The sequence below is a fragment of the Trichomycterus rosablanca genome, chromosome 4, assembly GCF_030014385.1.
Source record: "Trichomycterus rosablanca isolate fTriRos1 chromosome 4, fTriRos1.hap1, whole genome shotgun sequence".
NCBI classification, from domain to species: domain Eukaryota; kingdom Metazoa; phylum Chordata; class Actinopteri; order Siluriformes; family Trichomycteridae; genus Trichomycterus; species Trichomycterus rosablanca.
Window position 1 is genome coordinate 47,898,204 of NC_085991.1, and position 60,948 is coordinate 47,959,151.

The 60,948-nt window shown below is 43.0% G+C and overlaps 1 protein-coding gene across 1 annotated transcript; it reads right to left on the reverse strand.

Annotated features, from left to right (window-relative positions):
• Positions 1-11,271: 11,271 nt before the first annotated feature.
• LOC134311967 (histamine H3 receptor) lies at positions 11,272-49,086 on the reverse strand. Its single transcript, XM_062993619.1, has 3 exons — positions 48,816-49,086; positions 36,336-36,502; positions 11,272-12,045 (listed from the first exon to the last, which is right to left on the reverse strand). The coding sequence occupies exons 1-3, from the start codon at positions 49,084-49,086 to the stop codon at positions 11,272-11,274; spliced, it is 1,212 nt and encodes a 403-aa protein (XP_062849689.1).
• Between the last annotated feature and the right edge of the window lie 11,862 nt (positions 49,087-60,948).

Consider the following 60,948-nt stretch of genomic DNA (forward strand, 5'->3'; position numbering starts at 1 on the left):
CTGGCGCAAGGATTTCAAAATTTCGGGTCAAATAGGTGAACCAGGCCAGAAAGACAAATTGACATTTTCAAGTTTAGCTCACCAAATTGAAAATGGGCTAAATAGAGGGTACCATGAAATAGAAATAGTAGATGCTGTTATTAGAGCTATTTCTCCAGGTTCACAGCTACGCAGCTATCTGGAAGGAAAGTCCCATCTGACGCTTCCGACACTTCGACGCATCCTGCGCTCCCACTTCCAAGAGAAAAACGCTACAGAGCTCTACAAACAGCTAGCATCGGAAGCACAACAAAGCAAAGAAACGCCTCAGAGTTTTCTCATGCGAGTTTTTGATTTGAGACAAAAAGTGCTGTTTGCCTCTCAAGAGTCCGAATCAGGGCTCAAGTATGACCCAGCCCTAGTTCAGCGCATGTGTCTTCATACATTACTGACTGGTCTCCAGAACGACAGTGTCAGAATAGACATGCAGCCACTTCTATTAGATGCTGAGACCTCAGATGAGCTTCTCTTAGAAAGGTTAAATGTCGCCTGCGCTACTGAGGCTGAGAGAAAAACCAAAAGAAAGTCTAACATCCCACAGTCAACCACAAATGTGAATGTAGTGCAGTCAGAAGGTACTCCCTCTGCAAAGTGCCCGGTGAAAGAAACCAAAACCGGGGTTCCTTCTGAACTTTTAACAGAACTACAAGAGCTTAAAACGGGTGTAGCTTCTCTGAAGGGTCTCAGTGCCGAGATAGCTCAAATTAAAGAGACTTTACAGCAAACTAGGTTATTGCCATGGCCTGAAGCCTCATCTGCAGTTGGGCTAAATAGTAACGCTCAACCATTTGTCCCACCACAGCAGTTCTATAGCAATTATGGTCAGCTTCACGCACCTGGCCCAGTCTGGCCTCATTATGGACCTAACCAGTATCCCAGTCACCCTGCCCGAGTCCCACGGAGGTGTTTTCACTGCCAGCAAACAGGGGCTGAAGAACGCTGCATGCACTGCTACAGATGTGGAAGTGAAGAGCATTTTCAAGCTGGGTGCAAGATCAGAGGAACCAGACTGATTAGAGAGGCTCCTTTAAACAAGGAACGGTTACCACCACGGGACGAGTGTTAACCGTAGCTACCAAAGAGTCCCACAAATGCGCGACTTGTGACAGTGGGGATCCACTTGACAGACTGAAGCAATGCGCTCACTCGTTAAGTACCAATGAGAAGCTTGACTATAAAGTTGACCACCCTTACAGAGTCACCTCATTAGTTGGCAGGCAGTGTTTGATTGAATGCTACTTGAATGGCCACCGATTGCAGGCTCTATGGGACACAGGTTCTCAGGTGTCGATAATTGATGAACGATGGAAAGAGGAATATTTAGCAACTACCAGATTGAGGGATGTTTCTGAGATTCTAGACTCACCTGGTGATTTGACATTGACTGCTGCAAACGGTACTGAAATGCCATACTTGGGATGGCTTGAAACAACTTTCCAGCTAGCCTCTGAAACCAGTCCAACAGAAGAGCTGCTCATCCCAGTACTTGTAATGAAAGGTTGGCACTTGTCACATCCCATCATAGGCTTCAACGTTATCGAGCACATCTTGACAAAGACCAAAAGAGATAAACGCTATCATGCAGTAAGGAAAGCTTTTCCAAGTCTTAAAAGAAATACAGTGAAAGCCCTAATACAGGCTGTTAGCGCAGAGCAAGAAGCTGAGTATGCAGTAAAAACCAAAAAAGAGAAGGTTACAGTGTCAAAACACAGTAGCATTCAAATCAGCTGTCGTATCGCCACACAGCCTTTCAAAGAGGACATGACCATACTGTTTCAGCCGGACCTGAACTCACAGTGGCCGGATGGTCTTGAATTTTATGACACCTTAGTCAAAATCAAGAAAGGGGCACTACCGACCATCACACTTGATGTCTCCAACTCCACTGACCACGACATCTGTTTGCCAGGACGCACTTTAATTGGCACAGTGCAGGCTGTTATGACAGTCTTGCCTGCTCAGGTTTTTAAGGAAGCTGCAACACCAGTCACAGTGAGTCACACCAGCATGAAACCTGCAAATAACTCCAGTGAACAATGGGATCCACCTGTGGATCTAAGCCATCTTAGTGAGGGTCAGAGACTGGTGGTGAAACAGATGCTGAGAGAAGAATGTCAGTCCTTCTCAAGGTCAGATGACGATATTGGCTGTATTGAAAAATTGCACATGTCCATTTCCCTCAAAGACACTGATCCAGTAAAACGCACATACATATCAGTGCCTAGCCCTCTCTACCAGGAAATGAAAGACTACCTCCATGATCTAATAGTACAGGGCTGGGTCAGGAAGTCAAACTCATCGTATTCCTCACCTGTTGTGTGCGTTCGAAAAAAAGATGGCACACTTCGGTTGTGCATAGATTACAGAGACCTGAACCGAAAGACCCACCCCGACCGTCAACCCATTCCTCGCGTTCAGGACATTTTGGACAGTCTAGGTGGTCAGTCCTGGTTTTCTCTCTTAGACCAAGGGAAGGCTTACCACCAAGGCTTCATGTCTGAAGAAAGCAGAGCACGGACAGCCTTTGTAACCCCATGGGGCCTATATGAGTGGGTTCGCATTCCATTTGGTCTCATGAACGCACCTGCAGCTTTCCAACGCTGTATGGAGGAGTGTCTAGAAGGGCTCCGGGACAACATCTGTATTCCCTATTTAGATGACACACTGGTTTTCAGTAAAACGTTTGACAGTCATGTAAATGATGTGCGAAGAGTGCTACAACGGCTCCGGGAGTACGGCATAAAACTTAAACCAAGCAAATGTAACTTGTTCAAATCTGAGGTCCGTTATTTAGGCAGAATAGTCTCCGCGGAGGGTAGTAGAGTTGATCCAGCCGACTTAGAAGCTGTCAGGGCCCTGAAAGACATTAGTCCTCAGACGGTGGGCCAACTCAGAAAAATGCTTGGTCTTCTCACCTACTACCGGCAATACATCAAGGACTTTTCACAAAAAGCCAGCTGTCTATATGAGCTTCTGAAAGCAGACTCGGATGATGCTTCTCACAACGACAGGAAAACAAAAACAAGACCAAAGAAAGCGAGTCATGTTGTGCCCTCAAAAAAGCCAATTGTGTGGACCGACCAGCATCAGCAGGTACTTGAACAGCTGATTGACTGCCTGCTCCATCCACCAGTGTTAGGCTTCCCTGATTTCAGTCAGCCATTCATTGTACATACTGACGCGTCACACCAAGGGTTGGGTGCGGTATTATATCAAAAACAAGAAGGCAAACTGAGAGTTATCGCCTATGGTTCACGCACTTTGACAGCAGCAGAAAAAAACTATCATCTCCATGCAGGCAAACTGGAATTCCTGGCTTTAAAATGGGCCATCACTGATAAGTTCCGCGACTACCTGTACTATGCCCCAAGTTTCATTGTGTATAGTGATAACAATCCGCTCACGTACATTCTGTCAACTGCAAAGCTGAATGCGACCACTTCCAGGTGGGTTGCAGAGTTAGCGGATTTCCACTTCACCATAAGGTATAGACCAGGGAGGGAGAACAGTGACGCCGATGCCTTGTCGAGGATGCCACTGGATGTGGAGTCTCTAATGAGAGAATGTTCAGAGGAATTACCAAGCAATGCCATCGCTGCCGTCACTCAAGCTGTTGAGGTACAGGAAAAGTCCCTTGCAATTTGGCCATTTACAACTGCGACTATATCAGCTCCCGCTGAAGGTGAGTTAGCCACTGTGTCAATCAGCTCTATTCCGACAAAACAATTAAGAGAAGCACAAGAGTCCGATCAAGTCATCTCTCCTGTGTTAGAGAGTAAGCTCTCGGGTTTCAAGCCCACAGCTAAGGGGTTGCAGATGTTCAGTCCAAAAACTAAATGTCTGTTCAGAGGATGGGACAAATTGACTATAGATGATGGACTTCTGTATAGGGCCACTGCCACCCGCAAGCAACTGGTCTTGCCAGAAAAATACAAAGGGAAGGTGTTGGAAGAGCTGCACAACAACATGGGCCACCAAGGCATCGATCGCACAGTATCGCTGGTACGTGATCGCTTCTTCTGGCCACACATGCAGTCCGACATTGAGCACTATGTGACAAAAGCCTGTACTTGTCTAAAACAGAAAAAGCCCAGCCACGACCCAAGAGCCCCCTTGACCAATATTGTGACAACACAGCCATTCGAACTAGTCTGTATTGACTTTCTCCATCTGGACAAGTGCAAGGGTGGATATGAGTACATCCTTGTTGTTGTTGATCACTTTACCCGGTTTGCTCAAGCATATGCCACCACATCAAAGTCAGGAAAAACTGCTGCAAACCTTATCTTCAATGACTTTGCGCTGAAGTTTGGCTTCCCGGCTCGTATCCATCACGACCAAGGGGGAGAATTTGAGAACCAGTTGTTCAGCCAGTTAAAGAAACTTAGTGGAATAGCTGGGTCCAGGACAACACCCTATCACCCGATGGGAAATGGTCAAGTAGAGCGCATGAACCGGACATTGTTGCAAATGATGAAGACCTTGACTGAGATGCAAAAATCGAACTGGAAAGAATCCCTGAATAAATTGGTGTACGCCTATAACTGCACGCGTTGCGAGGTGACCGGCTACTCTCCATTCTATCTTCTGTACGGGAGGTCACCCAGACTTCCAGTTGACATACTTTTCAGGCTGCACACAGGGTCAGGCTCCAGTGATCAGCGAGATTATGTGAAGAAATGGAGACAAGGCATGGAGGAAGCATACGCCATTGCAAATCAAAATGCTCAAAAGGCTGCTGGACGGAGTAAAAGGTACTATGACGCGAAAATAAGGGGTCCAGTGCTACAACCTGGTGAGCGTGTTCTGATAAAAAACTTGACGCCCAGAGGAGGACCAGGTAAACTCCGGAATTATTGGGAGGACACAGTTCATACAGTAGTGACACAAATGGGGTCTGATCTGCCAGTTTATGAAGTAAGACCAGAAAAGGGAAAGGGACGCTCCAGAGTGCTGCACAGAAACTTGCTAATGCCCTGTGATTATTTACCTATCGAGACACCACCAGAATTACCTAGGAATGATGAGGGGAAACGGAAAAGAAGACTCCAGCCTGCATCTCAAACTCAGGAATCTGATGAGGACAGTGAGGATGAGTACAAACTTCATTATGAACCCTGTCAGAGTCCAGCAGTACCAGCAAAAGGGGATGAGACATCTGAAGAATCAGAGATTGAGCTTGAACACAGACACCCACCAGAGGAAGAGGAAGATGAAATGCCAGATCCTGTTGTACCACCAGCATCGTCTCCTGGGGAAGATAGGTCAAGGGAGTCCAGTTCACCTGCTGAAAACCTCCCTGATGAGGAGATCAACTTTTCCACTGTGTCCGATGAGCACTCATCACATGCCTCTCCTTCACCAAGTACTGCTATTGATCCTGAGAGACTGCCCTATCAGCAGCCATATAGAGTTAGACACCCACCGAAACGTACAACCTATGATCAACTTGGTGTCCCTTCCTGCTACAGTGTCCAACCATCTCCCCAAATGTTGCCTGTCTACCATGCAACAGGACTGATTCCGTGGCTGCCACCCTTACAGCCATGCTATTTTCAACCCTCCGGTCCTGTATGGACTCCAGCGAACATGAGCCCACAGGTATCTTGTGTGTGACTAACACCATGAACAGTTCATGGGATACTTCATAAACTATCATCATGGACTATTCACAGACTGTTTATACAGCTTGTTGCCATGAAGACTATAAATGGACTGTAAAAAAAAAACTGTCAATGGACTGTTAACGCAAGGGTCAGTTACCAGGCATGGACTGTGGCCCTATCCATGGACTGTTTGCAGTTATCAGTTTATGATCCCTGAACTTTGTTTGAGTACCAACTCACAGATCTTCAATTTCAGTTTTATGGAAAAAAAAAAAGTTTAATTGTTTGAATGTCGGGACGACATTTATTTTGTAGGGGAGTATGTGATAAGTTAAAATGATAACCTATGTGATAAGTTAAAATGATAATGCACTGTCATGCTGTTAAAAAGTAGTAAAATCTGCACTATTTAAAAAAAGAGGTTAAAATGTTAAAAACATTCAATTTAGCCATTGTTTTGTTGATTCTTAATTGTTAAAAATGAAGTTATATTATCTATGTAGCGTTATCTATGACACAGGTCTTGATCCACTAGTCGGAGATTTATTGCTTTTGCCTCCACTAGTGATGCTGGGGAAATCGCGGTGTTTTTCTCATTCCAGTAAAAGTTCTCACTGAGAAAACATCGCTTTATCACTCTCGTGATTATTTCTCCCCATTTTCAGGTATAATGTGTGCACTTTATTTTGTTCAGTGATTGTAATAGAAAAAGTGTATGTTAAAAGTTTGGAAGTTGTAGCGAAGTTTTGCTGAGTATGCTCAAGTGTGTGTGCGTGTGTGTGTGTGTGTGTGAAGCTCCAGCTCGTTAGCTGCATTAAACTCGTGGCTAATTCTAATGCAGTCACCATCTTGTGAATCCACATGTGCATGTTAACGAATGTATTTGCCAATTGTTTGAACATTGAACAGTAGTAACTCATGTCAGTTTAATGAGAGTTAACTCAGTTGTAGTTTTACATTTCTTATCCGTGTTGGAAGTGAGAAATACCTCAGAAAAATATTGTTAATTAGTTATATATGATTATATATGATATGATTTTGGAACATTAAGATATAGACATGTAGCCTTTAAAAAGGGTATTGTATTTTTCTGTTCCTTTATTATATCAAAGAAGGTAACAAATATGCTTTTACATCTGACATTGAGTATTGTAGCTAAGATGTTTGAGTACTGTAGCTAAGATGTGAGTAAATGATTTATGTATTTGTTAATTGATTCCAGTAAAAGTTCTCACTGAGAAAACATCGCTTTATCACTCTCGTGATTATTTCTCCCCATTTTCAGGGGTACAACAGAAGCAGACAGGATCTACCAGACCACAACTCCAAGCAAAGAGTCTGAGTATTTTTAATTCCTCTAAATCATGTTTCACTTCATCAGGACTGATTAGGGGCAGACGTCTGGGTGAAAATGTCAGTTATATTAATCCGTAATCAAATCCACAATACAATACAGTTCACCAGAAGTAAAGGGGTGTGAATACTTGCTAAATCCACCGTAAAACACAACACTTTATAGCACAAACAGTTCTGTATTTACCTGATGAGTGATTACACAATCGCACGCATAACTGAGTTTACACAGCACAGCATCAACAGGAAGGAGAGCCAAGCTCTTTATATACAGCGTTCCAGCAGAGACTGAGGCATGTACACCACAGTACCACTGGGTGGCGCCAGAAACAACAGTTCTACAACAGTGTACGTCTGTGTGTGATATTTATTTTTACATTGACTGTGTTTATACTTAGTAAACAGAACCTGAAATCTACCAGTAACACAATATTTAAAGCAGTCACTTCATGAGGAGGGATGGCGGTCCTTAAAATGCCAAAGAAAAGCCACTTTAGATACAAGTCCCAAATGGTAAATCATCAATCTTCTGTTAAAATAGCTGAAATAAAGTGCATTTGCAGTTACAGCTAATCAGACATACACTTTATGGTCAAATGGGCATCTGGCAGTGAGCAATAATATGAAGTACCACGCCCCTCCGACTCCACCCATTTTCCAGAACAGTGTGTCTGTGGGAATTTGTGCCCATTCAGTCAAAACGGCACTGATGCTGGACGAGAAGAACTGACTTGCCTTCAACGTTTCATTTAATCCCAAATGTGTTTAATAGGGCTGAAATCAGGGCTTTGTTCAGGCCACTTTATGCACATGAGTCCTTCCCCAAACCGTTGCCATTAAGTTGGAAGCACATAGGTAATTTTAGTTACAAATCCAATTGTAAAAACATAGGACAGTGGGTAAAATGCAAATATTATTAATAATGTATGATTCCTATTATCCCTAATCTTTACAGTGTTGAACTGTAAAAACGTTTACAGTTCTTATTTATTTATTTATTTATTTATTTATTATTATTTTTTTTTTAAATTTTTACCCCTTTTTCTCCCCTTTTAGCGCATCCAATTGTTCAATTAGCATCGTGCTTCCTCTCTGTCTATGCCGAACCCTGCCCTGACGGAGGTGATTGAAGCTAACCCGTATCCCCTCCGAAACACGAGCAGCAGCCAGATGCATCTTTGCCACCCACACATTGACGAGTTTGGCGCCACCTAGCGTTGCATGCGGAGAGACACACCCTAAGGGCACCCTCTCCCATCTCTGTGTAAGCGCCTCCAATCAGCCGGCAGAGAACGCAATCGCATTCTGACAGAGAGAGACCCACATCCGGTTCTTTGTCCCACCCCCACATGAGCAACCGGCCAATCGTTGCTCATATAGCCACTCAGCTTCGAACCGGTAAAGCAAGGCTGGATTCGATACCACGCTCTCAGAATCCAGCCCTGGTTGCAGCGCGTTTCTTTTTACCGCTGCGCCACCTGAGCGGCTACAGTTCTTATTTTAATGTTTTTCCTACAGAGGGGGTGGCACGGTGGCTCGGTGGGTAGCACTGTCACCTCACAGCAGAAAGGTCCTGGGTTCGATTTCCAGATGGGGCGGTCCAGGTCCTTTCTGTGTGGAGTTTGCATGTTCTCCCCGTGTCTGTGTGGGTTTCCTCCGGGAGCAAGTGAGGTGAATTGGAGATACAAAATTGTGAAGTGATGAATCTTGTGTAATGAGCAACTACCGTTTCCTGTCATCAATGTAACCAAAGTGTAAAACATGACGTTAAAATCCTAATAAATAAATCATTTACATATTTGAACTATATGATAGGGGGGTTTGGGGTGGATGTCAGTTTGACCATATAGTGCAGCATTTCATTAGCAATACATATACAGAGAGAACTGAACTAATTTTACATAATGTCACATTACAAGATTAAAATATTTACAGGTGTTTTATGTTACATATTAACATGCAAGTTCTGATATATAACTGGTATTTGGTTTGGTAAAACAGACAGTAAATGAATGAATGATACATTTGTACATGTGCATACACCGATCGGCTTATTTTATCAGCTCCACTTACCATATAGAAGCACTTTGTAGTTCTACAATTACTGACTGTAGTCCATCTGTTTCTCTGCATGCTTCGTTAGCTCCCTTCCATGCTGTTCTTTAATGGTCAGGACCCCCACAGGACCACCACAGAGCAGGTATTATTTAGGTGGTGGATCATTCTCAGCACTGCAGTGACACTGACATGGTGGTGGTGTGTTAGTGTGTGTTGTGCTGGTATGAGTGGATCAGACACAGCAGCGCTGCTGGAGTTTTTAAACACCTCACTGTCACTGCTGGACTGAGAATAGTCCACCAACCAAAAATATCCAGCCAACAGCGCCCCGTGGGCAGCGTCCTGTGACCGCTGATGAAGGTCTAGAAGATGACCGACTCACACAGAAGCAATAGATGAGCGATCGTCTCTGACTTTACATCTACAAGGTGGACCAACTAGGTAGGAGTGTCTAATAGAGTGGACAGTGAGTGGACACAGTATTTAAAAACTCCAGCAGCGCTGCTGTGTCTGTTTTTATTACATTTACATTGAGGTTTGTATACCCTATAGGCGCTGTAGCTGTTCCAATTCAACCCTGTGCGATAACTGTTCATTTCTAATTATTTTATGTATTTGCTTATTTAAGAATAATAAATTATATTTTAAGTTCCATAAATGTTACAATAAAACACTTAACACTTTCAAATCAAAATGACTTACAATCGTGACCAAACACATGCAAGCAAGCGGGAGAGATAAAGATAGGGGCCTTGCTCAGGGGCCCAACAGCAGCAAATTGGCAGTGATGAAAATTAAACCAGTCATTCCAATCAGTAGTCCAGTAACTCAACCGCTGAGAAACTGCTACCATCTTCTACTCACTACACCAGCTGTTCATTTTTTACCCGTGTAGAAACGTAGCTGATCGTTTTAAACCCTGTCCAACCCACAGCTGATCGTTTCGTCTCATCATGTCCCAGACGATCACTTCAAATCACGTATCTGTCGTATATAATCAAAATCATGTAAGATTTGCAGCTGGTCAGTTGAAATACTGTTCGCTGGCTGTTCGTTTGTGTTCCTTAGTTCATCGTAGCTCATCTTTTCAAGTCTAGCAAAGAGTCGTTTCTGAGGGTCTTAAGTACAGCAAATCAAACCCTTTGAGTCATAGCCCAGGATAAAATCCAAGCTGTTCCTTTTACGTCCTGTTAGAACTGTAGCTGATCATCCTGTAGGAGCCGCGGCTGATCGTTTGAAGTCCCTCAGGTTTCCACAGACCGTGACTTTAATTCCTTCAAGCCGTAGCTGATCCTTTTCCATTAAGTAACAGACAAACAGTCACTGTTCCTCGGTGTGGCGGTGTAGCTGTCAGTTTTTCACCTCGAACTAAAAAGAACGCGGACTATTTTCTATGTCGTAGGAGTCAAAACTGATCATCTTTAATCCTAAAAGTTGTAGCTGATCCTTATAGATATAGCAATAGGCACAGATGAAGATTTCATACCCTATTGAAGTCACAGAGAATGGTAGCTGTTTTTCCCTCTAAGAGTCAAAGCTGATCATCTGTAATCCTAAAAATTGTAGTGAAGTTGTAGCTGATCCTTATAGATGTAGCGAGAGACGCAGCTGTTCATTTTTAACCATGCACATAACGAAGAGGATGATTTTATTTTCTGTAAAAGTCACAGAGAATGGTAGCTGATCATTTTAAATTAATCAACAGACCTACAGTAACTGTTCCCTGGTGTCGAGGTGTAGCTGTCGGCGGACTATTTTCTATCCCATAGGAGTCAAAGCTGATCATCTCTAATCCTAAAAGTTGTAGTGAAGTTGTAGCTGATCTTTATAGATGTAGCAAGAGACGCAGCTGTTCATTTGTAACCATGCAGGTAACACAGAGGATGATTTTATTTTCTATACAAGTCACAGACAATCATAGCTGATCATTTTAAATTATGCAACAGACCTACAGTAACTGTTCCCTGGTGTAGCTGTTGATTTTTTACCTCGTAAAAAAACAAACAAAAAAAGCAGACTATGTTCTATCAAAGCTGATCATCCTTAATCCTAAAAGTTGTAGTGAAGTTGTAGCTGATCCTTATGGATATAGCGAGAGACGCAGCTGTTCATTTGTAACCATGCACATAACGCAGATGATGATTTTATATCTTATAAAAGTTTCAGACAATCGTAGCTGATCCTTTTCGAGTCCAGTCCCGTGGGCAGTGCTGAACTATCTCATGTTGTTACTGACGTTATCTGAGGTGGTTTCCGCGGCCCTGTGCTTAGGGCACAGGATCTTGGCGAAGGCTCGACGGAAGCTGCTGTGGCACAGCGGGTACAGGAAGGGGTTGATGGCCGAGTTGAGCCACAGCAGCCAGAAGCATATCTCGTACACGTGGTAGGGCACACACTTGCCCTTGCAGCCGGCGCATATGATCATAATGATCGTGTACGGTGCGCAGCACACGCCGAACACGCAGACGATCACGGCCAGCGACTTGGCCACCTTCTTATCCTGGATCAGACGCAAGGCCTGGGTGCTCCTCGCCGTCCGCGTGTCGTTACGCCGTACGTCGGACGGACAGGTGTCGCTCTTCGCTTCGGCCTCCTTTTCAGGCTCCTTCTTTTTGACCACGGAGCCGCACCACATACAGGAGATCAGTCGGAGCTTCTCGCGCCTTGGAGACGCCGTGTCTCGAACCTTGGCCGAACACGCGTCCATCTGGCACCGGCGCCGCCTCTTACGGATGCTGTGGTAGATGCTCAGATTGAAGAAGGTCACCAACGAGAAGGGGATGAAGAACTCGAACAAGGAGGTGCACAGCAGGAACTTCCAGGTATAAAAGAACTCCACAAAGCACTCTTTCTCGGGTACGATGGTCTGGCCGGTCACTATCTCCCATAGCAATATAGCCGGACTGTAGAGGAGGAACGCCAGCACCCACACTGCAGCCATCTTGGCAAGGGCACTACGGGTCATCCCCTGGTTCGCCCGGTATGACACCTCCAGTCATCAACATGCAGAGAAGAAAAGAAGAACAACTGTGAGAGCAGGAATGTATTCAACATGCAGACACGGGGAGAACATGCAAACTCCACACAGAAAGGACCCGGACCGCCCCACCTGGGGATCGAACCCAGGACCTTCTTGCTGTGAGGCGACAGTGCTACCCACCGTGCCTCAACAAAGAAGTACACTATATAGTCAAAAGTATTCGGACACCTGATTAATGCTATTAAAACAGATTTATCTCTATGTGATCTTTCCAGCTACATCAACAGCCACACTTCTAAAGAGGCTTCTCACAATACTGTGGGGATTTGTGCCCATTCAGTCAAAGGATTGCAGCATTTGTATGGATGGGACCTGATGTTGGTCAGGAAAGCCTCAGTTGACGTTCCAATTCATTCCAGAGCTGTTCAGTGAGGCTGAGGTCAGGGCTCTGTGATCTTGCTTCGTGCACAGGGGAACAGTCATGCTGGAACAGGAAAGGACCCTCCCTAAACTGTTGCTGCAAGGTTAAAAGCATATCATTTCCTTTATATCGATTGTTGTGGCTGAAAGACATAAATTACAAGGGCTGTTCCAAATCTTGTGGCGCACACAGTGGCTCGGTGGGTAGCACTGTCGCCTAACAGCAAGAAGGTCCTGGGTTCGATTCACGCTCATGGTTGGTGTCCACATACTTTTGGAAATAGAGAAAATACAGTGTATGAAATTGAAAGTGATGGTGTGGTTGAATTAGTGCATCCAGTTCTTGGCAGTAAACAGAACATGAGGGTTAAAAATAAACAAATAAAACCTAAACGATGTGACGGCCCACATACAACACAGCTGGTTCAGTTTATACAGGTGTGCAGGAACATCTGGAGATTCAGACTGATGTATTTACGTGTGATCTGAATTTTACCTGCGCTGTCATTAAACTTTTGAGACCAGATACCACCCCAATCAAACCACATTTTATAGAAGCACTGCACACCTAGACTATATGGTCAAAAGTATGTAGACACCCCTTCTAATTACTGAGTTCTGATGTTTCAGACACACTCCTTGCTAATGATTGTATGAATTATTGACAGAAAATGTATTTTATGCTTTTAACTTTGTCCAGTTTGACCCCTGTTCTCAGATCTCTCTACATAGATGCATTTTACATCATCCTACACTCCTGAGAAGAGGGCATGTCTAAATTTTTAGATCCCTTTAAATGCTCCTACTGAGGCGCCTTCATTCTGAGTGATAATCTGACTGAATAACGAGGGAGCGTTTGGATCAACCAACAGAGTTCTTTTCAAAATTAAATAAATGCTCATTAATTTTTACATTAACTTATATTTGTATAAAGGTGCACAAGTGTCATTTATTTACTGGTTTGAATGGCCTGAGGCTAACTGTGTTAGCTTAGTAAGCTAAAACTGCAGTGACATAATCGTTGTAATAGCTGTATAAATAGTGCATCTAAATAATCTGCCTTATGAGTTCAATGTCATATAATAATCCTCTCTACTGAGGCAGCTGATTAGGTAGCCAGCAAGGCAGCTCACTAGGTTTTCAGACAGACCCCTAGTTTAGTGATGTTGGTGTGAAGGAACTTCAGTGGTTTGAATAAAGCCATGACTTTCAACACACTGAACACGCTAGGAAGAAATCAGATTAATTGTGGGCCAAACCTTATTTTGTCCAGCATCAATGACTGATCTCACAGATGCTTCTACCTTACAGGACAAACTCCTACAGACACTCTTTAAAACGGAGTGGAAAGCTTTTTCAGATCAGTGTAGGCTGTGAGATCTGCAAAGTGGGGGGCAACACTATATTTATGTCCATTGTTTTGGAATAGGATGTGTCCACAAACTTTTGTCCATATAATATAGTGTTAGTGTGCAGTAAGCACTTTTCTATCTCTAAATAACTAACTACTTAGGGGCTTGAGACCTTGAGGGCTTGAGGGGCATGAGAACGCATTTTCATTGTACCTGACACAAGATTAAAAAAATAAGTACAAGTAGCTTTTCAAATAAAAAAGCATGACAATAGGGCGCCCAGGTGGCGCAGCGAGATATTCTGCTAGCACACCAGCGCCGAGATTCAGAACTCGGATAGAGAGGCGCATGGGGAGAATGCATGGATTAAAAAAAGGGTTTCGCTAAGGGCTGCACACGGGTCGGAGGAGGCTAGGGTGGCCACATTCATAGTCACAAAAAGGAGGACGTCATACCAGGAACAGGGGGGCATGATACTGCAACACACAGAATGAAACCAGAACCCATATAACAGAGTTTTTGACCAGTTTAAGCAAGAATTCTATAACAAATTACTGTTTTACTCACCAAATTTTGGCATTTTCACAGCGTTCCTGAGCATGAGAGCTGACTAATTGACTCAGGTAGAGGTGTATGCAGAACAGAGCGAGCGGGCGAAATTCAACCACCCAATCACAGACTAGCATTTAGAGGGTGGACCTTCTGCGATTGGCCAGTGATTCGTGGCTCGCCCACCACTGGCCAATCGCAGAAGGTCCGCCCACGATAGGTAGCACTATAAGCAGTCAAATGAGGCTGTTAAACCAATGAAATACAAAGCATTTGTTTTGACATGTACCTGAGCCAATGACAGATAATATTGATCAAAAATGTAAGTGTCCGTCATAGCGTTGGATGGGCGGAGGACTGGCAGCTGAAAAACCAGACTGTCCGACCTAAAGCCGGACGGCTGGCCACCCTAGAGGAGGCGTGAGCAGCAATATACCCACCTCGACTGCAATCAAGGATCCCCCAGCAGCGGAAGACAAATTGACTACACTAAATTGGGAGAAAGTGGTAGAAAATGCATAAATAAAATAGGAAAAAAAGCATTACAATAACTATATGCTATAATAAATATGCTAGCCTACCACCGATGAAGCTGGACTCAGTTCCAGTCTTTGCCGGCATGAGGTGGAGGGAACTGCCAAGATTCTCCATATAAATTACAAAAACAACATTTGTATATAAAATACACGATTAATTCTCAGTGGAGTAGTAAACAGAACATGAAGGTTTAAAAAAAAAAACAGAAACAGTGTAAATAAATTGCCAACCTGGATTCAACACAGCTGGCACAGCTAATATAGGTGTGCAGGAACATCTGGATATCAAAGCTGATGAGTTTATATCTGGTCTGAATTAAATAAATAAACGTGACATTATCACAATGTATCGTCCTTATCATTATTATTATTGCTTTTTAGCGGATGCTACAAAATTCTCAAGATCATCTGGCCTACCACATAGTGAAGCTTCACTCGTATTACAGTTTGGGAACCTCTAGCTACCAGGATATTTGCTGTTTCTTTAAACTGTGTTCAGCTGTGATTTCTTCTAGTGTTTGGTCTTTCCTCAGGTCTGTGAAGTGCATATTAGGGGTCGGCTCACAGGTCGTGTCTGTGGAAAAGCTCAGTTTGTGATGTGTGTGGAGAAAACATCAAGTCCCATTGTGATAGGAACCAATTCTCCCTTAATCCATTATAAATCATGGATGGGTCAACTGCAAATAGATGATAGATTATTGGGGGCACAGTGGAGCAGTGGGTAGTGATGTCGCCTCACAGCAGGAAGGGTCTGGGTTTGAGTCTTTTCTGTGTGGAGTTTGCATGTTCTCCCTGTGTCTGTGTGGGTGTCCTCCGGGTGCTTCGGTTAGTCCAAAGCCAGGAGCTACTAAAATGGTCCTAAGTGTGAGTGTGTGTCTGCCCTGTGATGGACTGCCAACCTTTCTGGGGTGTTTCCTGCCCACCATGACCCTGACCATTTTTATTGAATTGAGACACCTATACATGAGTTTTGGATATTGGATATACTATTAAAACCATGGGCGTTAATATGGAGTTGCCCTCATACCCACCGTCCCCTTTTGCTACCTTTTAGAAGGTTTTCTACAGTGCTTGGGTGGTGGCCAAATGCACTAGCTCTCCATCAGAGATCCAGGTTTGGATCTCAGCTGTGCTTTTGTCCAGCCGGGCACCTGAACACATACACGATTGAACCAGAGACGCATTCATTCTGAGAGTTTGTGTTAAATTTGTATTAGTGCTCAGACAAAACAACTAGTCATTATCTGCTATTCGGCTTCTCCTGTTATCAGCTTCGGCCTTGCTGATAGGAAATCCCTCCAGAAGACCTGTTGCTATGGTTATCTCGTATCTACCCTCCCCTGCTCCCTGACTGTTTTTTCATTCTGGTTAGCAACTGCTGCAAACGCCATCTTATCGCGAACTTTGTACAGACTTTTTGCTACGGGAATGAATGACTGACAGATTATTTCCCCAACCCCCAACCCAACGTTTTCCACTCTTAGCTTAATTCCACCAACACGGCAGGACAGGTCTGTAGTGCGCGCTGGTTTGGCTGCGAATCACCAGATGGCTGCTTGTCGCAGTTGGTTACTCTTGATCCCCTCATCCTTACCCGTGGCTGGTTGTGTGACTATGTTATGTTTTGTTTACATGTGCTTGTGTGCTTAAGGAGCTTTTTTTTCGTGTTACCATAATGTGCTCCTCAGGGAGCACAATCTGGTTGCTGGTTTTTTTTTATCTCCTATCCTCCCAATGTGTTTATTATTTCTTGTTTCTTATCCTGTCTTCCCCCCCTTGTCATATTGAATGTTTGGACGGGTGGATGGCTAATTTCGCTGTAATTGTACTTGTTGCAATTTATAGTAACAATAAAGTTCTACTACTACTACATTCCAGCATTTACATTTTCTACATTTAGCAGACGCTTTTATCCAAAGCGACTCACAGTACTGTGACAGTTTATATTGTATAAGCCACGTGTCAAACTCAAGGCCTACGGGCCAAATCCGGCGAGAGCTTAAAAGACGTATGATTGTCTCAAAATACACTGTAAATCGTACATAAACTGCATCTCCCACAACGCATGGCGATTTTGTGACCCGCAAAGTGACCGCATCCCGCCACTACATGACAGTGTTTTCACATCAGTGTTTAACTGGGGCGGTTTTCCAACAAGTGATGTTGAGAAATATTTACAAATAATCCCAAAATGTAGCAGAAGGAAGAGAATTTAATGAAAGATGGAAAATGAATACAAGTTTGTGCTTCCAGAAGAAAAACCGGTACGTCTCTTGTGTTATGAGGCCGTGTCTGTGGTAAAGGAGTACAATATAAATGTAGATATACATTACAAATATGCAGAATAAATTTGGCATTTTGACACCAAACACAGAATTTAGCCTCCAAGAAAACCACAAATTGTCCAAGACTTAAAAGGCAGAGAGCAATCACAGCAGGATACGTTACAATACAGATGTGGCCCTCGGTGAAAATGAGTTTGACACCCCTGCTCTAAGCAATTGAGGGTTAAGGGGTCTTGCTCAAGAGCCCAACAGTGGCAACCTGGCAGTGGTGGGGCTCGAACCAGCGACCTTTCGATTACTAGTCCTGTACCTTAACCACTGAGCTACAACTGCCCAACACACATTGAATAGTCAAGTATGAAGGATTTGTTGGCTTGTATTTGTTAAAATGTTGATTGTCAAATTATGAGTAGATCAAATACATGTTTAAAATATTATTTTTAGAATATCTTAGACCTTATCTGAGGACATAAGGGGTCACGACGGTTCCCTTCTGATTCTTACAAGTGTATTTGGACCTTTAACTTTACCTGTAGATTAACATTTCTACATTTTGGAGAAGCAACCTCCAACTGAAACAGGATACAATCCTCTCAACTGAGGGTTAAAGGTACAACAAGACTGCTCGGTGGTGGTGGTGCTTAAACCCTCAACCTTCTGATCAGTAGATTACTCTGATAAATAGTCCTGTCTTAATCCATCACTTGAATAAAAACTGCATTCATGTATTTAAAGGTTTGCTGGGTCTCTACTGGCCTGTCGGTCAGTGCTAAATAAAACATATCGGTTACTGGTTCAACAAATCGACAACATTTGGATCGTGGCCGTGTACGCAGTGAAGTGTAACAGGGCCAAAAATACAACAGCAACACACTCTCGGAGAGAGTAAAATATCAAGCTGATGATTAAAAGAGCTCTTAAACAGAAGCACTCGCTCAAAGCAGCTCCTGTTAATGACCAAATTAAAGAGCTCCAGCTGCTGAGTGCCACATCTCCGAGACCCGATGATCCCTGCAGATGTGAGGGCCATTTCAAATTTAAATTCATGATCCTTACCTGCCCTTTGAAAGCTGCACTTCTGGCACTGAATCGGGTTGTTGTGTTTGTGCTTCATTATACGAAATTATGATGCTCCATTAAATATTTAGTTCCTTAATAAAAATATAAACACAGACATAGTATTATTTGATGTTTTTTCATACAATATCTATAGATAATGTAATTGCATTACCTTTTCAAAAATGATACAATTTGTACGATTTTATGAATAAAAAAGATGTCAATTCCTACTGAGGAAAAAGGTAGGACACCCTATGCCCAAATACAATATATGTCCAAAAGTATTTGGACACCTGACCATAAGTTTGCTGGACATCCTATTTAAACATCAGCTAGAACAACAGCCACTCTTGAAAAGCTTCTCACCAGACTTTGACGTATGTCTGTGTATGGGAATTTGTGTCCATTCAGTCAACCAGCTGGATAACCAGTTGACCATCTGATCATGGTGGTTTCTCCTCTACAACATCAGGAAAATTCAGCCATTTTTCTCAATGGAAGCTACTCAGATTTTTGTGCAGTCACTTGGACGACTGCAAATCCCTCCTGGCAGGAGCTCCCATGTCCACTATTACACCCTTATAGCTCATTCAAAATGCAGCTGCTCACCTGGTTTTTAACCAACCTAAACACTGCCACATCACCCCACTGCTGCCACATCATCACCCCACTGCTGCCACATGACCCCACTGCTGCGTTTTCTTCACTGGCTTCCTGTAGCTGCACACATTAAGTTTAAAACACTGATGCTCGCCTACAAAGCCAAAAATGGACCAGCCCCAAGCTACCTTCAAGGTCTAACCAAACCCCGCTCTGTACCACACAACCTCCGAGTCACTAGTCTCGCTCGACTTGAGCCTCCACCCAGGACTAAAGGAAGACAAGCATCAAAGCTCTTCTCTGTACTGGCACCCAAGTGGTGGAATGAACTTCCTCTGTCTGTCCGAGCATCTGAGTCTCACACTGTCTTCAAAAGACGATTAAAGAGCTTCATCACCTTTTTACTAAGCACTTAAGCTGACTTGTACTTACAGTGTATCACAAAAGTGAGTACACCCCTCACATTTCTGCAGATATTTAAGTATATCTTTTCATGGGACAACACTGACAAAATGACAATTTGACACAATGAAAAGTAGTCTGTGTGCAGCTTATATAACTGTAAATTTATTCTTCCCATAAAATAACTCAATATACAGCCATTAATGTCTAAACCACCGGCAACAAAAGTGAGTACACCCCTTAGTGAAAGTTCCTGAAGTGTCAATATTTTGTGTGGCCACCATTATTTCCCATTATTTGCCTTAACTCTCCTGGGCATGGAGTTTACCAGAGCTTCACAGGTTGCCACTGGAATGCTTTTCCACTCCTCCATGACGACATCACGGAGCTGGCGGATATTCGAGACTTTGCGCTCCTCCACCTTCCGCTTGAGGATGCCCCAAAGATGTTCTATTGGGTTTAGGTCTGGAGACATGCTTGGCCAGTCCATCACCTTTACCCTCAGCCTCTTCAATAAAGCAGTGGTCGTCTTAGAGGTGTGTTTGGGGTCATTATCATGCTGGAACACTGCCCTGCGACCCAGTTTCCGGAGGGAGGGGATCATGCTCTGCTTCAGTATTTCACAGTACATATTGGAGTTCATGTGTCCCTCAATGAAATGTAACTCCCCAACACCTGCTGCACTCATGCAGCCCCAGACCATGGCATTCCCACCACCATGCTTGACTGTAGGCATGACACACTTATCTTTGTACTCCTCACCTGATTGCCACCACACATGCTTGAGACCATCTGAACCAAACAAATTAATCTTGGTCTCATCAGACCATAGGACATGGTTCCAGTAATCCATGTCCTTTGTTGACATGTCTTCAGCAAACTATTTGCGGGCTTTCTTGTGTAGAGACTTCAGAAGAGGCTTCCTTCTGGGTGACAGCCATGCAGACCAATTTGATGTAGTGTGCAGCGTATGGTCTGAGCACTGACAGGCTGACCCCCCACCTTTTCAATTCTGCAGCAATGCTGACAGCACTCCTGCGCCTATCTTTCAAAGACAGCAGTTGGATGTGACGCTGAGCACGTGCACTCAGCTTCTTTGGACGACCAACGCGAGGTCTGTTCTGAGTGGACCCTGCTCTTTTAAAACGCTGGATGATCTTGGCCACTGTGCTGCAGCTCAGTTTCAGGGTGTTGGCAATCTTCTTGTAGCCTTGGCTATCTTCATGCAGCGCAACAATTCGTCTTTTAAGATCCTCAGAGAGTTCTTTGCCATGAGGTGCCATGTTGGAACTTTCAGTGACCAGTATGAGAGAGTGTGAGAGCTGTACTACTAAATTGAACACACCTGCTCCCTATGCACACCTGAGACCTAGTAACACTAACAAATCACATGACATTTTGGAGGGAAAATGACAAGCAAGTGCTCAATTTGGACATTTAGGGGTGTAGTCTCTTAGGGGTGTACTCACTTTTGTTGCCGGTGGTTTAGACATTAATGGCTGTATATTGAGTTATTTTGAGGGAAGAATAAATTTACACTGTTATATAAGCTGCACACAAACTACTTTTCATTGTGTCAAAGTGTCATTTTGTCAGTGTTGTCCCATGAAAAGATATACTTAAATATCTGCAGAAATGTGAGGGGTGTACTCACTTTTGTGATACACTGTACTTACTAACACTCTTATTCATTTCTTACAAAAAATAGTTCTAAGCAGATTTGTATGTTGGACTATTGTCTACTTAAACTAGAGTAAGGTAATGTTCACTGTTGAAGCTCTTCTGTAAGTCGCTCAGGTACGCTCAGAGCGTCTGCTAAATACCGAAAATGTAAATGTAAGATGACAGCATTTGTATGGCTGGGCACGGATGTTGGTCAACAAAGTTTCAGTTGATGTTCTGGTTCATTCCAAAGCTGTTCAGTGGGGCACAGTCATGCTGGAAAGGGACAGGACCTTCCATAAACTGTTGCTCCAAAGTTGGAAGCATATAATTCCCTCTATATAATAGATTTATTACACCTGTTAGCAATTGCCGTGGCTGATACACATGAATTCAGTAATTAGAAGGGGCGTCCCAATACTTTTCTCCATATAGTGTAGCTTTCCTATAACTGTATACCAGTCTCTAATATCAACTGGGAGAAAGTTTTCCCAGTAATCCATGCAGAATTCCTTTAGCTGTGTGATGTGTGAGGGTTTTTTGCATGCACAGCTTGTTTCAAGTTACCGCTCAGCATCACAATAGGATTAAGACCGGGGCTTTGACTTCCAGAACTCCCCGTCTCTTTCTTCTGAGCCGTTCCTTTGATCCGGAAAATTTATAGTGGATTCAGTGATCGCAGCCTGTCAGGTGCAGATGCAGCGGAGCAGCATCAACCCATGACATTTGCACCCCGAGCTTCACAGCTGGTACCAGGTTCTTATGGCTGAATGATGTGCTTGGTTCGTGTCAGACGTGTCTTCTGTTACTGCACCCGAGGTATTCAACCTGGGATTTATCAGTCCAGAGCACATTGTTTTAGAAGTTCTGCTCTTAATCTTTAATTGCTCAAATTGTATTGTCATAATTTTCACTTTGCAAAAGTGTCTACTTAATGTGGACAATATAAATGTATATACATATATCAGCTATAATCTATATAATAGTTTTTTATTTATCTGTCTGTCTTTGTGGTGGTAGATGGATGGATGGATGGATGGATGGATGGATAGAAATAGATGGATGGATGGATGGATAGACAGAAATAGATAGATAGATAGATAGATAGATAGATAGATAGATAGATAGATAGATAGATAGATAGATAGACAGACAGACAGACAGACAGACAGACAGACAGACAGACAGACAGACAGACAGAGAAACATATATATATGAACAGAGAGGCAGACAGTCTCTATCCTGCTCCACAAACAAGCTAAGAAAGTCTTTTGTCCCCGAAGCAGTCCAACTGTGCAACACCACACAATGGCAGAGCGTTGAATCTGACTCTGTTTACACATTTACATCAGTATTATCTATCTTATTCATGGGTTTTTTTATACACTGTTAGACATTTCAAAGGGTTTGCCAGTAAGTTACCGTAATTCAAATTTACCGTAGTTACCGTAATTCAAATTTACAGTACCATAACTGTATTTTACTTTACTTTATTTAACTTGATGTTACTGTAATTGCATTTTACAGTAACACCACAGTAAAAACTTAGGTTAACTGTACAGTACTGTAATTATTTGTTAAATTCTTATTATTTCATTTCAAAGTTTAGAAACTTTGTCAATTGTACTTAATTTACTTATATGTTACACAATACTACTATTACACAGACAAGTATTGCAACATATCAAATTGTTTATTTAAATCACTGCAAATGCTTAAAGCACTTTCAACAAAAACATGTAAAAATACAGAATTTCCTTAAAAACATTCTTACTTTAATCCATGCAACTTTCAAAATGCATTTAAAACAACAAATTTAAAATAACACAATGTGCATTAACTTAACATGTACAAAAGTCATGTTAATTCATATTACAGAAAAACACTTTGGAATAATTCAGTATTGAATGCATAGTACAACAATGAACAATGAATCTAGATAAAGTTACATTTGAAATAACACAAGAGCTTCAGAAATGCAGGGTTACAAAAACACAGTAGTTTTGGTATAAAACTCCACTCAACACTGTCGACTCACATACCCGACTTAACATGAAATGAATCGTGTTCTTAGGTAGACCCTAGGTAGCAGACGTAGCGAGGTAAACCACTGCTCAACCTGCAACCTGCTTTTCCATTAACAACCCATTCAGCATTGTTCACCTGTAATCACAGAAAAATCATCTTTAACAGTTCTATGCAATTCAATACGGTAACCTCAAAATAAAGCGTCGCAGGCCTTATTAACAATTAATATTAATAATTAACAATTATTAACGTTAATGTAGCTAATGTTAACCTCTGACTGATGTTATAAACAGCATGAGAGAGATCACCACTATCCACAGATTAGCTACTATGCTAACGCTGTCGTGTCGTAAATTTACCTAACCTTTGCTCTTGACCACAACAGGTTCATAAAGACAATGACTAACTTAGCTTTTAAACATGAAACTCACAGTCATTTGTAAAATGGAACGTTTACTTGTTTTACTTTGGGAAAAAAGTTGCCGACAACTAATGCGAACGCTCCTATAGTGCACAACAGACCCGATAACCGTGACTAGTGTTAATTTATTGTCGTAACTGTCGTAGACTCTTTACCTTTATTTTTTGCTGGTTCCCAGTTTTGGTGTAAAAAATTCTCTTCAAGGGTCAGCACCTCTGCTGCCGAGCTGCCGAACTGTTTCTGTGTGCGCACCTCTCCTGAACTCCTTCCCGCAAAACCTGAGAGTCTTGTCAATAAAATTGTTTGGCGCCAAAGGTAATTACAGTAATTTACCTCAATGTCAAAAATACAGTACATTTCTGTATTCAGTATTTGGCATCAGGCAAAATTGTCATGATGCAGTGGAAAATACTGTTGTGTACTGTAAAAACTATTTGCAGTATTTTACTGTGTGGTATGTGGTTAATAACTGTAGAAATTACAGAAATGTCTAACAGTGTACTTATGTATTAATTAGATAGACATATAAATAAATAGATAGCTAGACAGACAGACAGAAATAGAAAGATAACAGACAGACAGACAGAAGTAAATAGATAGACAGACAGAAATAGATAGATAACAGACAGACAGAAGTAGATAGATAGATAGATAGACAGACAGACAGACAGACAGACATAGTCTCTATTCTGCTCCACAGACTAGCTGAGAAAGCATAATTAATCTAAGATCATAAGTGAAGAGATGGAGACTGGTAAAAGACATGCCAAGAGCTGTATTACTGTTATTTTTATATTTTCTGTACATATGCAAATTCTGCTGAACATGTAAATGTGTACATTGTCTACATATAGTCTTGTCTGTATATTGTATTGTTGTAAATTGTAGAGAGCTAACAACAGCCGGAAACAAATTCCTTGTGTGTGTAAACATACTTGGCGAATAAAGCTGATTCTGATTCTGATTCTGTATACTGTACACCAGACAGAGGAGTGTGTTTAGTAACAGACTGGTGTCTCTGTTTTGCTCAACAGACAGGCTGAAAAGTCTTTTGTCCCCAAAGCAATCAGACTCTTAAAGGCCACACAACAGCGGGGCGTTAATGCGAAATCTATTGACACATTTACGTCAATACTATATATTATTTATGGTTTTTTATATGTTTTTGTATACTTATATTTAGGTAGAAATATACTGAGTGGTAGCCCAGTTGTTAAGGTACTGGACTAGTACTCAGATGTTCGCTGGTTCAAGCTCCACAGCTGCCAAGTTGCCACTGATGGGCGATGATCTGGTGGTAGATTCAAGACTAAATTCAAAAAACTTTGTCATTTCAGCTTTAAACAAGTACGTTTTGATTTACAACCTCAAATCAGAAAAAGTTGGGACAGTATGAAAAATGCAAATAAAATAAAAAAACAGAGTTTCTTACATTTACTTTAACTTTTGTCTGATCAACTTCATTTCATTTGTCATGGTATGGGGTGTGTCAGTACCAGGGTCCGTCATGGTATGGGGTGTGTCAGTACCAGGGTCTGTCATGATATAGGGGTGGGTCAGTACCAGGGTCTGTCATGGTATGGGGATGTGTCAGTACCAGGGTCTGTCATGATATGGGGTGTGTCAGTACCAGGGTCCGTCATGGTATGGGGTGTGTCAGTACCAGGGTCTGTCATGATATAGGAGTGGGTCAGTACCAGGGTCTGTCATGGTATGGGGATGTGTCAGTACCAGGGTCTGTCATAGTATGGGGATGTGTCAGTACCAGGGTCTGTCATGGTATGGGGTGTGTCAGTACCAGGGTCTGTCATGGTATGGGGTGTGTCAGTACCAGGGTCTGTCATGGTATGGGGTGTGTCAGTACCAGGGTCTGTCATGGTATGGAGAGTGTCAGTAGCAGGGTCTGTCATGGTATGGGGTGTGTCAGTACCAGGGTCTGTCATGGTATGGGGGTGTGTCAGGACCAGGGTCTGTCATGGTATGGGGTGTGTCAGTACCAGGGTCTGTCATGGTATGGGGGTGTGTCATTACCAGGGTCTGTCATGGTATGGGGGTGTGTCATTACCAGGGTCTGTCATGGTATGGGGATGTGTCAGTACCAGGGTCTGTCATGGTATGGGGATGTGTCAGTACCAGGGTCTGTCATGGTATGGGGGTGTGTCATTACCAGGGTCTGTCATGGTATGGGGATGTGTCAGTACCAGGGTCTGTCATGGTATGGGGTGTGTCAGTACCAGGGTCTGTCATGGTATGTGGTGTGTCAGTACCAGGGTCTGTCATGGTATGGGGTGTGTCAGTACCAGGGTCTGTCATGGTATGGGGTGTGTCAGTACCAGGGTGTGTCATGGTATGGGGTGTGTCAGTACCAGGGTCTGTCATGGTATGGGGTGTGTCAGTACCAGGGTCTGTCATGGTATGGGATGTGTCAGTACCAGGGTCTGTCATGGTATGGGGTGTGTCAGTACCAGGGTCTGTCATGGTATGGGGGTGTGTCAGTAGCAGGGTCTGTCATGGTATGGGGTGTGTCAGTACCAGGGTCTGTCATGGTATGGGGTGTGTCAGTACCAGGGTCTGTCATGGTATGGGGTGTGTCAGTACCAGGGTCTGTCATGGTATGGGGTGTGTCAGTACCAGGGTCTGTCATGGTATGGGGGTGTGTCAGTACCAGGGTCTGTCATGGTTCCCTTGGTAAAGGTCATTTACACTCTGTGATGCAGCATTAATGCAGGAAAGTACATTGAGATCTTAGAGCAACATGTGCTGCCTTCAAGACGTCGTCTTTTCCAGGGACGTCCATAATTTTTCAACAAGACGATGCAAAACCACCTGCTGCACACATTACAAAGGTATGGCTGCAGAAGAAGAGGGTACGGGTACTGGACTGGCCTGCCTGCAGTCCTGACCTGTCCCCACTAGAGAATGTGTAGAGAATTTTGAAATGGAAAATGTGACAACGACGACCCCGTACTGTTGCACATCTTAAGACGTGTTTGCAGGAAGAACGAGACAAAATAAAAGCTGAAACACTAAATCACTTGGTCTCCTCGGTGCCAAAACGTCTTTTAAGTGTGGTGAAAAGGAACGGTAGCATTACAAAGTGGTAAATGCTTTACTGTCCCGACTTTTTTTGGAATGTGTTGCAGGTCTGAAATGCAGGAATGGATGTTTATTAATAAATGAAATGAAGTTGAGCAGATAAAACATGAAATATCTCAGGTTCATCCTGTCTGCAATTAAATAAAAGTCAAAGTAAATGTAAGAAACTCTGTTTTATTTGCATTTTCCATACTGTCCGAACTTTATTCTGATTTGGGGTTGTACAATTTAAGATTTTTATTGATATATGCAGTGAAATGCTTACTTTGCTAGTCCTCCACTCACATTCACAACTATTAAGACTAAAAAACAAGTTAAAATAAAACAAACTATAATTTTGTTTGTCGCTTTGGATAAAAGTGTCCACTAAAGGCAGAATCCCATCAAGTGTGTCGTATTGCACATTTTATGATGGGTAAATATTGAAACTAAACAGCGTTCCTCCAGGATCAGGGTGCAACACAGAACACAAGTGCAAACAAGACAATATAAACAGTGCAGACAAAGAAAACAGTGTAGTAAATACAAGGACCTACAATTAATACAAGGGTACAAACATAAAAAGTGATGGGAGGGACGAAGGACAAGTGTGGTGATTGGCCAATACACCGTACTGAGTAAATGTCAAGTGAGGAAAAGAATAAACGACATACTTTTGATATACACCGATCAGCCATAACATTAAAACCACCTCCTTGTTTCTACACTCACTGTCCATTTTATCAGCTCCACTTACCATATTGAAGCACTTTGTAGTTCTACAATTACTGACTGTAGTCCATCTGTTTCTCTGCATGCTTTGTTAGCCCCCTTTCATGCTGTTCTTCAATGGTCAGGACCCCCACAGGACCACCACAGAGCAGGTATTATTTAGGTGGTGGATCATTCTCAGAACTGCAGTGACACTGACATGGTGGTGGTGTGTTAGTGTGTGTTGTGCTGGTATGAGTGGATCAGACACAGCAGCGCTGCTGGAGTTTTTAAATACAGTGTCCACTCACTGTCCACTCACTCTATTAGACCTAGTTGGTCCACCTTGTAGATGTAAAGTCAGAGACGATCGCTCATCTGTTGCTGCTGTTTGAGTTGGTCATCTTCTAGACCTTCATCAGTGGTCACAGGACACTGCCCACGGGGCGCTGTTGGCTGGATGTTTTTGATTGGTGGACTATTCTCAGTCCAGCAGTGAAGTGTTTAAAAACTCTTATCCACTAATACCAGCACAACACACACTAACACCATGTCAGTGTCACTGCAGTGCTGAGAATGATCCACCACCTAAATAATACCTGCTCTGTGGGGGTCCTGACCATTAAAGAACAGCATGAAAGGGGGCTAACAAAGCATGTAGAGAAACAGATGGACTACAGTCAGTAATTGTAGAACTACAAAGTGTTTTTATATGGTAAGTGGAGCTGATAAAATGGACAGTGAGTGTAGAAACAATGAGGTGGTTTTAATGTTATAGCTGATCGGTGTATAAACATAAGTGTAGGGTTTGTATAGCAGTCGATATAATAAAGAGCAGTGTGTGAGAAAAACAATGGTGTGTAAAGACGGTAGTGATAATACAGTCAGGGAGTGTGAGAGTAGTAGTTGTATGAATTATTTGGAAATGATGCACAGTTTATTTTGACGACAACTTTGACATTTACTTTGACATTTTGTTTTTATTACTCTTTGTGCGTCTCGCAGGTCGTTCTTGAGCTGAACCTGCTAAGACGGCGCGTCCTAAATGTTCCTCATTATTTTCTGCTTATTTCTAATTGTTTCATTTCTAGAAAGTATTTTGTCCCCCAGGCAGTCAGACCGTATAGCTGACTGTAAATCAGACTCTATTTACACATTTACATCAGCGCTATCTATGTTATTCATATTTCTTTGATAATGTTGGGCCCCTGAGCAAGGCCCTTAACCCTCAATTACTTAAATTGTATTTAGTCCTAACTGTAAGTTGCTTTGGATAAAAGCCTCTGCTTGTTATCACAAAGTAAATGTATATACATATATCGGCTGTAATTACTATAATTATTATTATTATAATAATAATAATTATTATTATTATTATTATTATTGTTATTATTGTTATTATTATACTGTATTTATTATTATATGTATTATTATTATTATTATTATTATTAGTAGTAGTAGTAGTAGTAGTAGTAGTAGCAATAGTAATAGTATTAATTATTATTATTTTTATTATTATTCCTATTATTATTATTATTATATTTATTATTATTATCATTATCATTATTATATTTTATTATTAGTATTATTATTATTATTATTATATTTATAATTATTATTATTATATTTATTATTATTAGCAGTAGTAGTAGGAGTAGTTGTAGTAATAGTAGTAGTATTAATGTTATTTTCATTATTATTATTATTATTATCATTCCTTTAATTATATTTATTATTATTTCTTTTATTATTATTATTTTTATTATTATTATATTTGTATTATAATTATTATTATTATTATTAGTAGTAGTAGTAGTAATAGTAGTAGTATTAACGTTATTATCATTATTATTATTATTATTATTATTTTATTATTATTATTATTATTCCTTTTATTATTTTTATTGTTATTCCTTTTATTATTATTATTATTATTATTATTACTGTTATTATTATTTCATGCCATGTTGTCAGCTGCATAACTTGCACATTTCTGCCCTGTATATATGTATATACATACATATATACACATAATATATAAGCATAAACAAGCATTTATGACAAAAAATATCTAGACATCTTAGTATGAGCCGTTCCAAAAATCCTGGGGAATAATAAGGTGGCACCACCACCTTTTAGAAAGTCTTTCTACAATATTTCAGAATGTGCCTGTGGGAATTTATACTTATGCAGTCAAAAGTCTTGCTCACCATCAAGGATCCAAAACATCCCAGTGTTTTTAACAGGGTTCTGTATAGTTTCTCCACACCACAAAGTCACATATTTGGATGCATATCATTTATTACATCATTGATTTTATACGTCTGATAGAAATATCTAAACCCATCTAGGAGGGGTGTCCCAATACTTTTGTTGAGGTTCGAATCCCAGGCCGTGCTACCAGCCAGTCGGGCGCCTACATACAGACACGACTGGCTGTGTCTGAGGGTATGGATTGGTATTGCACCCTGTAAATCTGTGCAACCTGGACCCACTGTGTCCCTGACCATGATAAAGTGGTGGTAAAATATGAAAATGACATAAAATGAAAAATTCAGGATGTCTGTCTCGGGGCTCACCTTATAAAATAGCACCCATGATGCATTGCGCAGATGGTGCGTGGCGTTTCTCTTGTGTGTTGTGTGTGCGCTCGGCCCCCTCGCCTCTTTGATTGAGGCCGCAGGTGAAAGTAGAGTGCGGTGAATAAAGGAGTGTGAGATCAAACAGAACAGATCCAGATTAAAGGCTGAGATTACGCCGCTGCGTCGCGGATCCGCCGTTCTGATGCTAAGTGTTCGGGGGGAAGCGCGTGCACGGGGACGAACAAAGGCGGATATTGTTGGGGTGGCTGGGTCGCGCGATCAGGCCGAAGCTCCGGCGACAGCTTTGAAGGTCCGTAACACGCCGATCGTTCACGTGACGCGGTTGGGGTTGCAAAGCAGGACTCGATAAGACGTGGTGCGATGTGTTTAATGTTGGAGGAACTTCAAGTACCTGCACGAAACCCTGACGTCCACGAACGAGGTCAGAATAGTGGACGCTTTTATATAAAGCTGTTGGGCCCCTGAGCAAGGCCCTTAATCCTCAATTGTTCCAATTGTATTCAGTCCTAACTGTAAGCTACTTTAGGTAGTAAGACACTTTTATTCAGTATAAGCTGAACTGACTTACAATTGAGACGATTTGTGATGTAACCTGTTAAGGGTTAAGGGCCTTGCTCAGGGGCCCAAGAGAGGCAACCTGGTGAGGTGCGGCTTTATGCATTTATTTATTCATTGTCTGTTTTACCACTGCTTTGTCAAGGTCAGATATCTAAACCCATCTAGGAGGGGTGTCCCAATACTTTTGTTAAGGTTCGAATCTCAAGTCGTGCTACCAGCCAGTCAGGAGCCTACAGACAGACACGATTGACTGTGTCTGAGAGGATGGATTGGCATTTAGTACATCTGGGCAACCCGGACCCACCGTGGCCCTGACTATTTTGAAATATCTAAACCCATCTAGGAGGGGTGTCCCAATACCTTTGTTGAGGTTGGCCAGGCTACCAGCCAGTCGGGCGCCTACACGATTGGCTGTGTCTGAGGGGATCGATTGGCATTCTGTGCGGGCGCAAAGTTTCTGCACTGCGCCCAGTAAATCGGCGCAACCCGGACCCACCGTAGCCTTGACCAGTTTAGAATATCTAAACCCATCTAGGAGGGGTGTCCCAATACTTTTGACGAGGTTTGAATCCCAAGCGCTATCAGCCAGTCGGGCGCCTAGATACAGACACTGTTGGCTGTGTCTGATGTGATGGATTGACATTCTGATTGGCAAAACCCGGACCCACCACGGTCCTGACCAGTCTGAAATATCTAAACCCATTTAGGAGGGGTGTCATAATACTGTCCTGGTCAGGGATGTGTTAGGAAGGAGCGTGTTTGAAATATCTAGGGCAGCGGTAGCTCAGAGGTTAAGGTACCGAACTAGTAATCAGAAGGTTGCCGTTTCAAGCCCTGCCACCACCAAGTTGCCACTGTTGGGTCCCTGAGCAAGGCCCTTAACCCTCAATTGCTCAAAAATTGTGTTCAGTCATAACTGTAAATCATGTTGGATAAAAGCGTCTGCTAAATTCTGAAAATGTAAATCTAAACCCCTATCTAGGAGGGGTGTCCCAAAACTTTTGATGAGGTTGAAATCCCAAGCGCTATCAGCCAGTCGGGCTCCTACATAAAGAAACTGTTGGCTGTGTCTGAGGGGATGGATTACAATTCTGTTTCTGCATTGCGCCCAGTAAATCGGCGCAACCCGGACCCACCGTGGCCCTGACCAGTTTGAAATATCTGAACCCATCTAGGAGGGGGTGTCCCAATACTTTCGTTGAGGTTCGAATCCCAGGCCGTGCTATCAGCCAGTCGGGCGCCTAGGTACAGACACTGTTGGCTGTGTTTGAGGGGATGGACTGGCATTCTGTTTCTGCACTGCGCCCAGTAAATCTAAGTAACTTGGACCCACCACAGCCCTGACCAGTCTGAAATGTCCAAACCCATCTAGGAGGGGTGTCATAATACTGTCCTGGTCAGGGATGCATTGGGAAGGAGCGAGTTTGAAATATCTAAACCCCCATCTAGGAGGGGTGTTTCAATACTTTTTGATGAGGTTCGAATCCCAAGTGCTATCAGCCAGTCGAGCACCTACATACAGACACGATTGGCTGTGTCTGAGGGGATGGATTGGCATTCTGTCCGGATGCAAAGTTTCTGCATTGCACTTAGTAAATCTGGGCAACCCGGACTCACATTGGCCCTGACCAGTTTGGAGTATCTAAACCCATCTAGGAGGGGTGTCCCAATACTTTTGTTGAGGTTCGAATCCCAGGCCGTGCTACCAGCCAGTCAGGCGCCTACATATAGACACGATTTACTGTGTCTGAAGGGATGGATTGGCATTCAGTAAATCGGGCCACCCAGACCCACCATGGTCCTGACCAGTTTATCTAGTAATATCTAAACCCATCCAGGAAGGGGTGACCCAATACTGTCCCGGTCAGGGATGTGGTGGGGAAACACCCCAGATACCCAGTCCATCACAAGGCACACACACACACACTTGGCAATTTTGAGTAGCTCCAGTTACCCAGAGGAAACCCACACAGACACGAGGAGAACATGCAAACTTCACACAGAAAGGAATCACACCCAGACCCATCCTGATGATGCCTTTATCCAAAGCGACTTGCAGTACTGTGACAGTATACTGTCTAAGCAATTGAGGGTTAAGAACCTTGCTCAGGGGCCCAACAGTGGCAACCTGGCAGTGCTGGTCAGCGACCTTTGGATTACTAGTCCAGTACCTTAACCTCTAGGCTACAACTGCCCTACTTACTCCTGGGCTTGAACCACTAACCTTCTAATCAGCAGTCCAGTCCCATCATCACTGAGCTCCCACTGCCCTGGACTCCTTCGTCCCACCTCACTGCCCGACCTCACGAACGCTCTTTCCACTTAATGGCCGCGTTCTCACAGACACACTCCAAAGTCTTAAAGTCTCAGAAGACTTGAACACATCATCCACTCTCGTCCTCGTCATCTTCAGCGGATAGATACCGCGATGAACCCAGATCCGTAACGCTGGGATGTAAAAGCTTCGCTAACTGAGAACGACGCCACGCATAAAGCAAGACGATCACAGAAATCAGCCATTAAACCCGGCGGCTAAGTAACAGCCTTTAATATCAGGCCGCGCAATTACGGAGCTGAATCAGGAAATCACTTGACATATTTTTCCCAGCACAAACATGTCAGGACGTTCTGGTAGATCTGGGGGTGGGCTCTGGTTTGCAGCACATTTTCTTCTGTCTATTGCTTTGAGATGTGTAAAACGGGAAGGCCGCACGATAATTTGATTCAGTTTTGCTCTTACTAACTTTTATTCTGCACCGTAATACCCAAAGTGACCGGCGCCGCCTCAGACTTGGTAGTTTTTACCAATCAAACAGCAGTATTAAGTCGTTCAGAGCCTGGAAAATACAGTCCTCCCATCACAAACTGGTCTAAATACACTGATCAACCATAACATTAAAACCACCTCCTTGTTTCTACACTCACTGTCCATTTTATCAGCTCCACTTATCATATAGAAGCACTTTGTAGTTCTACAATTACTGACTGTAGTCCAGCTGTTTCTCTACATACTTTTTTAGCTTGCTTTCACCCTGTTCTGTGACACTGACATGGTGGTGGTGCGTTAGTGTGTGTTGTGCTGGTATGAGCGGCTCACACACAGCAGCACTGCTGGAGTTTTTAATACCGTGTCCACTCACTGTCCACTCTATTAGACACTCCTACCTAGTCGGTCCACCTTGTAGATGTAAAGTCAGAGACGATCGCTCATCTATTGCTGCTGTTTGAGTTGGTCATCTTCTAGACCTTCATCAGTGGTCACAGGACGCTGCCCACGGGGCGCTGTTGGCTGGATATTTTTGGTTGGTGGACTATTCTCAGTCCAGCAGTGACAGTGAGGTGTTTAAAAACTACAGCAGCGCTGCTGTGTCTGATCCACTCATACCAGCACAATACACACTAACACACCACCACCATGTCAGTGTCAGTGTCACTGCAGTGCTGAGAATGATCCACCACCTAAATAATACCTGCTCTGTGGTGGTCCTGGGGGACCATTGAAGAACAGGGTGAAAGGGGGCTAACAAAGCATATAGAGAAACAGATGAACTACAGTCAGTAATTGTAGAACTACAAAGTGCTTCTATATGGTAAGTGGAGCTGATAAAATGGACAGTGAGTGTCGAAACAAGGAGGTGGTTTTAATGTTATGGCTGATCGATGTAGTTTCAGTTCTTTTCATTACTCCAGAAGACGGACGCGAACGCGCGAACACCCAATGCTTATTTTTCGCTCGTTCTGAGAGCAGCTTTGATCTACCTGACCATGTCTGACTGGCGCTAATTAGTCCGTTTCATCCGATTCTTTCATGCTCTTGATCCCAGCCGTTTCAGACGCCCACAGGTTCATGATGTCCGTCTCAGATTTGATGAAAGGTGGATTATTTACCTTTGTTTTATCCCACTTTGTGTTTTTTAAAATCTACACGTTCACATCATTAGTGCGTAAGGCTGCAGGTTTTCAGACGCTAAGTGGCATCAGGGGTCATAAATAGATGCTTCTCTACCACAAAGTTATCCAGCACATACACTACATGAACAAAAGTATTGGGACACCACTTGTTTCTACACTCACTGTCCATTTTATCAGCTCCACTTACCATATAGAAGCACTTTGTAGTTCTACAATTACTGACTGTTTATCAGCCGCCTTTCATGCTGTTCCTTAATGGTCAGGACCCCCACAGGACCACCACAGAGCAGGTATTATTTAGGTGGTGGATCATTCTCAGCACTGCTGTGACACTGACATGGTGGTGGTGTGTTAGTGTGTGTTGTGCTGGTATGAGTGGATCAGACACAGCAGCGCTGCTGGAGTTTTTAAACACCTCACTGTCACTGCTGGACTGAGAATAGTCCACCAACCAAAAATATCCAGCCAACAGCGCCATGTGGGCAGCGTCCTGTGACCACTGATGAAGGTCTAGAAGATGACCGACTCACACAGCAGCAATAGATGAGCGATCGTCTCTGACTTTACATCTACAAGGTGGATCAACTAGGTAGGAGTGTCTAATAGAGTGGACAGTGAGTGGACACGGTATTTAAAAACTCCAGCAGCGCTGCTGTGTCTGATCCACTCATACCAGCACAACAAATCAAAGTTTGTGAGCTGATGTGCAGTGTAAAGGAAGTAGGAAAAATAAATGAGTGGTTTGGGCTACACAACCAGCAGGGATTATTTGTTCTGTAGTGAGTTGGAGGTTAATAAATATTTTTGCAATGCAGCGTGGGTATTATGGTTTGGTGTGGACGAAACGATAAATATGGTAAAGCTTGTGTGTATGCCCCGTCCCACGTTTTTAAACTCCTCCCCCCTGTATCCTGCGTTCTCATTGGCTGTAGTTTGACACAGCACTCGCCTTTCACACTACGTGATTTTGAGTCGGCGACTGGTCCAGATATTTATCATGCTAGATATTTTTCTTTAGTCTGTGAGCGAACGTTGAGCAACTCTGATCAAGTCGTCGAACAGTTCACCGAGTTTCGATCCCTGATCTGCGATCTAGCGGCGACCAGTCGGCAAGCGAAAATCAGGGCAAAAACCGCATATTAAAAAAAGGTCACATGGGGTCACTCTGTTCAAATACAGTTTGTTTTTTTAAGGCAGGACGTTCAACAAGCTCATGGTAAAATGTCCAAATACTTTTGGCCATACAGTGTATTTTGATTTATGATTTAATATTTTACACACACACACACACACACACACACACACACACACACACTGGTTCATTCAGTGTTTTGTAAACTGCTTGTAAACATGGGCTATCGTGTTTGTAAGATGCCAGGCCAGGTCAATAGCACCGGTGAGACTCAAACCTGAAAGCTTGATTTCTCAGAGGTGCTGCATTAGTTCTGTTTATCTGTTTAGTGTAAACAGTTCATTTAAAAAACTGAATTAACAGCAGTACTGCAGCATTAACAGAGTAACATTAACTCTTTCTGACATACATTCTGCACGACCACATTAATTATTCATTCATTTTTACTATCTGCTTCCTCACGGTCAGTATCATGGTTTGTGGGTCAGGACAACATGCATGTTTACACAATGACCCGCTCTTATTAAAGGGCAGTTTAGAGCAGCCAGTTTATTTTGTCCCACAGCAAGAAGAGGCTATGGGTTTAATTTCCAGGCCAGGTCCTTTCTGTGTTTGTGTGGGTTTTCTCCGGGTGCTCTGGTTTACTCCCACAGTTTAAAAACATGCAGTCAGGTCAGTTGGAGCTACTAAAAGATACCCTAAGTGTAAATGTGAGGGCGGCTCGGTGGGTAGCACTGTCGCCTCACAGCAAGATGGTCCTGGGTTTGATCCCCAGGTGGAGCGGTGTGGGTCCTTTCTGTGTGAAGTTTGCATGTTCTTTTAAACATAGATTTTTTTCTGCCTATCTACAGTCCGTAATTAAAAAATCTCCCGTACCAACTCATCCATGTGACACTCTGCGGAGAAGGTTGTCACTTGATTTAACTGTCACGTTAAACGTTCAATTATGTTCAGTGTCCTAGATAAAATAAATATAAAGTGCTAAGTGGCTCACTGCTCTGGTGACGGAGAGGAAGCGGTCGTAGCTGATGAGGACGATGTTGAAGATGGAGGCAGCGCAGGTGAGGTAGTCCATCACCAGCCACAGCTTGCACATCCCTCGGCCCAGCATCCATTTGCCTGTCAGGATGTAGGGCAGGTATACGGGAATACAAAAGGCCCCTATTAAAAAATAAAACACAAAAGAAACACAGCCATTAATCAATATATCAGTTCTACTGCTGGTGGGTCGGAGTCCAGCATGGTTTGTAGAGTCTAGGACCCCTTACTGATCTACAACCCCAAATCAGAAAAAGTTGGGACAGTATGGATAATAGAAATAATAACACAGTTCCTTACATTGACTTTGACTTTTATTTGATGTCAGACAGGATGAACCTGAGATATTTCATGTTTTATCTGCTCAACTTCATTTCATTTAATAATAAACATCCATTCCTGAATTTCAGACCTGCAACACATTCCAAAAATAGTTGGGACAGTAAAGCATTTACCACTTTGTAATGTTGCCGTTCCTTTTCACCACACTTAAAAGATTTTGGCACCGAGGAGACCAAGTGATTTAATGTTTCAGTTTTTATTTTGTCTTGTTCTTCCTGCAAACACGTCTTAAGATGTGCAACAGTACGGGGTCGTCGTTGTCGCATTTTTCCTTTCAAAATTCTCCCCATACCATGACAGACCCTGGTACTGACACACCCCATACCATGACAGACCCTGGTACTGACACACCCCCATACCATGACAGACCCTGGTACTGACACACCCCCATACCATGACAGACCCTGGTACTGACACACCCCATACCATGACAGACCCTGGCTTTTGGACTTGTTGCTGATAACAGTCTGGATGGTCCTTTTTGTTTTTGGTCCGGAGCACACAGCGTCCAATATTTACAAAAAAAGTCCTGGAATGCTGATTCATCTGGCCACAATACACGTTTCCACTGTGTGATGGTCCATCCTAGATGCCTCAGAGCCCAGAGAAGTCGACGCCGCTTCTGGACATGGTTAAAATAAAGCTTCTTATTTGCACAGTAAAATTTTAAGTATCATTTGTGCAGTAACTCTGTATTGTAGAGCTTGATAAAGGTTTGATAAACTAATCCCTCACCCATGTGGTTATATCAGCTATTGTTGAGTGGAGGTTCTTGATGCAGTGCTGTCTGAGGGTTTGAAGATCACAAGAGTTCAGCTTAAGCTTGCGCTCTTGGCCTTTACACACTGAAATTCCTCCTGATTCCTTGAATGGTTTAATGATATTATGCACAGTAGAGGGAGAAATATGCAAATCCCTTCCAATCTCTCTTTGAGGTTCATTGTTTTTAAACATTTCAGTCATTTTCTCACACATTTGTTCATCTTTGCTCATCAAAGACTCAGCCTTTCCTGGATGCTGCTTTTGTACCAAACCATGATTACAATCACCTGTTTGGAATCACATCATTATTCAGTTTTTTCACCTCATTACTAGCCCTAAATTGCCCCTGTCCCAACTTTTTTTGGAATGTGTTGCAGGTCTGAAATTCAGGAATGGATGTTTATTAATAAATGAAATGAAGTTGAGCAGATAAAACATGAAATATCTCAGGTTCATCCTGTCTGCAATCAAATAAAAGTCAAAGTACATGTAAGGAACACTGCGTTTTTATTTTATTTGCATTTCCCATACTGTCCCAACTTTTTCTGATTTGGGTTGTATTTGTTTTGTATGTTCTCCCTCCGTCCATGTGGGTTTCCTCCAGGAACCCGTGCTTTTCCCTCCTACCAACATGCTTGTGTAAATTAGGTGGTCTAAATTGGTCCTGTGATGGACTGATGCCCTTTACAGTGTTTGTAGGTGACACCTGACCCAGACCAGAATAAAAAGAGAACACAAAATGACTCAATGACTGAATGAAGTGTCTAAAATGAGTCTCACAAGTGCTGAGGTGATGTCAGGTTTAGTCCAGAGTGTCCAGATCCTATTAGACACGTTTGGGATGAGCTGGAATGACAACCGCCAGCCAGGTTTTCTTATCCAACATCACTGAATGGGCACAAATTAATCCACAATGTTTGACCATTTTTCAGTTTTCCATAAATGAATAGCCACTTTGTGAGGCTAATTTGACAGCGGCCCAAATACTTTTGACTGATTGTGCACAATCAGGTCAGGCAGCAACGTTGGATGAGAAGGTCTGGCTCACAGTCAACATTAAAATTCATCCCAAAGGTGTTTAATGTTTCTGTCACATTCTGTCCCCAAACTGTTGTTATAAAGTTTTGGCTATCGGCTGGCCAGTCATCTATACCAGGGTTTTTTAAACCTTGGGTCGCAACCCTTGGGTAGGTCGCAAGCCAAAAAAAATGGGTTGCAAAGAAAAATTATAATAATTAAACAAACTTGTACGTGGACGCCCCCTTGTGGAGGCTTTATGTTACATAGAGACAGTAAGATGCATTATTTGTGTTGCCTGGTCTAACAACCTGACAACGCTGACTATGTCTGTGGAAGGAGGGGGGATGACCAGGCCACAGTCCTGCACTAATTTGGTGCCCTGTCTATGGTGTTCTTGCCTTGCACCCAGTGTTTCCGGGTGAACAGGCCTCACTGCAACCCTTACCAGCATAAAGTAGCTGATGATAATATACACCTGTTAGCAACAAGCAAGTAAAATAGGGGTACACATACTTATATTGTACATTAAATAAAATATAATATACCTGAATAATTATACTGCTAAATTATAAAAAATTATATCTAAATACACTGATCAGCCATAACATTAAAACCACCTCCTCATTTCTACACTCACTGTCCATTTTATCAGCTTCACTGACATAGTGGTGGTGTGTTAGTGTTAGTTGTGCTGGTATGAGTGGATCAAACAAAGCAGCACTGCTGGAGTTTTTAAACAACTCACTGTCACTGCTGGACTGAGAATGATCCACCAACCAAAAATATCCAGCCAACAGCGCCCTGTGGGCAGCGTCCTGTGACCACTGATGAAGGTCTAGAAGATGATCAACTCAAACAGCAGCAATAGATGAGCGATCGTCTCTGACTTTACATCTACAAGGTGGACCAACTAGGTAGGAGTGTCTAATAGAGTGGACAGTGAGTGTATTTAAAAACTCCAGCAGCGCTGCTGTGTCTGATCCACTCATACCAGCACAACACACACTAACACACCACCAACAAGTCACTACAAAGTGCTTCTATATGGTAAGTGGAGCTGATAAAATGGACAGTGAGTGTAGAAACAAGAAGGTGGTTTTATTGTTATGGCTGATCTAAGTTATTATAAATTATTTTTTTATATATTTTTGTTCATGCTTGTAATAATTTATACTTTTGAGAGCAAAAGTGTGTATTTTAAGGTTATTAATATTTGTTATTTTGTATTAATTCTTCATTATACCGCTTGAAACTCTCTACCATGCGCTCTTTTGCTTATAAAGGTTAGCCTGTCAGAATTTAGCCTCTATTTCCTCCTGTACGCCTCCTCAATTCATCACATTAGCTCAGTGTGTCTGAATATCATGTCAATTTCTTTCTAATTTGCCATTTTTAAGGCCGTTTCATTCCTAATTCTGGTTAGAAATGAGATCTGTTCAGTTCTTAAACTGGTCAAGTTGGAAAATGTAGCATTGGGGGTGGAACGGGGTAAATATTCATGCAATCCATACATGCCTGGTCTAGTCAGGGTCAGGGTGGGGCCTAAATATTAGGCAAAAAAGCAAGTAAACACCCCGGACAGGATGCCAGGCCATCGATTTTTGCAGTTTGGTTTCACATATGGCGCTTCAATTCTCTCATTGTTGTGGTAATCCTGTTTAGCCAATCAATGATCTGCACTGTTTCTTGCCCCACCCATACAGCCCACTTTGGTTTCCTTGGTCCTTGTTCAAGAAGAGTAATCAAATTTAGCACGGGTAACTGTACAAATCACTTGGCAATGGAACAACCACTACATGTGGTACCATGCCTCCTGGAATCCTGGAGACCATATAGATAGTGCAGTACCACTATTTTAACATCCTGCCCATTGTTTTACAAACCCTACTTCCAGAAAAGTTGGGACATTTTGTAATATGCTATATTAAACATTGGAAATCTTTTCTTTCTAATTTTATCAGTTAAATAAAACATTTTAATAATTTAACAAAATGTCCTAACATTTCTGGAAATGGAGATTGTAAGACAGTGTTTTGCGACCAGATAAAGTAGTTGTTAAATATACATTTTTTGAATAAATAAATAAGACATAGTTAAGTTTTTAAAGCTTAGTTTTTAAATTATTATTACTTTAGCAGGAACACGTCTGGATTTATGGTAAAGGTACACAATTGAAGGCTTTAAATTCTGTTTATGCTTAAACACCCTTTATAACCACTTAATCCTGGTCGAAGTCACAGTGGGTTTGGACCCTTTCCTGGAAACCCTGACCACAGGGTGAAAGGCTTCTGGACTGTGTACCAGTCTATCACAGAGCTGTACTGAATTACTCACTTATTAACAGTCACTTATTCACTTCTTCACACCTCAGAGCATTTGAGAGTGTTCAGTCTACCTACTGGAGTAGCCGGGAAAAAAACTGATACGGTTAAAGGAAGGACATTCCAGACTGGGTGGTAGCATGTGCATCACACAGCAACATGGGCCCTGGGGACCTGGGTTTGATCCTGTTCTACAGTCACAGGGTTTTCTACACCACACAAAACCAGACAAATAAATTAGCTGCTGTGAGTGAGTGAGTGAGTGAGTGAGTGAGTGAGTGAGTGAGTGAGACAGTAGATAGATAGATAGATAGATAGATAGATAGATAGATAGATAGATAGATAGATAGATAGATAGATAGATAGATAGATAGATAGATAGACCTAAACTGTTGCTACAAAGTTAAAAGCATATGATTTCCTTTATATAATTGATTTATTAAACCAGTTACCAATTGTTGTGGCTGAAAGTCACAAATCCAAAAATCCAATAAAGAAAGGGCGTCCCATTATTTTTTTGTATAGATTTGGCTTCATCATCTCCTACTCTAACATCCCTGATGTGACTGTTAAAATGACTCAACGCTGACTGACAAATAAAATAGAATAATTAATTAGATCAGATGTCAGCACGAAACCGCTCCGACAAGTTAGGATTAGTAGAGAGATCACTGATTAAATTTGTATGTTTTTAATGCGTGTTAATGAGGCAGTCCAGCCTGTTCTGTCTCTCACTTCTTCTACTTCAAGTTTAGGTTTTCTGCTGGAACTTTATCATTTTCAGGAAATCGAACTGCACTGGATGAGCGCGTAACGGCCCTTGTTGTCGGAGCGGGTCTCACAATATGGACCCATGCTGAGAGCAGGCTGTGGTCAGTCAGTGGTTTGGGTGTTCCGCTTATATTTTACCATCCTCAGTTCATTTAAGGGTGTCGTATCTTTTTTTCTATAAACTTGGTTATCGCAGACGGCCAGAGCAGCCCGTCATATTGTGACAATAAGTTCTGAGTTCTTCACTATTCCTGTTCTATCCTATTTTCCGTTGCGGTTGATGTGGATGTTTTGTGTCTTTCATTTGTTACTCATCTGCAGAAGCAAAGCATCCTCAGACCATCACACCACCACCACCACCACCACGTTTCACTGCTGGTATGATGTTCTTGATTGTTTGTTTGTTTATTGGGATTTTAACGTCATGTTTTACACTTTGGTTACATTCATGACAGGAACGGTAGTTACTTGATACACAAGATTCATCAGTTCACAAGTTTATATCGAACACAGTCATGGACAATTTTGTATCTCCAGTTCACCTCACTTGCCTGTCTTTGGACTGTGGGAGGAAACCGGAGCTTCTGGAGGAAACCCACACAGACATGGGGAGAACATGCAAACTCCACACAGAAAGGACCCAGACCGCCCCACCTGGGGATCGAACCCAGGACCTGTATGATGTCTTCCAGAAAGTTCCACCTTTGGGAAAATAATCCCAAAAGTCTTGAGGGTCATCTAGATGATTTTGGCGAATACAAGCCTTGAGCACTGACTTGTGGCTTACGGCTCTGCCACAGATGCCAATATTTGCCCAGTGACCAGAACTGAGGTGAGTAAGGCCTGCAGTTCTTTAGACGTTCATCTGGGTTCTTCTGACCTCCTGGATGAGTTTTAGTTTCTCCATTTGTGGATAATGGCTCTCACTGTGGTTTGTTGAAGTCCAAGAGCCTTAGCAATGGCCTCATAACCCTTTCCAGACTGGTAGATTTCAATGGCTTTGTTTGGTGTCTGTATTGGAATCTCATGTGCTGGTGTGTAAGATCTTCAAGTCTGCTTTATACACTATATTGCCAAAAGTATTTGCTCGCCTGCCTTCACACGCATATAAACTTGACATTCCATTCTTAATCCATAGGGTTTAATATGATGTCAGCCCACCCTTTGCAGCTATAACAATTCAACTCTTCTGGGAAGGCTTTCCACAAGGGTTAGGAGTGTGTTTATGGGAATGTTTGACCATTCTTCCAGAAGCGCATTTGTGAGGTCAGACACTGATGTAGGACGAGAAGGCCTGGCTCACAGTCTCCGCTCTAATTCATCCCAAAGGTGTTCTATCAGCTTGAGGTCAGGCCAGTCAAGTTCTTCCACACCAAACTGGCACATCCATGTCTTTATGGACCTTGCTTTGTCCAGGGGCTTTTGGAACGGGTTATCCCCAAACTGTTCCCACAAAGTTGGGAGCATGAAATTGTCCAAAATCTCCTGGTATGCTGAAGCATAAAGAGTTCCTTTCACTGGAACTAAGGGGCCGAGCCCAACTCCTGAAGAACACCCCCACACCATAATCCCCCCTCCACCACACTTTACACTCGGCACAATGCAGTCAGGCGAGTACCGTTCTCCTGGCACCCGCCAAACCCAGACTCGTCCATCGGATCGCCAGACGGAGAAGCGTGATTCGTCACTCCAGAGAACACGTCTCCACTGCTCTAGAGTCCAGTGGCGGCGTGCTTTACACCACTGCATCTGACGCTTTGCGTTGCGCTCAGTGATGTAAGGCTTGGATGCAGCTGCTCGGCCATGGAAACCCATTCCATGAAGCTCTACACACTGTTCTTGAGCTAATCTGAAGCCCACATGAAGTTTGGAGGTCTGTAGCGATCGACTCTGCAGAAAGTTGGTGACGTCTGTGCACTATGCGCCTCAGCATCCGCTGACCCCCCTCTGTCATTTTACGTGGTAACACTTTGTGGCTGAGTTGCTGTCGTTCCCAATCACTCCCACTTTGTTATAATAGCACTGAGAGTCGACTGTGGAATATTTAGTAGCGAGGAAATTTCTCGGACTATTTGCACAGGTGGCATCCTATCACGGGTCCATGCTGGAATTCACTGAGCTCCTGAGAGCGACACATTCTTTTACTAATGTGTGTAGAAGCAGTCTGCATGCCTAGGTACTTGGTTTTATACACCTGTAACCATGGAAGTGATTGGAACACCTGAATTTAATTATTTGGATGGGTGAGCAAATACTTTTGGCAATATAGTGTATGTTGTTTGTCTTGTGGAAACAATGTATTGTGCTGCTGCCTATCTTGGCCAGGACTCTCCTGTAAATGAAATCTCAGTGAGATTATTTCCTGGTTTAATAAAGGTAATAATAATAATAATAAAAGATTTAGTAGCTAAGGAGGCATTTACTTTTTTCACATAGGGTCAGGTAGGGCTGAACAGCATGTTTCCCTCAATAAATGGCGGTACAGCGTACTTTACTGGCTAGGATCTACAGAGTGTATAGAAAAAACAATTCGACCACAAGTTAGATTCCTTCCCACTGAGTTTTTAGCACAAATCAGAATCCTGGTGGGAAATCACTCATCTATTACTTTCATCCCTGTGTAGTCCATCACTGTCTGTGCAGTCAGCATGACAGGAGGATTGCGTTTGTACTTTGCGATCACTGCGACACCGCAACCATGAGTTTCTCCTCCATCTATAGTAGGAACTATTATCTAGGAATCAAAAACAAGCATAGCGTTTCAGTGTGGTGGAGATGATGTGTGTATCGCTCTGCTTAATGCTCTATTTCTACTGGTAATCGCCTCATCGCTCTGCACCTCATTTGCATAAAGCTCAACTTTTTTACGTCTCTTCACATTACCAAGGTTTGTCCTCCTGTCACCAGAAATCGCGGCTCTAATTATAAATACAGTGCTACAGTGGTGGCCTAGTGGTTGGAGCTTTGGGCTATTAACTGAAAGGTTGAGAGTTCGAATCCCAGCTCTGCCATGCAGCCACTGTTGAGCCCTTGAGCAAAACCCTCTGCACCTGTACACACTGATCAGCCGTAACATTAAAACCACCTCCTCGTTTCTACACTCACTGTCCATTTTATCAGTTCCACTTACCATATAGAAGCACTTTGTAGTTCTACAATTACTGACTGTAGTCCATCTGTTTCTCTACATGCTTTGTTAGCCCCCTTTCAACCACCACAGAGCAGATATTATTAGGGTGGTGGATCATTCTCAGCACTGCAGTGACACTGACATGGTGGTGGTGTGTTAGTGTGTGTTGTGCTGGTATGAGTGGATAAGACACAGCAGTGCTGCTGGAGTTTTTAAACACCTCACTGTCACTGCTGGACTGAGAATCATCCACCAACCAAAAATATCCAGCCAACAGCGCCCCGTGGGCAGCGTCCTGTGACCACTGATGAAGGTCTAGAAGATGACCAACTCAAACAGCAGCAATAGATGAGCGATCGTCTCTGACTTTACATCTACAAGGTGGACCAACTAGGTAGGAGGGTCTAATAGAGTGGACAGTGAGTGGACACGGTATTTAAAAACTCCAGCAGCGCTGCTGTGTCTGATCCACTCATACCAGCACAACACACACTAACACACCACCACCATGTCAGTGTCACTGCAGTGCTGAGAATGATCCACCACCCAAATAATACCTGCTCTGTGGTGGTCCTGACAATTGAAGAACAGGGTGAAAGCAGGTTAAAAAAAGTATGTAGAGAAACAGATGGACTACAGTCAGTAATTGTAGAACTACAAAGTGCTTCTATATGGTAAGGTGGAGCTGATAAAATGGACAAGGAGGTAGTTTTAATGTTATGGCTGATCAGTGTATGTGTTTCTATGACAAATAAAGGCATTCTACTCTATTCTAAATAAATGATAGTCAGTTGCTTGCTGTGTCCCTTTGCTGCCGGTCTGAACTAGGAGTAAGAGAACCTAGTAGTGTGTATTTACCAAGGGTCTCCACATTCAAGGCAATATACCAGCAAATAATTCCAGAATAAACACTGTGCTTATTTAAGATAGATTGATATCTTTCTAATCACGGGCCTGAAAGCTCCCAGCCCTACGCTGCACACTATCTGGCGTACCACCCCGGACTCGACTCATCAGATAATCATTAAACCCTTAATAAGCTGAACTGTGTGTGTATATGAGCAGAGAAAACATTAACATATGCCGTGCATTCAGACTCACTGAACTGGAGAATGATTGACACGGTTGTTTACCTGGACGGCGCACTGCGAGGTCACAGGAGCAGATTCACAAAAACAAAAACACTGGAGAATTATTTTAAACGTTTTAAAATCTCATATTTGTATTAACCATTTGTATTGGTATTGATAAGGTAAGATATCCTTTATTATACATATACAGATGTGCAGTACAATTAAATTATTTCTTCACATATCCCAGCTTGTTTGGAAGCCGGGGTCAGAGCGCAGGGTCAGCCATCGTACGGAGTCGTTGGAGCAGACAGGGTTAAGGGCCTTGCTCAAGGACCCAACAGTGGCTGCATAGCAGAGCCTGGATTTGAACCGCCAATTTTCCGGTTGATAGCCCAAAGCTCCACCCACTAGGCTACCACTGATTAACTGAATCAAATAATTCATTTAATAATTTACACCCTTTGATGTGGCGCTCGGTGCTTGGGGTTCCCACTGTGCCAGCCCACCGCAGCATGGATTCAGGGTGCGAATCCCAGACAGTGGTGCATTTATATAAAGACGTGATTGGCTGTGTCCTTACATTTACATTTACTGCATTTAGCAGACGCTTTTATCCAAAGCTGTTGTGACAGTATACAATCTAAGCAATTGAGGGTTAAGGGCCTTGCTCAAGGACCCAACAGTAGCAGCCTTGCAGTGGTGGGGCTTGAACCAGGAACCTTCTAATCACTAGTCAACTACCTTAACCACTAGGCTACAACTGTGTCTGGGAAGAATGGCCGAGACCCCGTGATGGATTGGTGTTCTGTCCGAGGTGTGTTTCTGCACTGCACTCAGAGATTCGGGGTGAACCTGACCCACTGCAACCCTGACCAGGATGAAGGGATGGTAAAATGTAAAAATGAACAATTGGTACCACAATATAGTTGTACCAAGATAAAGACAACGGTGGCTCAGTGATTAAGGTAGTTGACTAGTGATTAGAAGGTTGATGTTCAAGCCCCACCACTTCCAGTTGCCACCATTGGGCCCCTGAGCAAGGCCCTTAACCCTGTATTCAGTCATAATTGTAGGTGTGGCATATTGATAAAAGAAACAATACTGGTAACAGCTCTGCCTCAGCTCTGGGGTTCGACTCAAGAAAACAGAGGGCGCACGGAGTAACACGAACCCAGCCAATAGGGGGGCACCTGGCCAATTAATGCAGGGCACAAGCTTGAATAAATAAGAGGGTTGTGCCAGGAAGGGCATCCAGTGTTAAAACTGTGCCAAGTGACCCCTAACAGATCTGAGCACATGTGGCGCATTATTATGAGCACGAAAGCGACAAATTTATCTACAGCAATAATTACTGACAAAAATCAGTATGCTTTTACTTCCTCTTTATTGTTTGCACAATAAAAATGATCAATTAATAAATTAATTTATGTAGTTCTACAATTACTGACTGTAGTCCATCTGTTTCTCTACATACTTTTTTAGCGTGCTCTTACCCTGTTCTTCAATGGTCAGGACCCCCACAGGACCACCACAGAGCAGGTATTATTTAGGTGGTGGATCATTCTCAGCACTGCAGTGACACTGACATGGTGGTGGTGTGTTAGTGTGTGTTGTGCTGGTATGAGTGGATCAGACACAGCAGCGCTGATGGAGTTTTTAAACACCTCACTGTCACTGCTGGACTGAGAATAGTCCACCAACCAAAAACATCCAGCCAACAGCGCCCCGTGGGCAGCGTCCTGTGACCGCTGATAAAGGTCTAGAAGATGACTCAAACAGCAGCAATAGATGAGCGATCGTCTCTGACTTTACATCTACAAGGTGGACCAACTAGGTAGGAGTGTCTAATAGAGTGGACAGTGAGTGGACACGGTATCTAAAAACTCCAGCAGCGCTGCTGTGTCTGATCCGCTCATACCAGCACAACACACACTAACACACCACCACCATGTCAGTGTCACTGCAGTGCTGAGAATCATCCACCACCTAAATAATACCTGCTCTGTGGTGGTCCTGTGGGGGTCCTGACCATTGAAGAACAGCATGAAAGTGGGCTAACAAAGCATACAGAGAAACAGATGGACTACAGTCAGTAATTGTAGAACTACAAAGTGCTTCGATATGGTAAGTGGAGCTGATAAAATGGACAGTGAGTGTAGAAACAAGGAGGTGGTTTTAATGTTATGGCTGATCAGTGTTATTCATTGATTTTTACTGACACACATCACACAAGGTGCCAGTCTATTACAGGGCATTACACACCTACATATTTACCCACTCACACCCTGTGGCGCAGCAGCAGGGCTCATGTTGTTGTGTATCACCCACTCGACCAGTTGTGCCTTCACGCTGCCCTGTGTCATGTGTAAAACTGACTGCATATGTGACCAAAAGTATTTGGACACATGACCATGAGCCTGCTGGACATCCCATAACAACAGCCATTCTTCCGAGTAGGCTTCTGACAAGACTTTGAAGTGTGTCTGTGGGAATTTGATGTCAGCATTTGTATGGTTGTGCACGGACGTTAATCAGTTGAGGTTCTAGTTCATTCCAAAGCTGAGGTCAGGGCTTTTCTTCGTGTCTTCATAGAGCTTGCTTTGTGCACAGCGACACTCATGCTTGAACAGCAAAGGACCTTCCCTAAACTGTTTCTGTAAAGTTAGAAGCATTTTATTTCCTTTATATAATCCAATTATTACACATATATGTGGCATCACTGTGGCATTGCGAGGAACATAGATCCAGCTGGTAGTGTCACCAACACCCAGAATCAACCCACAAAAATGGTTCCTGTCTGTGTGGAGTTTTTCATGTTCTCCCTGTGCCCACCTGAGTTTCTTCTGAGATATCCGGGTCCTTCCTGAGTTCCTGAGTTATGAACGCGTTAATGTGATGTACAAGCGCCCTGTTCAGGGTGCATCCTTGGTCTGCGCCCAGCTGGCCCACCGCGACACTGACCAGGAGCACATATATCAGCACATATATTCAGCAGATTCAGAGCAGTGTGTACTTACCCACTAAGAAGTCAGCTATAGCCAGGTTGAGTAAGAAGTAGTTGCTCTGCCTCCTCAGGCTCCGGTCGGTTTTGAAAGCGAAGATGACCAGCGCGTTTCCCAACACGATTAACCCGATCATCAGCAGGATACCGGCGGCCATCAGCACCATCATCGGCGCCTTGAACCCCGACCTTTCTTGGTCCAACAGAGCCGATCTAACAGATCCACCGTCACCCACCTGTGCTTGAGATTCGTTAGTTCCCAGCATTGCGCCTTTACGATCCGGCATACAGACAGAGCAGTGCGAGTGCGCACAGACAGCCTCCGGAACCCCGGTTCAGACCCAGCGCGTAACGCTTCTGGATGATCAGCTTAATTATTTGTATTATTATACAATCTTACACCATATTCCAGCCGATGAGAACCAACATCCACACGCAGCTCTCTGTAATCTGTCCACAAGTCGCTCCTCACTTCTCCTTTCACTGAAGTTTACGCCCCTGACTTGCCAATAATCTGCCCTCCCTTACCAAACCTTCAAATCCATTCTGCTGTTTATCTGAACAAATGATCATTAAATAGAATAACAGAGAGACCTCTGTGTAATCTTTTCAGCTTATCACAATACTAAAGTCTGTGTATGGGAATTTGTGCCCATTCAGTCAAAGCGTTTGTATGGCTGGGCACTGGGACACTGGAGTTTCATTAACCTGAGCTTTTCTTCATGTCTTTAATGAGCTTGCTTTGTGCACAGGGGAACAGTCTTGTTATAAAAGAAAAAGGGCCTTCCCTATGTATTACACCTGTTAGCAATTATTGTGGCTGAAACATGTGACTTACATAATAAGAAGAGGTGTCCCAATACTTTTGTCCATAAATTGTATGTGCTTCTAGATTAAAACCATCAGGAATTACACCAAGTGTTTTTGTAATTCTACTGTTTTTGTTACAGTGACTTTATTTTGGCCTTTATTTTCCCTTTACAATCATCCTAAGCAAACAATAAGGTAGGTAAACAGACAGACAGACTGATAGATAAAACAGACAAACAGACAGATAGATAGATAGATAGATAGATAGATAGATAGATAGATAGATAGATAGATAGATAGATAGATAGATAGATAGATAGATAGATAGATAGATAGATAATAATAATAGGTTGGCTCGGTGGGTAGCACTGTCGCCTCACAGCAAGAAGGTGCTGGGTTTGATTTCCAGATGGAGTGGTCAGGGTACTTTTAGTGTGGAATTTGCATGTTCTCCCCATGTCTGTGTGGGTTTCCTCCAGGAGCTCCGATTTTCTCCCACAGTACAAAGACCTGTCATGTTAACTGGAGTTACTAAAATTGCCCTAGGTTTGTGTGTGCGTGTGTGTGTGTGTGTTTGTGTGTGTTCGTGTGTGTGCGTGTGTACGTTTGCTATGTAATGGACTGGCAACCTGTCCAGGGTGTTTTCTCCCTTAGGCCCGGTGAATTGTACCCACTGTGACCCTGAATAGGATAAAGCGGTGGTAAAACAGAATGAATGAATATATTTTTTAAGTCTATTGCAGGCATGAAATTCTAAATGTCTTTATATTTACAAAATACACTAAAGCTGTTCAGACAAAACGTTAAAACACATTTTGTCCAAAGTTGTTAAGGTACTGGACTAGTAATCAGAAGGTTGCCAGTTCAAACCCCATCGCCGCCAAGTTGCCATCATCATTGGTCCCCTGATCAAGGCCCTTAACCTTCAATTGCTTAAGCTGTATTCAGTCATAATTATAAGCAGCTCTGTTAAAAGCATCTGCTAAATGCTTCAAATGTAATTATACGTTCAATTAAATTAGCATAGCACAGCTTTTTATTACGTTTTACAAATTGTCCTAATTTTTCTGAAAATGTTTTTTGTAAAATATATTTTTTTTACCACAATGTAAAAGCTGAAGTTTACAATGCAAAAAAGCTAATTTTAAGTAATACTTTTGACAAAAGAGCAGTGGATTATGGTGTTTTTTGTGCTCTCGTGCTCAGCCTTTCTGCAATTTGGTGTGAGAGTCACAGCTGGGATTTCAGTTCAGCTACAAAAGAGACGAGAGAATCAGTAATAGCTGAATAGAGGAGACATCTGGACAGGTATCTAAAACCTTATAAGAACTCATGGACCTGAAATGTTTGACAGATCAACATCAGACCCCTCATTGGCAGAAGGTTTCTTACCTAAAGTGTATTTATTAGGATTTTAACATCATGTTTTATACTTTGGTTACATTCATGACCGGACACGTAGTTACTTGTTACATCAGTTCAAGTTTTTAATATAAAACACAGTCATGGATAATTTAGTATCTTCAATTCATCTCACTTCATGTCTTTGTACTGTGGGAGGAAACCGAAGCTCCTGGAGGAGACCCAAACAGACACAGGAAGAACATGCAAACTCGATCGAACCCAGGACCTTCTTGCTGTGAGGTGCTACCCACCGAGCCACTGTTAAGCCACAAAAGGCGAGGCAGTAGATGTTTCTACATCATCGAGCCTTTATCTAGGAACTGTAGTATTACATGCAAACACCAATGGGCAGGTGGGTCTTTAATAGCTGACAGGCACACTGCATTCTGGGAGTTTCTGTTGCTTAGTTAAGGCATTCTGATTCATTTTCACTTAGGTTTTTATTATATCAGTCAAGTCTGTAAATTCAATAAATCAGTACATCAGTAAATTTAATAAAATAAGGCATGTTTAAAACAAATAAAAAGACTAAATATTTACACTTCTGGTCAGGGGCGTGGTTGGTCTGGTTCCACCAGGACACTGGATGTAAATCAGGAATACCCTGGACCGAACATACACACATGTACACACATACACACAAAAGTTGGGATAGTAAGAAAAGGGCAAATATAATAAAACTTACATTTATTTTGACATTTATTTCATTTCAGAAATATCTTGGTATGCAGACACATTCAGTTTTTCCTTGACTGGAACTAAGACGCTTAGGCCAACCCTTAAAAAACAACCCAAATTTGGCATTGTGCTGGGTGAAGTAAGGTTTGCATGCATCTAATCGGCCATAGAAGCCTGTGCTGGAGAAGGTTTGGAACTCTGTAGTTGTTGATTTAGTAAAGCACTGGCGGCTGGCACAGTGGCGTCCTATTATGGAATCAGAATCTTTATTTTTGCCAAGTACCATGTGTACAAGGAATTTCTCTTGGTGCAGGTGTCAAGATACAGTATATACATCAAATTAAATAGTAGAAAGAGGAACACTATATATAAATACAGAATAAACAATACAACATCGACATAAACAGAACAACATTGTTGTACAGTAGAGTTCACTGACAAAATTCAAGTAATAAATTGTGCGATAAAGATGATTAAAGTAATTATTAAGTAAATAAGGTGGAGCCGCTCAGGTGGCGCAGCGGTAAAAGTACGCTAGCTCACCAGAGTTGGGGTTTCGAATACATCGCATCGAATCTCAGCTCTGCCTTTCCGACTGGGCTGGGTGGCTGCATGAACAACGATTGGCTGTTGTTCAGGGTTAGAGGGTAAGAAAGTCGGATCATAGGTCCTCATAACTGCTGGCTGACTGATGACGCCTGCACAGGGCTGAGGAATAATGCTGATGGGGGTGTGGCCCTCCGTGCACAGTGCCCATCAAGTGTATGAACTCGACCCTTGCAGGTGAAAAATGCAGTCTGTACTGACGGTACGTACCGGAGGGGGCGTATGTCAGTTGAGAGGCGTCCTCAGTCAGCGGTGAAGGGTCGAATCAGTATAGAGGACGCAATCAGGGTAATTGGACACGACTAGACTGGGGGATAAAAATTGGGGAAAAAATAAATAAATAAATAAAAATAAATAAGGTGCATATGTGGATATAGTCCTTGTTAAGTATGGTAATGGCCTGAGGAAAGAAGCTGTGGAGGTGGCAGTTGGTGCAAGTCTGTAAGGACAGAACCACAATCAAATTTACTGAGCTCTTTAGAATGACCCGGTCTTTTACAAATGTTTGCAAAGGCAGACTGCAGGGCATGGTGCATCAATTTATACACCTGAGGTAATAAGACTGAATGAAACATCCAAATGCAATGATTAAGAGGTGCATCCCAATGCGTGGGAGGGCAAAGGGACGAAAAGAGGACATTTTCAAAGGATGAAAAGGGCAAGGGACGTGTTAAGCTGAGCGTTAATAATTGTATAAGCTTCTTAATTGTGGATTTAGAGTGACAGCGTACATGAACATTGGAATCCCACCAAGTCAATATTCTACCTGCTGTCATCGTGATTAAAGTCTGATCTGATTATCTACTCCTGACGTTATAATTGGATTTGGAAGATTTTTACTTTAAAGAAGAGATAAATGGGCGGCGCGGTGGCTCGATGGGTAGCACTGTCGCCTCACAGCAAGAAGGTCCTCGGTTTGATCCCCAGTTTGTGGAGTTTGCATGTTCTCCCCGTGTCTGTGTGGGTTTCCTCCGGGAGCTCCGGTTTCCTCCCACAGTCCAAAAACATGCAGTCAGGTTAATTGGAGACACTGAATTGCCCTATAGGTAAACGGGTGTGTGTGTGTGTGTGTGTCTGTCCAGGGTGTTACTGTGTGCCTTGCACCCATTGAAAAGCTGGGATAGGCTCCAGCACCCTTCCGCGACCCTAATTGGATAAGCGGTTAAGAAAGTGAGTAAGAATAAATAAATACACGTACAGGTTTGATTTGTATTAACTGTGCTGTGAATTTAAAATAAGCATTGCAGCACCCCAGCTTCACCTCTAGATGAAGGAAAATACACGTACTGGTCACTTTATCAGAAACACTCTCACTACTGATTATTTACATAATTATCTAATCAGCCAGACATGTGGCAGCAGAATGCAGCATCAAATCCTAAAGACTTGAGTTAAAAGCGTCGGGTAAAGGCGGTAAAACATGCAAGAACACCAGACCTGACATCTGACATCTCAAACTCGTGCTCTGAGCTCAAATCTCTCACTGTGTTTGTCCTGATGCATTTTGATGCGCTTGAATTTCTCTAAGTGTGAAGAGAAACCAAACCAAGCGGAAAACGCTCCGAGTAAACAAGCTCATCGTCTGATTCTGATCAGATCAAACCAACTATAGGTGTGAAAACACTCTGAGGGTCTGTCTGAAAACCTAGTGATCTCTCTACAGTACATAGATGCATTTTACGTCGTTCTATGCTCCTGAGAAGAAGGCATGTCTAAATTCTTAGATTCCTTAAAATGCTCCTACTGAGGTGCTTTAAATCTCAGTGATAATCTGACTGAATAACGAGGCAGCGTCTGATGCTTCCTTAGCAGTGAAGGCAATCCCAGCATTCAGTGCAGGTCAGAATATGAGTGACAACAAATATGAACCTCATACCAGACCTACTAGACATGCCAAGCACAGTTTTTTACGCCAGATGCTCTTTCTGACATTGGGAGGTGAACCTCTCAGTGAGGGTGGCTCCTATTTTTATCCATGCAGGCTTGGGAGCTACACTAAGAGCGCACTCCCAAGTTCACCTCCCAATGTCTAAACTTTTTAGCCAATTATGTCCAGGCAAATATCTGGCTGTACAATAGCACCTCTGAGATTTGAACCCTGGATTCCCAGATCTTAGCAGTAATGGGCCGATCAGCCATAACATTAAAACCATCTCCTTGTTTCTACACTCACTGTCCATTTTATCAGCTCCACTTTGTAGTTCTACAATTACTGACTGTAGTCCATCTGTTTCTCTGCATGCTTTGTTAGCCCTCTTTCACCCTGTTCTTCAATGGTCAGGACCCCCACAGGACCACCACAGAGCAGGTATTATTTAGGTGGTGGATCATTCTCAGCACTGCAGTGACACTGACATGGTGGTGGTGTGTTAGTGTGTGTTGTGCTGGTATGAGTGGATCAGACACAGCAGCGCTGCTGGAGTTTTTAAACACCTCACTGTCACTGCTGGACTGAGAATCGTTCACCAACCAAAAATATTCAGCCAACAGTGCCCTATGAGCAGCGTCCTGTGACCACTGATGAAGGTCTAGAAGATGACCGACTCAAACAGCAGCAATAGATGAGCGATCGTCTCTGACTTTACATCTACAAGGTGGACCAACTAGGTAGGCGTGTGTAATAGAGTGGACAGTGAGTGGACACTCCAGCATACCAGCACAACACACACTAACACCACCACCATGTCAGTGTCACTGCAGTGCTGAGAATGATCCACCACCTAAATAATACCTGCTCTGTGGTGGTCCTGTGGGGGTCCTGACCATTGAAGAACATGGTGAAAGGGGGCTAACAAAGCATGTAGAGAAACAGATGGACTACAGTCAGTAATTGTAGAACTACAAAGTGCTTCTATATGGTAAGTGTATAATATTTGATTTGCATTTAATTAGCACTTTTTGCTTGGATGTGTTTTTTTAATGGGAAATTTACCCCCACACAAACACACAACACAGAGTCCAGCTCTCCCCCGCCCTTGCTCAAGCATCACTTAAAGTAACACTTCTCCAACCTTTTCTATGTGTTTAAAGTATTTCACATACTCAGGTATTGAATTGGCCAGCAGTTGTAAGGCAAAGGTCCTGTTCATGTTCTGTGTTATGTAATCTCTAAGACCTTTCACGACTTATCAAAGGAGCTTCATCAGTTCAGCTGATTAGTAAGATATCCGCTGACCTTTAAATCTCTGTGGCTGGTTGGCACAGAATCATATCTGATAACCTTAAGCTGCTCCGCCAGTCATCCAGCCCAAACTCTTTCACACCTCCAAACTATTCAGCAATTTAATTAAGCAAATGCTAAATTACACTCCCAGCGGTCTAACTCGTTTATGCTCCACTGAAGTGCTGATTTGTGGCACAGATGTTTATTCTGGAATTTTATAGGAGAAAAAACGAATGCTCAAAGTATGTGGACACCCTTCATGTTATTAAGTTCAGGTTTTCAGTGACACCCATGCAGTGCCCGTATTTATAAATAAGAATATTTTCAAGAATATACACCAATCAGCCATAACATTAAAACCACCTCCTTGTTTCTACACTCACTGTCCATTTTATCAGCTCCACTTACCATATAGAAGCACTTTGTAGTTCTACAATTACTGATTGTAGTCCTTCTGTTTCTCTGCATGCTTTGTTAGCCCCCTTTCATGCTGTTCTTCATTGGTCAGGACCCCCACAGGACCACCACAGAGCAGGTACTATTTAGGTGGTGGATGATTCTCAGCACTGCAGTGACACTGACATGGTGGTGGTGTGTTAGTGTGTGTTGTGCTGGTATGAGTGCATCAGAAACAGCCGCGCTGCTGGAGTTTTTAAACACCTCACTGTCACTGCTGGACTGAGAATAGTCCATCAACCAAAAACATCCAGCCAACAGCGCCCCGTGGGCAGCGTCCTGTGACCACTGATGAAGGCTTAGAAGATGACCGACTCAAACAGCAGCAATAGATGAGCGATCGTCTCTGACTTTACATCTACAAGGTGGACCAACTAGGTAGGAGTGTCTAATAGAGTGGACAGTGAGTGGATACGATGTTTAAAAACTCCAGCAGCGCTGCTGTGTCTGATCCGCTCATACCAGCACAACACACACTAACACACCACCACCATGTCAGTGTCACTGCAGTGCTGAGAATGATCCACCACCTAAATAATACCTGCTCTGTGGTGGTCCTGTGGGGGTCCTGACCATTAAAGAACAGGGTGAAAGGAGGTTAAACAAGCATGTAGAGAAACAGATGGACTACAGTCAGTAATTGTAGAACTACAAAGTGCTTCTATATGGTAAGTGGAGCTGATAACATGGACAGTAAGTGTAGAAACAAGGAGGTGGTTTTAATGTTATGGCTGATCGGTATATTTTAAACATTGCAATCTACAATGTGGAAAAGGGACAGTGGAAGCTTAGTAGGTAGAGAGTTGGGCTATCAGTTGAAAGGTTGAGATTTTGAATCCTAGCTCTGCCTTGCAGCCACTGTTGGGCCCTTGAGCAAGGCCCTTAACCCTTTCAGCTCCAGGGGCGCCGTACAATACAGTGTACTGTACACCTGTATGTGTATATATTACTCACAAACCTCCAACAAATTAAAGAGACTTTTACAGTGGAATGTCAAATGTGTCTCTCTGCACAAAGTGGAGCGGGATAGTCCGCTAGCCTGCAAGTGCCGAGATTCTGAGCTACCGGGTTCGAATCTCGGCTCTGCTACCAGTCGGCTGGGCACCTTCTAGCAGGCACAATTGTCTAATGCCTGCAGCAGACAAAATTGGTTTCCAGTCTGCTGGGTGGGAAAAATCAGACTAAGGGGTGGGGTTATCAACACTGTGTTAGCCCAGGGCGCCTGTACAGAAAGTGGAGGAGCGCAGAGATCAGGGCGTGGCTCTCCCGCCAAATCCACCAAAGTATGGGAGAATAAGAAGGGATTGGCGGACTGCGCAATACACATTATACTCAGGCGAATGTACACCCTCCTTGGACGCCGCAGGGGTCCCCAGCAGCGGATTGGCTACACTAAACTGTGAGGAAAAGAGGGTAAAATGTATTAAAAGATACTAATAATAAAGAAAAAATTTACCTTTAGCTGTGAGCCCTCACAAATGTGTCCACCTAATGCTAGCAGTACTCAAACACGCCTCACTCATTTGCCCTGATGCATTCTTCCCCGTGCCGGCAATTCAGTGGTTCTCAAAGTGTGGCGTGTGCAGCTATTGCAGGGCAGGGGGGCAGCAAGAAAAATGGTCTAGAATGATTTTTCCTTTGTACACATAAAGAGCTCTGAAATAAAGCTTTTAAAAAATTGACATTGATTCATCTCACCCAGCGTACCGGTTATTTCCACCTTTTCCTTCTGGCAGGCAGTGCAGATGATGACCGGGTCAACACCCCTCCGAAACAGCTTTGCCTCATTTATCAGAGACCTCTGTTCCTAGCCGAACTTTATGTCGGTCCTGATACCAGGATCAATTTTATTTCTGTTCTGGTTCGTCATCGTCATTCATTCTGACAAGATCTGCAACGTTTTATTTTGCACCTACTGTGCTGGTGCAGCTTTGTTTTCCTCATGCAAGTAGTTTACTGCTGGGTGAGAATAGGTTTCATAGTGTTACCACTGGCGGGGGGCATATTATTGGCCGATTTCTTCTCCTTTATGGGTCAGGAAGCAGACAGAGTTGTACACACCATGGCCTTGATCAGAATCAAGCAGTTATTGAAGGCAATTATTGTTCCTTGTTTCCTCACACCCGGTTTTTACCAGTGAAAATGGACCCATACTATGGACTGGACAATGACCATGATGTACGATCCCAAATTACCAAAAACCTTTACCAAGGGCACTGACACCCCATATCATGACAACCCTGGGATTGCACCCCGTACCATGACAAAACTTGGGACTGACACACCCCCATACCATGACAGACCCTGGATTTTGGACTTGTTGCTGATAACAGTCTGGATCCTTTTCGTCTTTGGTCCGGAGCACACAGCGTCCATTTCTTTCAAAATAGATCTGGGATACTGATTCGTCCGACTGCAATACACGTTTCCACTGTGTGATGGTCCATCCTAGATGCCTCAGAGTCCAGAGAAGTCGACGCTGCTTCTGGACATGGTTAACATAAGGCTTCATTTATTGTACAGTACAGTTTAAGTGTCAATGTAACTCCGTATTGTAGTGCTTAACAAAGGTTTGCCAAACTAATCCCTCACCCATGTGGTTATATCAGCTATTGTTGAGTGGCGGTTCTTGGTGCAGTGCCGTCTGAGGGATCAAAGATCACGAGCGTTCAACTTAAGCTTGCTTCCTTTCCCTTTCTGTGCTAAAATTCCTCCAGATTCCTTGAATCATGTAATGATATTATGCACTGTAGAGGGAGAAATATGCAAATCCCTTCCAATCTTTCTTTGAGGTTCATTGTTTTTAAGATTTTAATAATTTTATCACACATTTGTTGATAAACTGGATCCTCTGATCATCTTTACTCATCAAAGACTCTGTCTTTCCTGGATGCTGCTTTTGTACCAAACCATGATTACAATCACCTGTTTGAAATCACATTATTATTAAGTTTTTCACCTCATTACTAGCCCTAAATTGTCCAAGTCCCAACTTTTTTGGAATGTGTTGCAGATCTGAAATGCAGGAATGGGGGGATATTAACAAACAAATCAAAGTTGACCAGACAAAACATGAAATATCTCAGGTTCATCCTGTCTGACATCAAATAAAAGTCAAAGTAAATGTAAGAAACATTTCCCATACTGTCCCAACTTTTTCTGATTTGGTGTTGTAGTATTTGTAAAATGATTCAGTCAAATCAAATGTTTGTGATTCATTTCTTGGCGGAAGGATGTATGTCGATAATTAAGGTGTCAGGATATGATGCAGAACTTCTAGCATTACAGCTAATGAGACACAGCCGTGCTGCAGCTCTTCCCTCGTGGACCCCTCTTTGGCAGGTGCGACCCCCTCGGGCGCCGGCTGAGGTGCTGACATTTTGTCTCCTTGGCTGGTGGTCTGCTAACGCTGATCGTAATTAAATTTAAGGGCAATGACAATGTTTTGCACACGTATGTAACAGTTAAAATGTCAGTGTCTCCTGCTGCTTTTGATGGACCACACCCGTCCCTTTATTTCACTTTCTTTGATCTAGACTGCACATTAAATATTTCATAATGCACAGCTTTATGAGCCGTGTAGGATCTGAAATGATCTGATTGTTTATTACGTTCTGAGCTGATGGACATTGGCGGGAAAAGCAGCTCTTGATAAAACATGGCTGATTGATATAGTTTAAGAAACTAGGTTTTCAGGTGCAAACTCTTTTTTTTTTTTTGGGAGGCACAGTGATTCAGCATGTGTGTGAGAAGTTTGGCTTGTTTGCTAACTTCTGCATGGATGTTCTCCTTGTACAACCCCAAATCAGAAAAGTTGGGACGGCATGGAATATGCAAATAATAAAAAAAAAGTTTCTTATTAACTTTGACTTTTATTTAATTGAAGATATTTCATGTTTTATCTGCCCAACTTAATTTCATTTATTAATAAACATCCATTCCTGCATTTCAGGCCTGCAACACATTCCAAAAAAAAGTTGGGACAGTAAAGCATTTACCACTTTCTAATGTTGCCGTTCCCTTTCACCACACTTAAAAGAGGTTTTGGCACCGAGGAGACCAAGTGATTTAATGTTTCAGCTTTTATTTTGTCTCGTTCTTCCTGAAAACACGTCTTAAGATGTACAACAGTACGGGGTCGTCGTACATTTCAAAATTCTCTACACATTCTCTATTGGGGACAGTTCAGGACTGCAGGCAGGCCAGTCCAGTACCCGTACCCTCTTCTTCTGCAGCCATGCCTTTGTGATGTGTGCAGCATGTGGTTTTGCATCGTCTTGTTGAAAAATGCTGGACGTCCCTGGAAAAGACGACGTCTTGAAGGCAGCACATGCTCTAAGATCTCAATGTACTTTTCTGCATTAATGCTGCATCACAGAAGTGTAAATGATCTTTACCAAGGGTACCGACACACCCCCATACCATGACAGACCCTGGTACCGACACACCCCCATACCATGACAGACCCTGGTACCGACACACCCCCATACCATGACAGACCCTGGTACTGACACACCCCCATACCATGACAGACCCTGGTACCGACACACCCCCATACCATGACAGACCCTGGTACTGACACACCCCCATACCATGACAGACCCTGGTACTGACACACCCCCATACCATGACAGACCCTGGTACTGACACACCCCATACCATGACAGACCCTGGCACTGACACACCCCCATACCATGACAGACCCTGGTACTGACACACCCCATACCATGACAGACCCTGGTACTGACACACCCCATACCATGACAGACCCTGCTACTGACACACCCCATACCATGACAGACCCTGCTACTGACACACCCACATACCATGACAGACCCTGGTACTGACACACCCCATACCATGACAGACCCTGCTACTGACACACCCCATACCATGACAGACCCTGCTACTGACACACCCACATACCATGACAGACCCTGGTACTGACACACCCCATACCATGACAGACCCTGGTACTGACACACCCACATACCATGACAGACCCTGGTACTGACACACCCCCATACCATGA

What these genes read in the sequence shown, in the direction of transcription:
- LOC134311967 (XM_062993619.1), bottom strand. Translation starts at nt 49,086, where the DNA reads ATGCCGGATCGTAAAGGCGCAATGCTGGGAACTAACGAATCTCAAGCA. An exon ending in TATAGCTGACTTCTTAGTGG is followed by an intron (nt 36,503 to 48,815) that starts GTAAGTACACAC and finishes ATTTTTTAATAG; the next exon opens with GGGCCTTTTGTATTCCCGTA. An exon ending in TCCTCTCCGTCACCAGAGCA is followed by an intron (nt 12,046 to 36,335) that starts GTGAGCCACTTA and finishes TGATGACTGGAG; the next exon opens with GTGTCATACCGGGCGAACCA.